Source organism: Sminthopsis crassicaudata, chromosome 3 (genome assembly GCF_048593235.1).
Source record: "Sminthopsis crassicaudata isolate SCR6 chromosome 3, ASM4859323v1, whole genome shotgun sequence".
Taxonomy (NCBI): Eukaryota; Metazoa; Chordata; class Mammalia; order Dasyuromorphia; family Dasyuridae; genus Sminthopsis; species Sminthopsis crassicaudata.
In genome coordinates this window covers 422,421,097-422,493,185 of record NC_133619.1, presented here as the reverse complement: position 1 = coordinate 422,493,185, position 72,089 = coordinate 422,421,097, and the positions used below count along the sequence as shown (strand labels likewise).

The following is a 72,089-nucleotide window of genomic DNA, read 5'->3' as shown; positions in this document are numbered from 1 at the left end:
ATGGTATAGGAACTAATGAAAAAAATACAAAGATCTAGTGTACCAGACCTAAAATTCTATTTTAAAGCAGAGTTGTCAAAATCATATGGTACTGGCTAAGAAATAAGAGTGGTGGATCAATGAATAGGTTAGATACATGACACAATAATCAATTATTGTAGAAAACTAGTGTTTGATAAGCCTCCAAACTCCAGCTTCTTGGAAAAGAACTCACTATTTCTAGAAATTGCTGCAAAAACTGGAAAATAATATGTCAAAACCTTAGCACAGACCTACATTTCACACCCCATATCAAAATAAGGTCAAAATGGGTATATGATAAAGGGGGACACTTAAAGCAAATTAGGAGATTAAGGAATTGTATATCTATCAGCTCTTTGGAAAAGGGAACATGTATAGCCAAAGAAGAAATGCAAAATAGATAACTGATTACATTAAATTAAAAATGTTTTGAAGAAATAAAAACAGCACAAAGAAGATTAGAAGGGAAACACAAAGATTGGGAGGAAATTTACAAACAGTGTTTCTGACAAAAGCTTCATTTGTAAAATATATAAAGAACTGTGTCATATTTATAAGAATATAAGTAATTTCTCAATTGATAAATGGTAAAAGGATATGAATAAACAATTTTTGGCAGTTACAGCCATCTATAACAATATGAAAAAATCTCCAAATCATTATTGATTAGAGAAATGCAAATTAGAAAAACTCTGAGGTACCACCTCACATCTCTCAATTGGCTAAGACAACAAGAAAAAAATAATAGTAAATTTTGGAGGCGGTATGGGAAACCTGGGGCACTAATACATTGCTAGTGGAGTTATGAAGTGATCAAACCATTCTGAAAAGCAATTTGGAACTCTGCCTAAAGAGCAACAAAACTGTGCATACCCTTCAATCTAGCAGTTCCATTATTGGGTCTGTACCTCCAAATTATAAAAGGGGGAAATGATGCACATGTGCAAAAATATTTATAATATTTATAATAGTCCTTTGTGTGGTGACAAATATTGGAAAGTAAGTGGATGCTCATCAATTGGGGAAAAGCTAAATAAGTTATGACATTAAAATTATGGAGCAATGTTTTTTTTAGAAAAAAAATGATAAATAGGATAATTTTAGAAAAGCCTAGAAATATTTACATATTCTGATGCTGAGCAAAACAAGCAGAATCAGGAATACAATGTACACAACAGCAGCAAGAATGTATGATGACCAATTATGATATACTTTTCAGCAATTCAGAAATCTAAGGCAATCACAATAAACTTTGGATAGAAAATGCTATCTGCATCCAGAGAGAGAACTATGGATCAACATATATTATGTTTACTTTTTCCATTTTTTTTCCTTTGTGGTTTTTCACTTTGTTCTGATTTTTCTCTTCTAACCTGATTCATAAAAACTAAGAAAAAATGAATATATTTGTATAAATGTTGTTTTTGCCTGTAACTGGGGAAAACAATCTTAAAAATATTATTTTATACATCATAATTATTCCACATTTCTAAATAAATACATTCTGAGGAAAACTTTATTCTGTATCAGTACTTTAAACACTCTTCTTCATGATAGTCGCCTTTGTGATATATTCCAATATTATCACATAACTTGTAAAATGTCTTATATGTGTGTGTTTGTGTGTATAATTACATATTTAATCATTTCATATAGTATAACAAGATAATTTATATTAACAGAAGTTTGAATTGACCTTTATGGGTGCAGAATTTCTAGACAAAGAACTAAATAGATAACAGAGTTTATTGTAAATACTAGTAGTCAAAATTATTTATTTTATTCTCTTTGTATACAGATTCACCACAGAGTCTTTCTTCATTATTCCTCATTTTTTAATTTCTCCAATAGAAAGAATATGGTAAAGTATGACTTGAATAAATGAAATTTACTTTAGTCTAACCCTTTTATCCTCTAAAAGAACTTTAAAATACAATCAAATCTACTGAGAAATACTCTCAAATAATAAAAAATATAAATCTAATGAGAAATTAAGAGACTAACTCCCCTTCACAAAAACCTCTAAAAAGGCAGATGACAATACATTAGACACAATTTTGACAAGATTTTCCAGTGGGTAAAAGCTTTGATCAAATTAGTTTTTAAATTAATTGCATTCTTTATTTAATTTTAATATGTTTCAAAAATGAACTTTGAGTTCTGAATTCTCTTCTTACCTTCAGTACTTCCCTCATCCATTAAGAAAACAAGCAATATGATATCACTATCATGTGAAATTATACAAGCATAATTCAATTTTAATCATTTTTTAAAAAGGCAATTAAAATTATACTTCACTCTTTAATCAGAGTTTATCACTTCTTTCTCTGGGGATGATAGCATCATTCAACATGAACATCATCATGAACATTGTTCATTCTTTGGAATTATTTGGAGTTATTTCCTTGAGTAGAATTAATAAGACTTTCATAGTCGATCATCATTACAATATTGCTGTTACTATAGGTACAATGTTACCTTGGATCTGCCCTTGTCACTTTGTATCAATTCAGAAGTCTTCCCAGTTTTTCTGTAGTCATCTTGCTTCTCCTTTCTTATAGTACAATATGATTACATCAAAATCGTAAACAAAAGCATGCTCAGCTATCCCCCAACTAATGCACATTTTCTCAACTTCCAATTCCTAACTACCATTAAAAGCCTATATATATACATATATATACACACATATATATAGATAGATATAGATATAGATATAGATAGATAGATATAGATATAGATAGATATAGATATAGATAGATAGATATAATATATATACATATATATTATATATAGATAGATATAGATATAGATAGATATAGATATAGATAGATATAGATAGATATAGATATAGATATAGATATGTACATAGTTTTATATATTTATAGATAAAGTTATGTTTATGTCATTTTCTTTTTTTTTTTAATTTCTTTGGGTTAATGATTGAACAGTAATATTCCTGGGTAAGGATATGCACAGTTTTATTGCTATAAAATTTTAGCCATAGTTTATTTTTTTAATTATACCTTTTTATCGACAGAACATATTAATGGGTATTTTATTTTTTTTTGAAGTTCTAATTTTTATTTTATTTTATAATTATAACATTTTTTGATAGTACATATGCATGGGTAATTTTTTACAACATTATCCCATGCACTTACTTCTATTCAGATTTTTTCCCTTCCTCCCCCAACCCCCTCCCCCAGATGGCAAGCCGTCTTATATATGTTAAATATATTACAGTATATTCTAGATACAATATATGTGTGTAGAACCGAATTTTTTGTTGCACAGGAAGAATTGGATTCAGAAGGCAAAAATAACAGTTTACACTCATTTCCCAGTGTTCCTTTTCTGGATGTAGCTGATTCTGTCCATCATTAATCAATTGGAATTGGATTATCTCTTCTTTATGTTGAAGAAATCCACTTCCATCAGCATACATCCTCGTACAGTATCATTGTTGAAGTGTATAATGATCTTCTGGTTCTGCTCGTTGCACTCAGCATCAGTTGATGTAAGTCTCTCCAAGCCTCTCTGTATTTCTCCTGTTGATCATTTCTTATAGAACAATAATATTCCCTAACATTCATATACCATAGTTTGCCCAACCATTCTCCAATTGATGGACATCGCTTCTAGCCACTATGAAAAGGGCTGCCACAAACATTTTGGCACATACAGGTCCCTTTCCCTTCTTTAGTAGTTCCTTGGGGTATAAGCCCAGTAGTAGTATGGCTGGGTTAAAGGGTATGCACATTTTGATAACTTTTTGGGCATAATTCCAGATTGCTCTCCAGAATGGTTGGATTCTTTCACAACTCCACCAACAATGCATCAGTGTCCCAGTTTTCCCACAGCCCCTCCAACATTCATCGTTATTTGTTCCTGTCATCTTAGCCAATCTGACAGGTGTGTAATGATACCTCAGAGTTGTCTTAATTTGCATTTCTCTGATCAATAGTGATTTGGAACATTCTTTCATATGAGTGGAAATAGTTTTAATTTCATCCTCTGAAAATTGTCTGTTCATATCCCTTGACCATTTTTCAATTTGAGAATGGCTTGATTTGTTATAAATTAAAGTCAATTCCCTGTATGTTTTGGAGATGAGGCCTTTACAAGAACCTTTAACTGTAAAAATGTTTTCCCAATTTGTAACTTCCCTTCTAATCTTGTTTGCATTAGTTTTGTTTGTGCAGAAATTTTTTTTAAATTTGGTGTAATCAAAATTATCTATTTTGTGATCAATAACGATCTCTAGTTCTCCCTTGGACACAAACTCCTTCCTCCTCCACAAGTCTGAGAGGTAAACCATCCCATGTTCCTCCAATTTATTTATGATTTCATTCTTTATGCCTAAATATTGGACCCATTTTGATCTAATCTTAATATGTGGTGTTAAATGTGGGTCCATGCCCCTGCCATGGGTTTCTGCCATACTAATTTCCAGTTTTTCCAGCAGTTTTTGTCAAATAATGAATTCTTATCCCAAAATTTGGGATCTTTGGGTTTGTCAAAGATTAGATTGCTATTTTTATTCACTATCTTGCCCTGTGAACCTAACCTATGCCACTGATCAACTAGTCTATTTCTTAGCCAATACCAAATGGTTTTGGTGACTGTTGCTTTATAATATAGCTTTAAATCAGGTATACTTAGACCACCTTCCTCTGACTTTTTTTTCATTAGTTCCCTTGCAATTCTCGACCTTTTATTCTTCCATATGAATTTTGTTGTTATTTTTTCTAGGTCATTAAAATAGTTTCTTGGGAATCTGATTGGTATAGCACTAAATAAATAGATTAGTTTGGGGAGTATTGTCATCTTTATTATATTCGCTCAGCCTATCCAAGAGCACTGAATGTCTTTCCAATTATTTAAATCTGACTTTATTTTTGTGGCAAGTGTTTTCTAATTTTGCTCATATAATTCCTGACTATTCTTTGGTAGAAGGATTCCCAAATATTTTATACTATCGACTGTTATTTTGAATGGAATTTCTCTTTGTATCTCTTGCTGTTGGATTGTGTTGGTAATGTATAAAAATGCTGAGGATTTATGTGGATTTATTTTGTATCCTTCGACTTTGCTAAAGTTCTGAATTATTTCTAATAGCTTTTTAGCAGAGTCTTTGGGGTTCTCTAAGTATACCATCATGTCATCTGTGAAAAGTGATAATTTGATTTCTTCATTTCCTACTCTAATTCCTTGAATCTCTTTCTTGGCTCTTATTGTCGAGGCTAGAGTTTCTAGTACTATATTGAATAATAATGGTGATAGTGGGCAACCTTGTTTCACTCCTGATCTTACAGGGAAAGGTTCTAGTCTATCACCATTACATATGATGTTTACTGAAGGTTTTAAATATATGCTCCTTATTATTTTAAGGAATAGTCCATTTATTCCTATACTCTCAAGCGTTTTTAGTAGGAATGGATGTTGGATTTTATCAAATGCTTTTTCTGCATCTATTGAGATGATCATATGGTTTTTATTAATTTGATTATTAATATGGTCAATTATACTAATAGTTTTCCTAATATTAAACCAGCCCTGCATTCCTGGTATAAATCCCACTTGGTCATAGTGTATTATCCTGGGGATGATTTTCTGAAGTCTATTTGCTAATATCTTATTTAAGATTTTAGCATCAATAATGAATGGGTATTTTCTTACAACATTATCCCTTGCACTCACATCTGTTCCGACTTTTTCATTCTCTCTGTCCACTCCCTCCCCTACATGGCATGCAGTCTTATACATGTTAAATATGTTATAGTATATCCTAGATATAATATATGTGTGCAGAACCGTACAGTTCTCTTGTTGCACAAGAAGAATGTGATTCAGAAGGTAAAAATAACCTGGGTATAAAAACAAAAATGCAAGTAGTCCACATTCATTTCCAAGTGTTCTTTCTCTGGGTGTAGCTGATTCTGTCCATCATTGATCAATTGGAACTGAATTAGATCTTCTCTTTGTCAAAGATACCCACTTCCATCAGAATACATCCTCATATAGTATTGTTGTTGAAGTGTATAATGATCTCCTGGTTCTGCTCATTTCACTCAGCATCAGTTCATGTAAATCATGCCAAGCCTCTCTGTATTCATCCTGCTGTCCATTTCTTACAGAACAATAACATTCCATAACATTCATATACCACAATTTACCCAACAATTCTCCAATTGATGGACATCCATTCATTTTCCAGTTTCTAGCCACTACAAAAAGTTAGTCACAGTTTCAAAAGGTTCTTTTGAATAATTGCACCAGTTGACAACTCCACCAATAGTGAAATTGTGAAGTTTTTCCATATCAACATTTTCCTACAGCATTTCATTTTTCTTTTTCTGCTCTGTGAGTCATTTTAATAGATAGGAGGTGCTACATCACACTTGTTTTGATATGTATTTCTATAATTAATAGAGATTAGAGTATTTTATATGACTTTAGATTGGTTTGATTTCTTCTCTTAAAAACTCTCTGATCATACACTTTGATCATTTATCAGTAATTACTCATTTCCTTTTTAAAATTATTTAAAGCTTTTTTTCAAAACATATGCACAAATAATTTGACAATATTGATCCTTGCATAGCCTTGTGTTTTAGATATTTTTCCTTTTTTCCCGCCACACCCCCCAGATGGCAAAAAATCCAATATATGTTAAAACAGTAAAATATATGTTAAATTCAATATATATAAAAACAAAAAAAAGGAAAGAAAATGAGTAAGTAAACAAGATGCAAGCAAACAACAACAAAAAGAGTGAGAATATTATGTTGTGATCCACACTCAGTTGCCACAGGTCTCTCTTTGGGTGTCAATGGCTCTCTTCATCACAAAATCATTGGAACTGGCTTTAATCATCTCATTCATCAAAATTGATCATTGTGTAATATTGCTGGTGCTGTGTATGAGGATTTTCTGGTTCTGCTCAGTTCACTTAGCATTAGTTCATGTAAATCTCCATAGGCCTCTTTAAAATCATCCTCCTGATCATTTCTTATAGAAAAATAATATTCTATAACATTCATATACCATAATTTATTCAGCCATTCTCCAATTTATGGCCATCCACTTAGTTTCCAGTTTCTTGCCACTACAAAAAGAACTGCCACAAATATTTTTGCACATGTGGGCCACTTTCCTCCCTTTAAGATCTCTTTAGGATATTAGGCCCAATAAAAACCCTACAGGATCAAAGATTATACTCAGTTTGGTAACTTTTTGAACATAGTTTCAAATTTTCCTCCAGAATTTTTGGATCCGTTCATAGTTCCACCAACAATGTATTAGTGTCCCAGTTTTCTCACATCCCTGCCAATATTCATCATTGTCTTTTCCTCTCATCTAGCCAATCTAAGAGGTATGTAGTAGTATCTCAGAGTCATCTTAATTTGCATTCCTATGATCAATAGTGATTTAGAGCACTTTCTCATATGATTAGAAATGCTTTTAATTTCTTCATCTGAAAATTGTCTGTTGATATCCTTTGACCATTTTTCAATCAGAGAAAGGCCTGAATTCTTATAAATTTGAGTCAATTATATATTTCAGAAATGAAGCCTTTATCAGAACCCCTAAATGTAAAAATGATTCCCAATTTATTGCTTCTCTTCTAATCTTATCTGAATTAGTTTTGTTTGTATAAAAACTTTTTAATTTAATATAATCAAAATTATCTATCTGGTGTTCAATTATGAGTTCCACTTTTTCAGACACAAAATCCGTCCTTCTCCACAGATCAGAGCGTAAATTATCCTATGTTTGTCTAATTTACTTATAATATCTCTCTTTATGTCTAAATAATGAACCGATTTAGATCTTATCTTGGTGTGTGGTGTTAGGTATGGGTCAAGCTATAATTTCTCCCAATTTTCTCCAATTTTCCTAGCAGTTTTTTGTCAAATAGTGAATTCTTATCCCAAAAGCCAAGATATTTGGGTTTGTCAAACACTAGATTGCTATAGTTAATAACTATATAAAATAAATATAAAATAGTCAATGACTATATTGTCCTGTTATCCTAACCTATTCCACTGATTGACTACTCTATTTCTTAGCCAGTACAAAATGGTTTTGATTATCACTACTTTATAATATAGTTTTAGTCTGATATAGCTAGGCCACCTTAATTTCCTTTTTTCCCCCATTAATTCCCTTGAAATTCTTGATCTTTTGTTCTTCCAGATGAACTTTGTTACCACTTTTTTTCTAGATCTGTAAAATAATTTCTTCGGGGTTTGATTAGTATGGCACTAAATAAGTAGAATAATATAAGTAGCATTGTCATTTTTATTATATTCACTCATACTACTCATGGGCACTTGATATTGTTCTAACTCATTAGATCTGATTTTATTTGTGTGGAAAGTATTTTGTAGTTGTGTTCGTATAGTTCCTGACTTTCCCTTGGCAGATAGATTTCCAAATATTTTATACTATCAACAGTTATTTTGAGTGGAATTTCTTTTTGTATCTCTTGCTGCTGGGCTTTGTAGGTAATTTATAAGCATGCTGATGATTTATGTGAATTTATTTTGTATCTTGCAACTTTGCTAAAGTTGTGAAATGTTTTTAGTAGTTTTTTAATTGATTCCCTAGGGTTCTCTAAGTATACCATCACATCATGTGCAAATAGTGATAATTTGGTTTCCTCATGAGGTATTCGAATTCTTTTAACCTCTTTTTCTTCTCTTATTGCCAATGTAATATTTCTAATACAATATTGAATAGTAATAGTGACAGTGACAACCTTGTTTCACTCTTGATCTTATTAGGAATGGTTCTAGTTTGTCTCCATTATGTATGATGCTTGCTGATGGTCTTAAATAGATGCTACTGATCATTTCAAAGAAAATACATTTATTCCTATACTCTCTAGTTTTTCTAATAGGAATGCATGTTGGATTTTATCAAATACTTTTTCTGCATCAATTGTATAATCATATATTTTTTGTTAATTTGATTATTGATATAGTTGAACATGCTAATAGTTGTCCTAATATTGAACCAGCCCTATATTCCTTGCATAAATCCTACTTGGTCATAGTGTATTATCCTGGGGATAACTTTCTGAAATTTCATTGCTAATATTTTATTTAAGATTTTTGTATCAATATGCAATAGGGAAATAATTTTCTTTCTCTGTTTTCACCCTACCTTATTTAACTATCAAAACCATATTTCTGTCATAAAAGTAATTTGGTAGGATTCCTTATTTCCCTCTTTTTTCAATATTTCCCTAGTTTATATAGTATTGAAATAAATTGTTCTTTGAAAATTTTGTAGAATTCACATGTAAATCTATCTGGCCCCAAAGATTTTTTTTTCTCTGAGGCTGGGATTAAGTGGCTTGCCCAGGGTCCACAGCTAGGAATTATTAAGTGTCTGAGACAAGATTTGAACTCGTGTTTTCCTGAATTCAAGGCTGGTGCTCTATCCACTACACTACCTAGCTGCCCCAGCCCCAAAGATTTTTAATTAGGGAGTTGATTAATAGCTTACTCTATTTCTTTTTCTAAAATGGGACTATTTAAATAATTTATTTTTTCTTCTGTTAACTTGAACAATCTATATTTTAATAGGTTTTCCTCCATTTCATTTTGATTATCAAATTTATTGATATATAGTTGGGCAAAATAACTCCTAATTATTGCTCCAATTTCCTCTCCATAGTGGGAAAGTTCTCCCTTTTCATTTTTGAGACTATGAATTTTATTTTCTTCTTTCCTTTTTCTAATCAAATTAACTAAAGGTTTATCTATTTTGTTTTTTCCATAAAACCAGTTCATAGTTTAATTCATATCCATAATTCATTTGTTTTTTATTTTCAATTTTATTAATCTCTCCTTTTATTTCAGAATGTCAAATTTGATATTTAATTGAAGGTTTTTAATTTGTTCTTTTTCTAGCTTTTTAAATTGTAACCCTAATTCATTGATTTTCTCTTTTTCTATCTTATGCAAGTAAGCATCTAGAGGTATAAAATTATCCCTTATCCCACTTTGGCTGCAACATACAAATTTTTCTATGTTGTCTCATTATTGTCATTTTCTTGGATTAAATTATTGATTATGTCTATGATTTACTGTTTCACCCATTAATTCTTTAGTATTAGATTATTTAATTTCCAATTAACTTTTAGTCTATTTTCTCCTGGTTTTATATTATTGCATGTGATTTTTATTGCATCACGATCTGAAAAAAAATGCATTTACTATTGCTGCCTTTCTTCATTTGATTTTGAGGTTTTCCCTAATATATGGTGAATTTGTGTATAGGTTCCATGAACTGCTGAGAAAAAAAGTAAACTCCTTTCTGTCTCCATTCAATGTTCTCAAAGATCTATCATACCTAACTTTTCTAACATTTTGTTTACCTCCTTAACTTCTTTCTTATTTATTTTGTGGTTGAATTTATATAGTTCTGAGAGAGCAAGGTTGAGATTCCCTATTAGTATAATTTTGTCATATACTTCTTGCATCTCCCTTCACTTGTCCTCTAGGAATTTGAATGTTATACTTCTTGGTGCATATATATTTAGTATTGATAGTATTGCTTCATTATCTATGGTACCCTTTAGTAGAGCATAGTTTCTTTCATTATCTCTTTTAATTAGGTCCATTTTTTACTTTATCTGAAATCAGGATTTCTACTCCTGCTTTTTTTTTTTTTTTTGACTTCACCTAAAGCAAAACAGATTCTGCTCCAGCTCTTTACCTTCACTCTGTATGCATCACTATGGTTTAAATGTATTTCTTGTAAACACCATATTGTAGGATTCTGGCTTGTAATCCAGTCTGCTATCTACTTCTGTTTTATGGGAGAGTTCATCCCATCCACATTCTCAGTTAAAATAACTAATTTTGTGTTTCCTGCTATCTTATGCATACTAAATTATGCTTTTCTCTTTCCTTTCCTTCTCTCTTCTCTGGTATTTTGCTTTTGATGATTACCTCCCTCAACCAGCCCTTCCCCTCTAGAGCCCCTCCCCCCCTTTTACAATTTGCCTTTTGTAGCAATCTGTCAAATCACCTGCTTGAAACCATGACAGAGTAGCCTAAGAGGTTCACAGAAGATTCCCAGGTGTGTAGATCTTGCAATGCTCTGACTCCCCACCCCAACCCCTTACCCTGGTCTCCCTGTGTGCAATCTGGGTTTAGCAATCTATTCCCCTGCCTGTTTGAAACAGACCTGTTCAGAAGTTTTTCAAATATATCATCTTCTGAGAATGTGTTGTACTCCAAATATTTACAGGTTCTTTGACTCCAAAACCAGTTTAGAGGCTTAATCTGATGTTGGTTTGAGACAAAGTCAGAAGGTCACAGAAAGTCATGTCTGCTCTTCACCATCTTGGCTCTGCCCCCTTCTCAATGCCTAATTACTCATATTCTCATAAATTTGCTTCTAGTTTCTATAGATTTGAGAAGTGAGACATTTATCAGAAAAATCTGCTATAATTTTTTCCCCAATTTTCTTATTTCCTTCTAATCTTAGTTATATTAGCATTGGTTGTATAGTTTGTGTTTTTTTTTTTAATTTAGGGAATCACAATTATCCATTTATCTTTCTTTGAATCCCTATCTCTTGTTTATTTATAAATGTATTTATTATCCTTATATCTGAATGTAAAATTTTCCATGCATCTCTAATTTGCTTTTAATAGTATCTTTTGTATCTAAATCATGCATTCATTTTAACCTAATATTGGAAGATACTAATAGGGAATCTCAACCTTGCTCTCTCAGAACCTTATAAATTCAACCACAAAATAAATAAGAAAGAAGTTAAGGAGGTAAACAAAATGTTAAAAAAGTTAGGTATGATAGATCTTTGAGAACATTGAATGGAGACAGAAAGGAGTTTACTTTTTTTCTCAGCAGTTCATGGAACCTATACACAAATTCACCATATATTAGGGAAAACCTCAAAATCAAATGAAGAAAGGCAGCAATAGTAAATGCATTTTAACCTAATATTGGTATAGTTTCTGACAATTTATTTTCCATTTTCTCTAGGAATATTTGTCAAAGAGTTCATTTTTCCTCAAAACATTTTGATGACATTTATAAAACATATTATTCTGTTCATTTAATTCTGTTTATTGTAAATCTAATATATTCCACTGAATCTATTTTATTGTAAATTTTTAGAATCTCATCTTAAGTGGCAAAAATAGTTTCAGAAATCAGAGTAAAAAAATAAGTTTCAATATTTGCTCAAGTTATTATAGATCTATGCCAGATAAAGAAAAAAAAAAGTTATAATTCCATTAAGGATAATATTTTAGTAATGCAAAAATTAAAAATAAATGCATTCTTTTGTGTAATAAAATGAAACTTAAGATTTCCAGGGACTATTTTAAAATAAAAATTAATATATTCAGTTTTTTTTTACTAATATTATATTATTCAAAGGTCATTTTGGAGGGTTGTAACTCTGAAAAGATATACTTTAATCAAGGGCAACAGGGTGCTTATAGTTAAGCATCTACTCAGTGTGAGATAATGGTTCTGTAAACATACACTTAATATGATATGGTGACGTAATGGCTCTCCTAAACAGTTGGTGCATGCTTAGTGTGCTGTAGTGATGTGATCATTCTGAGGTATTTAAGAGAGTCTCAGAAACAGAAGACTTTCTCAGCCACATACACAGAGAAGACTCCAGACTTCAGATCCCAGACTCTGGACTCCATCTTTGATCCTATCCAGAGATCCTCCAGAAAGCTAGCCTGGACATTACAGGTCATGACTCTTCATTATATATAATAACAATTATATAAAGTGAACATTGCATTTTCATTGGTTTTCCCCTATGCCTGAAATTTTCTTTTTTTCTCATCTTTTCCTCCTGGTTTCCTTCAAGTCCCAATATATCCCAGTTTTCATCAGAAATATTCTCTAATATTTATTTTATAACTAATTATGATTGATTTTAAATGTATTGTGATTAGCTTAATTATTTGTTCCATATGTAAATCCAACTAGATATGGCATTGATATGTCTAACATTCTGGTGGAGAGAAAAGAAGGGAAAGAGATATTTGGGCAACTATGCAGATTATATAGAATCTAGAGTTACTCTTTCAACTCTGACTCAAAATGGCAGGGTAGGTCTCAAGTCTCCAGATAAGTGTCTATTGGTCCTCTCAGAATAGAGGAGTATCCTTGAAGAATTGGGGTGATTATACTTCTTTACTTCACGTTCCCTCATTTGTTTGCTTTCCTGAATGATGCAGTCATATTTAATTGTTATTTAGTAAGATATATTTACAAAATTGATATAGTAAGAACAGCTGGTACAAACTATCCTCTTTTTATTATTAATGCTTTTTATTTTCAAAACATATGCATAGATAATTTTCAGCATTCACCCTTGCAAAACCTTGTGTTCCAAAATTTTTCTCTTCCTTCTCCCATCTCTTCTCCTAGATGACAAATAATCCAATATATATTAAATATGTGGAATTGTTCTGTCCTTATTTCTGCAATTATGCTGCACAAGAAAAATCAAATCAAAAAGGAAAAAAAATTAGAAAAAAAAAAGCAGGCAAACCACAATAAAAACATGAAAATGATATGTTATTATCCACACTGAGTTGACACAGTCCTCTCTCTGGGTCCAGATGGCTCTTTTCATCACAGGACCATTGGAACTAGCCTGAATCACCCCAAAGTTGAAAAGAGCCATATCCATCAGAAAAGATTATCATAATCTTACTGTTGCTATATACAATGTTTTTTTGATTCTGGTCATTTGATGTTAGGTTCTTACTAAATGCTAATGAGATAATGAGATGTTAGGTTCTTATTAAGTGCTAAGTCCTTAACAATTCTCTAATCCACACCTTTTGGTTTCCGGGCCTTTAAGGGGAGTTTTACCCCTTTGAACTTCTGGGGAGGAGCTTACATGTTTAAGCGAGCAAGTTCATTGGTTGAAGTATTTTTCCCACAAGCCCCTGAGTTATTCCACGCCCATTCTCTGGGAGCATAAAAGAAGCAACATTGGGCCTGGAGGAGGAGTCTACTCTAGGTCAGAGTTGGGATGGCTCTCTATAGAAAGAAGAGTCTGGCCGGGGGATTGAGTTGAGACAGCAGATCTCCTCCCAGAGAGCAATCTGCAGTTTCTGGAGACAACAGAACATTTCAATTTCACTTAGCATCAGTTCATGTAAGTCTCTCTAGGCCTCTGGGAAATCATCCTGCTGATTGTTTTTTTTTTTTTTTAATAGAACAATAATATTCCATAACATTCATATATCATAACTTTTTAAACCATTCTCCAGCTTATGGATATGTATTCATCTTCAAGCTCCTTGCCACTACAAAAAGGGCTGTTTTGCACACATAGTTCCTTTTCTCTTTTTTAAAATCTCTTTAGGATATAGGCCAAGTAGAGACATTGCTGGATCAAAGGGTACGCATAGTTTGATAGCCCTTTGGGCATAGTTGCATATTGCTCTGCAGAATGTTTGGATTATTTCACAACTCCACCAACAATGTATTAGTGTCCCAGTTTTCCTACATCCCCTCCAAAATTCATCATTTTTTTTCTGTAATTTTAACCAATCTGAGAGTTCTGTAGTTTGTACCTGAGTTGTCTTAATTAGCATTTCTGTGATAAATAATGATTTGGAGAATTTTTTTCATATGACTAGAAATGGTTTTAATTTCTTTATTTGAAAATGTTCTGTTCATATCCTTTGACCATTTATCAGTTGGAGAATGGCTTGAATTCTTATAAATTTGAGTCAATTCTCTATATATTTTAGAAATGAGGCTTTTATCAGAAGCCTTGAATATAAAATTTTCCCCAGGTTATTGCTTCCCTTCCAATCTTGTCTGCACTAGATTGGGGCATAAAATATTATCCAAAAAAGTCACTGACACTTCCCTTGCAAATATAAAAAGCCTAAGTTAGAGTAGGCTCAAATTTTTCATTTTTTACTTTTTTTTATCATTTTTATTAAAGCTTATTTTCAAAATATATGTTTGGATATATTTTTCTTTTTTATTAAAGCTTTTTATTTGCAAAACATATGTATAGGTAATTTTTCAACATTGACCCTTGCAAAACCTTTTGTTACAAATTTTCCTTTCTTTCCCCCACCTTTTCCCTTAACTGACAAGTAGTCCAATACATGTTAAATATGTTAAAATATATATGTTAAACCCAATATATGTTGTGATCCACATTCAGTTCCCACAGTCCTCTCTGTGGGTGTAGATGGCTCTCTTCATCACTAAATAATCGGAACTGGTTTGAATCATCTCATTATTGAAGAGCTATGTCCATTAGAATTGATCATCGTATAATCTTGTTGTTGTCATGTTTAATGATCTCCTGGTTCTGCTCATTTCACTTAGCATCAGTACATATAAGTTTCTTCAGGTCTTTTTGAATCATCCTGTTGGTCGTTTCTTACAGAACAATAATATTCCATAGCATTCATGTACCATACTTTATTCAGACATTCTCCAATTGATGACATCCACTCAGTTTCCAGTTTTTTGCCACTACAAAAAGGGCTGCCACAAAATTTTTGCACATATTGGTCCCTTTCCCTCCTTTAAAGGTATTTGGCTTCACATCATACAGCCAACATACATGATAGGATTGCATACTAGTGTTTCACAAAGAAGGCAAATTCTCTGGCCTCTTTATTATGCTGAATATGCAATATGGCCAGTTAATATACATCTCCATTGGATTCAGTGTTTCAAGGATTTGTGATTTTATTAAATTTTATCTTCTCAACTGACAAACATCACAAGCCTTCTATGTTTTTATAGATAGCCTTTATAACGTGGCTTAATGATATGAGAAAGAGAACACTGATCTAACTTCTAATCCAGGTATTACAATCATCATCTAACTAATCAATTAAGCCAGGTGGAGATGGGACCCAACTACTTAAGATCTGGAAAACTAAATTCTTACCACCTAAGTCCTTAACTTTTGCAATTACTTAATATCAAACATGAATATTTTTGTAAGTAGAAGTGATACTAAATAAATATGTTACTATCTGTTTTGTTACTTTGATCTAAGGCAAAGCATCTTCAATTGTTTCTTGACTGAACTTGGGAAAAGTTAATTTATGATTTATGACAAGTAAATATTTGATTTGAATACATATTTCATGCATCTATATATGCAAGGTCACATAAAAATTTCTCAAGCAAAAAAAGGTCACAAATCAATCAATCAATCAATAAATAAATAAATAATTAAGAATCCCTGCCCTAAAGAACATGAGTCTTTCCTATCTGATATGCAACTGCAACCTGTTTGTATGTATTGTCTCCCATCAGAATTGAACTTTCTTGATGAAAAGGAATTTATTCCTTTTCCATTTGCATTTCCAGTACTGACTATAAGTTACATATAGTAAAATAAATAGAATATTTTCCTTTACTTTATTTATTCATTCCTGTTGGAACCTAAGGAAAAAGATGCAGCACTGGTAAATACACAATTTACCCAAAGTACAAGTATACATTCTCTGGGACTAGACAAATTAAATTATAGCTCAGTATCAAAATTAGTCTCACATAAAATAGATACATTTAAATTCTCCAATTATAAACTTATTTATTTAATCCAATCATGATGTTTTTATTGTTTGATAAATAGGAGAATATTATTAATAAATAATGTTTGATGATATTAAAAGTATGTGCAATCAGGCAGGCATCAAAGTTTAAATTTACATACTTCAGCGTAAGATACACAACATTTGCTTTGATTGCCATGACCAATTAAACTTTGATATTCCTTAGATAGATCGGGAACAATTCAGATCAACTAACTTATCTTCTTAATTCTTTAGATGAGGGGAGATAACTTCTATGGAGATGAAAGTCATCAATTCCCTGACACACTCTGTAAGTTACTATATAACTCCCACCATTTAACTTCCTCAATGAAAACTAGGATTGGGGATGAATGGTGGAAGAGCAGTCATTATTGAATTCTGAACCTCTAGACTTAAATGATCAACAAAGGTCAAGATCTATATGAGATTTTATTTTTCTTGTTTTGGACTCCTGTCAATCAGGAACAAAGACAAATATAAATACTTTTCTGGGTAAGATTGAAAAAAGAGAAGAGATTAATGACTTTTGATATTGACTAACCTGAATAGAATTGGAATCAATAAACTTGAAATTTATAAAAAAGCTACTTGAGATAACCAGATGCCAAAAATAGCTAAGCTTTTTTTTCATTATTAAATTGCACACAGAACCCATTTATTAAGAATGCAATGACCTATTCTTACCAAATCTAGTCAATTAAAAAATCCAAAGACTGGAAAGAAAAAATGTTATACATATATACGTATATGCATGTGTGTGTGTATATATATATACATATATATATATATATATATATATACATACATTAAAAAACACACACAGTTACCATATTGAATGGTCTTCACAAAATAGTACACAAAAGAAAGAAAGCCTGGGATACCTTTGGGGAATATAACTTTATATTGGATAAAAGATTTCAGAATCCAAAAGAGAATTAGAGCATCCTGATGAGCACAAATAGAAGTCTCAACTAAACAATGCTTGAGAAAGAGAGCATATTAAAATACAAATTCATTGTACAGGAAAATTAATGTATTAGATGCAATACTTTATCAGTAATATTATTGTTGAAAGAGTCTTATGACATTGAATATTAAGTAAACTAAACTATATATCCTTTGGCTTCTTGAATCAATAAAATAGAAAATAATTTAATATTTAATGTATGCCCTGAGTTTTTTAAACAACTATGTTTTAAACTGCTTGAAACTTCCAGGGAGTCAGACATCATGATGCAATGGAAAGTATAAGAGCTAGCATTTATATTATACTTTAAGGTTTGCTGAACACTTTATAAACAATCTCATCCTTACAATAACCATGATTTGTGTAAATTTGAATGAAAATATGTTCCATGTAACTTCAGTGGGAACAAAATCTGTACTACACATGAGAAAATTCACACTGGATACAAACAAGATGAGCACGAACAATGTGGAAAGGTTTTTACATGGAACGCTTATCTTATTGAACATCAGAGAATCCATAGTGGAGAGAAATTTTATGAATGTAACCAATGTGATAAAGTTTTTAGTGGGAAGAAATACTTTATTTCACAACAGAAAGTCCATATTGAAGATAAACTTAATGAATGTAATCAATGTGGAAAGACTTTTATTAAAAAAAAAAAAAAAAAAGAAGAGCACTTATTTTACATCAGAGAATCCACATTGTAAAGAAACATTAAAAAATTCATCATAACATAAAATACACCATAAGTTCTTTTAAAAGAGGGAAAATAAATTTTAAATGATTAAAGGAAAGAAAGAAAATGGGGAATATTAGAGGTAATATGGTAAAGTGAAAAGGCCGCTAGATTAAGAATCAAAGGAAACATATTGAAATCTTATGATCACACATTTGCCTATGTGACTTAGTTCATATTATAGTTAACTAAGAGGTTATCATCTTAACCTCTCAGTTGTAGTATAAAATGAGGGTATTGAATTTGTTGATATATCCCTAAGGTTGTTTCTACCTCTAAATTTATAACTACTCAGTTATCCTATACTGTCAGCATTAAACTGTCAAAACCTATTCATTTTTTTTTTACTGCTAAAATGTCTTTGAAGAGTATGTGGGCAAATTTCTTTAAAAGTAAATTATAGCCCCAAGGACATTACTAAGTCTAATGGCCCAGGAAGGGCAAACAAAGAAACCAAGCAGCTTTAGATGAAATTAAATTGAGGTCCTCTGAGAAACCAACTTTTCACTTACCTTAAATGAAAAACAGTTATCCTTATGTCAAAAGAAAAAGACAAATTCCCTGCAGATAACTTGGCTTCTGGGTAAAGAGCTAAACTTAGACTAGCTTTAGAAGTTGAAACACTAATACATACACACACACACACACACACACACACACACACACACAAAACTTGCTAATAAATAAGGAAAGAACATCCTGAAACATACAGAAAAAGCATTTAGATTTAAAGTATGAGGGCATATTATTATAAGAAAAGGTACTTTGGCATAAAAACCACACATAGGTATTAATTAAAAAGAATATAACACTCAAGAGCAAAGCAGAACAGCTAGAAAACCACATGGGAATAAGAAATGAACATTTTAGGAGTGCCAGCAAGGAAGGCGCTAATGAGTTTTGCAGCGCATCTTAAAATCATTTTGCAATTGAACCTCAAGGTTGATACATTACATATAGAAAAGTATTAAGAGCTCCCCTCAGGTGCCTGTTTACAAAAATACATTAAAAGAAAGAAGAATAATGAGGACCCTCTGAGATATTATAAAGTAGGAAACTATCCTGATGGAAATTTCAATAAAGGGGGATTTAACATATAAATAATGGAAAATCCATTTTGAGGATCAGCATTTGATTTTTAATATTGAAGAGTGTAGTTCAGAAAACTTATAAATTAAATGATATTTAATGTCATTTACATTAAGATTAACAAATTAGAGCAAGAAGTGACTTCAGGTTATCTAGTCTAATCTTACTCCTTTTATAAATGAGGAAACTGAATTCCAGAGAACATAAAAGACTTTCCCAATCTCATACATAGATATATATGAACATATCTATTTATTGTACTTATTTGTAAAACTGTATTTTGTGAATGTCAAAGTACTTAATAGCCCTCAACCAAGGGTCTGTGAATGTGCTATGTTTTGTCCCTATAGCATTTGTGAAATGGAAAAAAAAAGATATATTAGTTCAAGTAAATTATAAATAGGAACCAGATACAATAAAATTAGTAATTGTTCTTACAGAAGGGTTTTTTTTTGAGCAATCATATTTTGACAAAGAATATTTTGGAAATTAAAATCTGTTGAATATATTATTTCAGTCTTTTCTATCATTCATTTAAGTAAGCAACTAACACCATTATATTTGAAAAAAATCCCAAGTAGATAAGCTATTTTTCTTCAGTAAATATTTTGTTCATTTTCTACTAAAAAAATTGTTGAAATAGGAAAACTATTTTTGAGCTTTGTTTCTCTACCCTCTAAAACTCCCCCCAAAACATAGTGTTTTAAAAATGTTTTTTTTAATTATATTTTATATTTTCTCTTTAAAAAATGATTTTAAAAGTTCAGAACAAATGAAGGAAAAACTCAACCTTTGCCCTAATACAATACTTATTGCATCTGAATTAAATATTCTTATTAAAATAGGTCAAAGATTTAAAATGATGTTGCCTGTGTGATACATTTATACACTTTACCAAACCCTAAATTCTTGCTATTTTGAAGTGCTGTGTAAAGGGTGTCATTTGTTGGAAAGGTGAATACTTCAAGAAATAATATAAAACATTGGTAAATAAAATGTATAGAGTGATATTAATTAGTATAAATCACTCATTAAACATAAAAAAGAAATTTGATATGTCTTCATTTCTTATATTCTATCCATTTGTACCTCTCTCACTGCTACTGTTAGTTTTGGTGGCCTCTCCTCTTCCTCCTAAATACAGATATTTTTAAAGCATCTATTCTCAACTAATTTTAATCTCTCCTTCCATAAACTCATCCATTCTTAAATCTCATTATTGTCCATAGGTTGATGATTCTCTATTTATTTAGCAATTAAAATATCATTCTGAGCTGAAATTCCACATTCTCAACTATATCTGGACATTTTCCAAAAAAAATGCAGTGCTTGGACATAAAGTTCAATATGTACAAAAATGGTTTCATTGTTCTTTTATTCAGAATCCTCCTACTGGTTCTTCTGGTGCTATTAATAGCATCATAATTATCCCACAACTCAAGAGTCAAAAATTAAAATTATCTGTGAATTTTATCTGTATCTCCCCCAAACCAATGTTCACCCCCAACCAAAAAACAAACGCAAAAACAAAAACAACATTTGGTTAGCACAATTTAAGTACATGGGCATGGGAACAAAAAAAAAATCCCAAAACCCAATATTAATCCTTGCTCTTAAGGATAATTAATTTTTTTCCATAGAAAATCACGCCTCCCAATTCTTCTCCACTTACTCTCAATCCCATTGTTTTCTCTTTTCCCCCATCGCTACCACTGTAGTCAAGCCCTCATCTATATCTAAGCTAATCTATGGCATTAACATCTTCTATTATATCCTCTTTTCTCTCTTAATTGATTATATGTGTATAAGTCTGTTTCTCTGTGTGTTTATGTATATGTTTATTCGATCACCACGTAACTATATAGCCATATCTGGTCAATTATCTTTCTAATGCATAGCCCTAGTATAAATTATATTTTAGATGAATAACACCACCAACAACAAAAACCCATTGTAGTCATTACTATAACCACTACCATTCTAATAAACATTCATTCAAAATTGATTAGGGTAAGTTGTTTATGGTTTGACAAATTCATTTAGTAAATATTTATTTGGCACTTCAAAGTAAAGCAAAGCCTTTTCACAGAGTAGTTATTTGATATTCATTAGAATTATTCTCCAAATTTTTTCATGGTTTCACATTATATTTTAATCATGTCATTCTATTAATTGGACCTTTAGTTTTCCAGTTTAGCAGCAAGTTAGAATACAGCTCAAGAAATTACAGTTAACTCCCTAACACTAAAAAGACTTCTGTGGCAATAACTAGCAGTTAAAATTAAACCAGACACATAAGATAAAATGTTACATTAAAGATTCTTGGCGTCTTGGAGTCAGAAAATCAATGCTAAATAAATTAGAGGATTATTTTGGTATTTGTTTCCAAATGTGATCAAGAAGCAGATTGTCATAAAGACTTGTTTAAGCAAGGATATCTGCTTTATTAAGATCAAATTTTATTATCCTGTATCATTCATTCATTTCACAAACATTGGTTTAATATCTATTATGAGTAAAAATGTGAGGAGAGATACTGTGGGTCACATAGGCTCCTTCCTGGCACAAAGGAAACCTTGGATACTTTACACTTCTCTGATTCATTATACCTACCTAAATGACCTATAAACTTCAATGTCTTATATTTGCCAAGAGAAGTCATCAAATTTCCCTTACAAGCCTACAAAATCACATGGATCAAAATATGGACAGCTTTGCTTTACAAGTCAATGGAAATAAATAAAACTTATATCTGTGCCTACTGAAAGCAATATCAACCAAAGAACAACTACTACCACCCTCAAAAGGTTCTCTATAATTTACAATAGTTTTCAAGGTATGGTTACAGGAAATGTAGATGGGGCTTTTAGTCAAAATTTATCTTTCTCGTTTATAGTTCTTATTTGCACTGTGTTGCTTGCTGCCAGAAAATCAAAGTTCCTGGAACTCTTCATAGGTATCAATTCATTGAGACATTAAAAAATCTTCTTGCTTTCTACATCCACTACTACACTACGGATGTCTTGTACTATCAGCAACTGTTAATTCTTTTCTGTAAGGTACTATCCTGTATAGATCATATTTCTAGTGCACACAACTCATGCTCTACTTTATTACTTTGCATAATTCAGGATTTCTCCTGTTGTTATTTACCTTTCTACTGTTTTCTTACCCACCACTCTCCACAATTCATCTCCTCTACTGGAAGTAATGCTTATGCTTCTCTAAATCTCTCTGAGACAGTTTCTGAAAATCTTCTATTATTCTTAAGCTTTTGAAATGAGGAACACAGTTTCTCAAACCTCAATTACTGGGCTTGAAAAAAGGAATATGGATTGTTATTGAAATACATTATTTACTGAGAATCACATTTTCAGTATTGAAGCAAATGCATGTCTTTAATTAGGTTTGTGGTGATTATTGTTACCTGGATCCTTTCTCCTTTAATATGTGGGTCAAATATTTTTAACATATCAGCATGTCCTTCTGATCACAGATTTCAGAAATGTACCTCAGATCTCTTCACAATGTTTCCTCCAAAATTTAATATTACCTTGGAAACTTTGGAGAAATTTTTTTAAATTGCTCATAAATGCTTCTAGAAGAAAAAAAGGCAAAAGGAGTAAAAAACATAACCTATAAAGATGCCTACAAAATGACCAATATTTCAAATTTTTAGTCTGTGAAACACAAAAAATAGATAACAAAAGATTTTGCCCTTATGAAATGTATTATCTAGCATCTACCAATTTGTTTTTACTATAGTCATTTTAATTAAAGACTAATTGCATGTATTTTGGTCAAAGATAAATTTCAGAGATTAAGACTGGTCCCTATATAAGAATATAAAGAAAAAAATAAAAAAGAAAGTTATGAAGCTTGAGGAACACAGATGTGAAAGTAGTTCTAAACCATCAAGGGAAGGACATGAGAACAATAGGCACCTGACAGAACAGAAAAAAATAGCTCAACATTAATCTTCATTTGTTTCAGCATTTTACATACATGTCAGGCTTACAAATATCTGTGTTATTATTTGTCTGCTTTTTACCTTCATTTCTAAGATTGCCTTCAAATTAATACCATCATTTTTAATATTCAATATTTAATAACATACACAAAAGAATCTTTTGTGTTTTTTTTTTTCCAAATTTTTCTTTGTTTGGGGAAAACAGACCAAAAAATCCATATCTGAGTCCTAATTAGGAATATTTAGTAATGTCTAATCCAGGGATTCTCACACTAAGTCCTATGGCCCAGATGCAGCCTGTTGAGGACTTTTATGCAGCCTGCCTGGTTATGGATCCTTCAAATTACACAAACAGTACCAAGTCCCAATAAAATCACTGGCTTTTTAGTGAGGCTCAATAGGCATAGCACTTTCACTCTTTACATCCCAACATAGTTGAAACAAAATTTTGAAATCCTTTTCTTAATCACAAATAACAAAATCTTATTGAGGAACAGCAGTTTTTACAGGTTGCAATCTGTTTCAATTCTGGGAAAATGCATTGAGATCAGTGCATTTTTTTTGTTTTTCAGAAATATAAATCAAACTTTTAAGTCTGGATTCTTCATTTTATTGTGTTGTTTCTGCCTTCCCCCCCCATGGAATTCATCCTAAAGTTGAAATGTCTGCTGCTATAAATGACTTAATCCTATTTGGGAGCTGCTTAAAATCATCAAGAGCAGGAGAAAAGTCAAATATATTATTGTAAGTGAAATCAAAAGTTACTGAATCATGAAATCACTTTCAAAATGTGGGACTATTACGCCATTGAATTTACTTCACAATGTGAAATCAAAGTGGGTTATAAAACCAGGACAAATATATGCTGATAAATTTGAATGATGCCATGAATTCACTCAATAGCTAGTGCTATAATTGTAGATTATAATATCAATCTCACATGAATAAAATGGTATTTGCTAAAAATAAAAATGCTCAAAATTGTCTTTCTAACTCCAGTTTTGCCCTGGAATCACCAGATAACTAACTATACATCCTTACAAATGATTCTAGAAGAGAAGGAGGAGGGACCAACATGTGCTAATCAAGATTCTTAGAAACTGGGAAAGTTATTTGTAGTTTTAAAAATACAAATAAAATAATTGATACTTGCTCCTGTCATCATGGAGTGTATAACTTACCATCTACTAATTTATTTTATAATGTAGTCATTTTAATCAAAGTTCTTTCTATGTAGTGTGATTCAAAAAATTATCAAGAATAAATATTGGTAGCTATATTAAATTGATATTAAAAGCAAAAATGATAATGGGAAAAGCTCTCTCTATGTACCCAATAAGTATGATATCTGAAATCATCTGGCAATCCTAGAAGCTTTTTATTATTTAAAAATCAATGACTGTATTAAGGTTCAAAGATAAGGTTGGGGAAAGTATTTATGCTAAGGAGTCTGTTTCTACAGACAAAACTGAAAATTCCTCATTTAAGTACATCCACCAAATATATTTTATTAATAATAATCTAAAAAACATTGAGATTTGCTAATCTGAATCCCATATCAATAAATTAATTTCAATATAATTATTCTCAAAAATTTTCTCTCTTCCACTTCCTTCAACCAATGAACAAAGAGAAAAGGAATGAATAGAGGGAGAGAAAGAGAGAGGAGGAAGGAAAGAAGGAAGGAAGGAAGGAAGGAAGGAAGGAAGGAAGGAAGGAAGGAAGGAAGGAAGGAAGGAGAAAGAGGGAGAAAGGGAGGAAGAAAGAGAGGAAGAATAATTTTATTATACAAGATTAGGCAAGCAAAATAATTTTTCATTTGCCCTTTTCCAAAAATATATTCCTCAGATTACATAGTGATTTTTCATATCTCTGTCATGAGAACAACAGTATTCTTTTTCATAAAACCTCTGGAATTATGGTGGATGACTGTGTTGATGACAGTCTTAGATATTTCAAAAGTCTTTTTTTTACAATATTTACATTATAATATTAGTTGTTCTCTTAGTTCTACACACATCAATCTACATGAATCAGTCTCTCTGAAATCATTTTTATTTTTTCAAGACAATAATATTTAATTATATTCACATGAAATTTGTTCAGCCATTATCCAATTGATGAGTATTCACTTACTTTCCAGTTCTTTGTCACTACAAAAAAGTGGGTATAAATATTTTTGGACATATAAGATCTTGTGCATATTATACCTTTTCTTCTTTCACCCAAGTTCTTGAAGAAAAAAAATTATTAAACAGAACAGAACCTAGAAGAGGGTCCCACGCCATTTAATTAGAAAACATGCTGCAGGTTGATAAATAATGAAAAATTGAGAAGAAAAATGGTATAGCACTACCAAATCTCAAACATATTATAACAGCTTGGTTGAAGCCAAAGAACATGTTTATAAGTTTTGGAGAAAACATACAACTAGGAGGGAATAATTAAAATGTTGGAATAAAGAAACAGTATATCAAAAACAAAGTCCAAAGTTAGGCTAGATATAAAAAGTTAAAATTAATGAAGGGGGTCACCTATGTGGCACAGTGAATAGAGCACCAGCCCTGAAGTCAGGAGGACCTGAGTTCAAATTTGGTCTCGTACACTTAACACTTCCCAGCTATGTGACCCTGGGCAAGTCACTTAACCCCAATTGCCTCAGGAAAGAAAAAAAAAAGTACCAAAAATTAAAGTCTTCAAATTTATTGATTACTAATTCATTCATTTCTATGTGTTTTGAATCTTTTCCAATGATCAATTTTTAATTTTTTTACTAATTAATCACTCCTTTTTAAAAGTGGTAGTTTATTCACTTCAATATTAAATTAATATATTATCAATTAAGCTAATATTTATTATTTGGTACTTCTAATAGTCAATCAAGTTTCCCTCAATGTCATGGAACTAATACTGCAAGGGACTACCTAATACTATCTGATCAACTTGTTACATAAGACTCACATTTCTGTTAGAAAAAGATAAAGTTTTGTTCTACTATCTAGCCTGAAATCATGAAAAAACTGCATTTTCCTTCCCATACTAAAGAAAGTTGCAATAAATCATGAATAGATAAATAGACAGATAGATATAGAATGGCATCAATAAAAAATAACATATATACTCATATACATATGTGTAAGTTGGTACTATGCTATTTCCACTTGCCATTTCCTTTTCTGAAGATGGATAGCATCTTCTTTCATAATTCAATATTTTTCCATGTCAGCTCATAATTTTCTATATCACAACAATATCCCAAGCCAGTCCCGTATTATCTGAGAAACTGTACATGAAACTTTCCCTCAATTTTTCTGCATTTTTTCTATTCTTGACTATATTGGTTTTATTTATGTTATGCAATAAAATTCTAATTTTAAATAATCAAAATTATGAATTGTACACTTCAACAATGCTCTTAATACTCTTCTAGATATATTTCTTGTTTCCTCTTTAAGCCATTCCAGATGAGAATAAGATTCCAGCACTACCCATTCTCTCCAATACTAGCTTCTTCTATATCAATTTTTTAAAATTTTATGCCTGATTTGTATGAAATAATAAATTACTTCTCTCCATGATTTTTTGAATCAATGCATTATTTTCAGCTCAGATCAAGTCTTTATTTCAAAATTCCAAAAAACAGAGATGATAGTCATAAAAGCACTGATAACATTGTCACATATAAATCATTTGATCTTATTGAATACCTTATATCTGGTCTTTTTTATCCTAATATTTCCCATTGATGTTATATATCACCCAGAATTATAAAGTTGTTTTCTTTTGGCACATTGATGTTAAGGGTCTGCAGGTATTCATAAAATTTTTCTTTGAATTCATCAGTGTTCATCATAATAGAAGCAGCATAAGCATTGATATTTCTGACATGGCATTTTCTTGCAAATGGCAACCACATTGATATGAGCATATCATTCACCCCTTTCAGAGGTCAAACAAGCCTGCTTACTAGATTAGTGAAAAACTCACAACAGCTCTAGCACTCCCTTTCACTTGTTGCCATTCCAGAAAAACATATAACCAGCTCCTACTTCAGTAAACTGGTCTTCATTTGTCAACCTTCGTTCACTCAGTGATGCTATTTCCATGTGTTAACTGTTGAATTCTCTCATAACAAGAGCCATTCTTTCAGATCTACTAGATTTTGTGTTGTCTATAAATGTGCAGACATCCCATATACCAATAATGAATAGAATCAACTTTGCAAAAGTTTTTGTACATTTTTTAGTGTTTGGACCACAAAGTAGGATCTCCACCTGTTGCAGTTATCAGGCCAGAGTTGGGTAATTATACAATTGTTAGGGCACCTTTTCTATCCAATTCCTCAAAATTGGAGGAGAGGCATATTATCCTTAAAAGGTTTCTCAGACAAAGAAACTGCTCAGACAAGGGGATTCCCATTGCTGCTTCCAGTGAGAAGATGATCCTATCGCCTGTGCCACTTGTGTGCAGGATTGTGACTACAGCTCCCAGTATATTTGCACCTGCCACTTCATCACTTGCCCATAACTACAGGACTTTGAAAAAGATAGAGATGGTAAAATGATATGATATCTTTTGATTTCTGTGTAAATTGCATTTAAGTGAGGCAGAGTTGCATGAAGTAATCAGCCTCACTCTTTCTTCCAAAATCCAGTGGCAAGACAGTCTGACTAGTGATGATTCAAAACACATTGGATGACCATTGTGTCTTTGATGTCTAACCAAGCTTTAAGCATTCTACAATTGCTTCATCTGGTGTCATGGACATTGGAACAAATTGTTCTCATCCACCCATTAGACCAGGGGAATTCTTCACATGCTTGAGGTAGACACCCCCTAACTCACCATATGGTTTCATGGTTACTCTTTATAACTCTTGACCTAGCTCAGTGTTTGGGAGGCTCCAAAGGAAAGTGTGAGAGAGGAGAGGTATTAGATTGATTACCAAATTGAAGGTTTGCAGAGTTATTGTGCTGACTTCATAGTTGTATGCCTGTGAAATCTGGCTTCTATACCACTGCCATGGCAGGAAACTGAATCACTTCCATTTGAATCTTAGGAAGATTATGAAGATCACCTGGCAGGATAAGGTACCAGACACTGAGTTCTTTTCTTGAACTAAATTGCCAAGCTTTCTAACTCTACTATGAAACAAATACTTGATTAATCGCTAAAGATACAAAGAAACAAACAAACAAAAATTAATCCTTGTGCTTGTTTACCGTTTAATGAGAAACCAATGGGCAAACAATTATATTCAAAGCAAGATATACAGGATAAAAAGGAAAAACATTAACAGAAAGAAATAACTATAATCAACAGGGGATAAGTAAGATTTCCAGTAAAAGACAAGATTTTAGTTGAAAATTAAAAGAATCAAAAAACATCAGTAAATAAAAATAAGGGTTCAGCAATGATAATCAAAGAAAATGCCCACAACCAAAAGGTGGAGTGTCTTGTTCATGAAATATTCAAATTTGTTTCATTTTCTTCCTCTTTTTTTCTCTCTACTTTTTTTAATTAAGTTTTTGGAGTGATGTGATTAAGTTAAACTTCACACCAATTCTATGTAGATCTTTATTTAGTTCTATTGATAAATATTACAGGATAATTTTTTTTCAAAATATCCTTCCATTTTTTTTCTCTATAATGTTTTAGAAATGAATTACCATTACCCTTATCTGCAACAATTGTTTGTCTGGAAGATTAAGTGTTTGTTGGGTGTGATGATTTCTGGGTTCTTTCTGATTTCTTTATTTTAGCAACATTTTTAACAATTATATTTTTGCAGAAATGGTGAAATTCAAACAAAATATTTTGTCCTTTTTCCTATTTTCCATCTTTTTTGCACATAATTGCATTTTTAATATGGCATTTCCTGTTCTTAATAAATCTGGTAGTTTATAGATATCACCATAGTCTTTTAGAAATGTTAACAAGGCAGATCTTTAATAATACTTGTTGGAATTGTTCTTGTAACTCTCTTCACATGTATTGATCACCTATATTTTTCATAAACTTCCCTCTGTGATTAGATAGATAGATAGGTAGATATGTGTGTATATAAGGATATATATATATATATGCATATATATATATATATATATTCAAATTTATTTCATTTTCTTCCTCTTTATTTCTATCTACTTTCTGATTCAGAGACATTTAGAGAGAGGCAAAGGACTGGTGGCAGGAGCTCAAGCTCTCAGGACCAAAGAGAGAGATAGGCCTCTAAGAAAGATAACTGGGCCCTAGGAAAGGAGACAAGACTTTTAAAGAGACAATAAACTATTTGGATTTTATCATCTGGCTGTATTTGTGATTATTACTGAACTGAAATGAAGGCTGGCTCCAGAGACCCCAAGAAAACCTCAACAGAGAACATTGCATTTTGGCAAGAACATTACATTTTGACACCTGAACAGGGACTGACATGATCCTGATTTCAATGGAAAAGTCTCCCTGACCCAGGGTGAGTATAAAAAGGAAACTTTGTAAAGAGCTAAAATAATATTCCAGCTAAAATGGGACAAATATTTAGAAAAAAAAGATTTCTCCACTGAAAGGAAAATGTGTTGAAAGCTTGGTCAGACTGATAAAAAATCAAGGTTTAATTGTAACTTGGGAGCAGAACATTGAACTTTTAGAAACAGTACAGTACACATCAGCTTGGTTCTCAAAGGAAAAATAATTAGATCCAGACGAGTGGAAATTAGTAAGAGAGCAATTACATGAATACTATAATTATAATGGACCTGACTCAGATTCCAAAGAAGCACTTTATACATATAATTTAATACAACTGGCTTTAAGAAATTCTATCAGTGTTAGAATAAGAAAAAAGAAAAAAGAGCAGGAGGGGGAGGATCCAGATAATCTAAGTGAAAAGGATGAAGAATGTAGTTAAGTACAATTCTGAGTGTGGTGCTTTACAGCAAGAGAAATTAGGGCATTCTTTATCCCCTGACCTATCTCCCTCAATTAACCCTTCATGGGTGGAGGGACAAGGAGGGGGAGGAGAGACAGTAACACAATCAGCATGACCTATGAAGCACCTATGACAAGATTACAAAAGGCATTAGTTAAAGCAAAAAAAGGACAAAATATATCTGATTTAATAAATTCATACCCTGTGATTGAAGAGTTTGACTCTTTAGGTCAACAAAGGAGAAGATACATTCCTTTTGTTCTGGAAAAAATTAAGGATTTGAAAAATGGTTGTAATCTTTATGGAGCTACATCATCATGTTAAGATGTTACTAGAAAAATTGGCTTATAGAATCTTAACCCCTAGTAATTGGAAATCTATAGCAAGGACATTCTTAGAAACTGGACAAAACTTATGGTTTCAGAATATAGTGAACTCTGTAGGTTATAAGCCCAATGAAATAGGCAAACCAGAGTTAATATACAAGTAACCTTTGACCAACTAGCATGTGAAGGTTAGACAATTTAGCACAGACTAATTACCCCGTAGCAGCTTATGAACCAATTGCTACTGCTGCTATAAAAGCTTGGGGCACCCTCCCAGGGAAAGATGGAGGGGAAGCCTTTACAAAATAGAGCAGGGTCGCAATGAACCTCTTGCTGATTTTGTGGGATGTTGGCAAACATCTGTCACAAGAACTATTGGAGAAAATGCTGCTACAAGAATAATGATCAGACAACTGGCTAAGGAAAATGTTAAGTTTTCTGAAGAACTATATTGGGACTACACAAATATGCTCCTTTAAAGGAGATCATAAGATGCTGTGCCACAGTGGGCACAAGTACTTATTATAACAGACTATGATGAACATGGGAAGACAGGGTCCTTCTTGGCAAGGGACTTCTAGAGAAACTCTAGTTTCAGTATGTAAAAATTGGACATCTGAAAGCCCAGTATAGGTATAGAGATAAAATGAGAAGATAAGGTGAGAGAGTAAGATCCAAAACCCTGTGTCCAAAATGCAACCAAGACTTTCATTGGGCCTCAGAATGTATATTGACCCAGGGAAATGAGAGGCGAAGCCTAGTTCCAAGATCTCAAAGAAAAGACAGGTGGTGCATGATGGCAACTAAAGGTGTAACCTTTAGAAGTTCAAGACTCTGATGTGATCAATCAGCTAAAAAGGAATCAGATGGGAGAAAGGGATTACATAATTTATCAGCCAAGAAGCTATCAGAGGGAAAAAAGGGATTGCAATTAGGGAAAATAGAGTTGTATGCAATAGGGATTACTGAGATATCCCCTGGAGAGGTGAAATCAGTTCCTGTCCAGCCTATGGATGTTTCGCCTCCAAGCTAACCATTTTACCTCCTGAGAGTGCTTACAAAACAGTGTTCACCCATACACTGATGTGGGAAACTGGAGAATGTAGCTAATATCCCAGTCACTAACACAGATAGATAATGTGTGACTTATCGACTAGGAGAAGTAGTAGCATCAGGTTTAATGTTACATACCCCTAATATGCAATCTGATGTTAGTTGCCCAGACTCTGACTCCAAGCATCAGAGTCCAGGAATATTCTACTCTGCAGCTGTGACAGCTGATCAACCTATAATCACTATCTATATAAATGGTATACTATTAGAAGGATTGGTAGACATGGGTGCAGATCATACTGTCATTAGAGGTGCCAACTGGCCTGGTCACTGGCCAAAGATTACAACAGGCATTTATATATCTAGCATAGGAGGATCAAAAGCAGCAGAAGTTAGTGCTGCTCCTATGAGATGGACATGAGTTTTTACTCCTTTTGCACTTGAAAAAATCCCCATCAATCTGTGGGGAAGAAAGATGGCTGCATGGAGGCAGACAGCGCTTGGGCTCTGTGTTTTCTGTCAGGACTTAATTCATGACAAGTCTCAGAATTAATGCTTGAACGGAAAAGAAATCCACAAATATTCACCAACACAAGACATCCGTGAAATTCACCAGAGAAGGTCTGTGTGTGCTTGGAGGAGGGGACAAACAGACTGGGCACAGACTGAGGCCAGGATTGAGAGCCAGGCAGGCAGCTCACACAGCTCAGACCAGAAGGGGGAGGGGTGCGATCTCTTCCGTTTTTGCGAAAAGACTTTTACCCCACTGTGGATATTCCATCTTGGCAGCAAGCCAGGAGCAGCTGAGAGGGTATAAACAACAATGATGAAGAATAAAACCCCAGAAAGCTAGCGTCTCTCTGGACCCAGCCACCCCTACCCCCACCAAGAATGACTCAGCACATTCTTAGAGCCTTACAGTGCACATGCAGCACAGCCATCACTGTTGTGTTAGTGCCTCACTGCTGGCTCCCGCAGTCTGGCTCCAGCTCCATCCCCCCAAAAAACACACCAATTGTTTCTGTTGTCAATTTGTATTCTTCAATTCCCACTCTGACAAAATGAACAAAAAATTTAAAAGGGCTCTAACCATTGACAGCTTCTGTATGGAGAGAGAGCAGACTTCAAACACTGAGGAGACAAAAAGCAGATTGTCTCCAGAGGAGTCCCCTAAGGGGGATATGATCTGCTACTCAATACATAAGGCTCTCATAGAGGAAATCAAAAAGGCTCTCACAAGAGAGCTAGAAGAGAAATGGTAAAAGGAAAGGGAAGCTTGGCAAGAGACTCTGAAGAAATCATCCAATGCATTCAAAGACAGGGTGGATAAAGAAAACAAATCACTGAGAAATAAAATTAGTAAATTAGAAAAGATAAACAACTCCAAGGAAAACAGGATTAGTGAGCTGGAAAAAGGAAATAGCTCTCTAATAAATAAAATTGATGAAATGGAAAAAAATTCCATAGAAGATAAAAACTCAATTGGACAATTACAAAAAGATATAAAAAAGTGAGTGAAGAAAATACATCATTGAAAATTAGAATGGAACAAGTAGAAATGAATGGGTCAAGGAGAAACCAAGAAGTAGTCAAGCAAAATCAGAAAAACAAAACAATTGAAAAGAATGTACCTTATTGGAAAGACAACAGACCTGGAAAACAGATCCAGGAGAGACACTTTGAGAATAATTGGACTCCCTGAAAAATCTGAGGAAAAAAAAGCCTGGACACTATTTTCCAGGAAATTATCAAAGAGAAATGCCCAGACGTTTTGGAAACAGAGGGTAAAATAGACATTGAAAAAAATTAATTGATCATCTACTGAAAGGGACCCTAAAATCAAAATGCCAAGAAATATAGTGGCCAAGTTCAAGAACCATCAGACAAAGGAAAACATATTGGAAGCTGCTAGAAAAAAGCAATTCAGATATGGAGGAGTCACAAGAAGGATAATCCAGGATTTAGCAGCATCCACATTAAAAGACCAAAGGGCCTGGAATATGATTGTGAAAGGCTAAGGAACTTGGTATGCAGCCAAGAATAACTTACCCAGCAAAAATGAACATCGTTTTCCAGGGAAGAAAATGGACATTAACGAAATAAATGAATTCCATCTATTCTTGATGAAAAAAACAGATCTATACAAAATGTTTGATCTTCAAATACAGAATTCAAGAGATTTCTAAAAAGGTAAAAAGAAATCTTGAGAACTATATTTCTGCCACAAAGATATGTAAAGAACACATGTATAATTTGTCCTAGAAATTAGAGGTGGAAAGGAAATTATATCATAAAAAAGGGTAAAGTGGTGGTACTACATCTCATGAAGAAGCAAAGGTAACCTATTATATCTGAGAGAAAGAAAGGAGGGGGATAAAAATAGTGTGTATCAATAGACATATTTGATTTATGGTGAAACTTCTTCCACTTCATTAAAAAGTGAGAGGGGAAAAGTAAGCTAAGGGGAAGGGAATACAGAAATTGTGAAAAAAAGGGGTAAAATAGGCAGAGGAACTTTAAGGTGGGGGAGTTATACTTAAAAGGGAGGGCTGTGAAAAGCAAGTGGTATTCACAAGTTTAATACTGGGTAGGGGGTAAGAGGGAAGGGAAGGAGAAAAGCATAAGCAGGGGTTAACAGGATAGCAAGCAATATAGAATTAGTCATTCTAACTATAAATGTGAATGGGGTAAACTCCCTCATAAAGGAAGCAGTTAGCAGACTGGATTAAAAGCCAGAATCCTACTATATGTTGTTTACAGGAAACACACCTGAAACAGGGTGATACATTCAAACTAAAAATAAAAGAGTAGAGCAGAATCTACTATGCTTTAGGTGAACCCAAAAAAGCAGGGGTAGTCATCTTCATCTCAGATCAAACAAAAATAAAAATTGATCTAATTAAAAGAGATAAGGAAGGGCATTATATCCTGCTAAAGGGTAGCATAGATAATGAAGCAATATCAATATTAAACATATGCGCACCAAGTGGTGCAGCATCTAAATTCTTAAAAGAGAAATTAAGAGAGCTGCAAGAGGAAATAGATAGCAAAACTATAACAGTGGGAGATTTCAACCTTGCACTCTCAGAATTAGATAAATCAAACCACAATATAAATAAGAAAGAAGTCAAAGAGATAAATGGAATACTAGAAAAGCTTGATATAATAGATTTTTGGTGAAAGCTAAATGGAGACAGAAAGGGGTACACTTTCTTCTGTATACATCTATACAAAAATTGATCATATACTAGGACATAAAACCCTCAAAATCAAATGCAGTAAGGTAGAAATAGTAAATGCATACTTTTCAGACCACAATGCAATGAAAATTACATTTAATAAAAAGCCAGAGGAAAATAGATCAAAAAAATAATTGGAAACTAAATAATCTTATACTAAAGAATGATTAGGTAAAACAGCAAATCATAGACATAATTAATAATTTCACCCAAGAAAATGACAATAATGAGACATCATACCAAAATGTGTGGGATACAGCCAAAGCAGTAATAAAGGGAAGTTTTACATTTGTAGAGGCCTACTTCCATAAAATAGAGAAAGAGAAGATCAATGAATTGGGCTTACAACTAAAAATGCTATAAAAGTAACAAATTAACAACCCCAAACAAACACGAAATTTGAAATTCTAAAAATAAATGATGAGATTAAGAAAATTGAAAGTAAAAAAACTATTGAATTAAATAATAAAACTAAGAGTTGGTTCTATTAAAAAACCAACAAAATAGACAAACCATTAGTAAATCTGATTAAAAAAAGGAAAGAGAAAAAGCAAATTGTTAGTCTTAAAAATGAAAAGGCAGAACTCACCACTAATGAAGAGGAAATTAGAACAATAGTTAGGAGCTACTTTGCTCAACCTCATGCCAATAAATTTGATAACTTAAATGAAATGGAAGAATACCTTCAAAAATATAGCTTGCCCAGATTAAGAGAAGAAGAAATAAATAGTCTAACTAGTCCCATTTCAGAAGAAAAAAAAAAAAAATAGAACAAGCTATTAACCAAGGCCTTAAGAAAAAATCCCCAGGACCAGAAGGATTTACATGTGAATTCTACCAAACATTTAAAGAACAACTAACTTCAACACTATATAAACTATTTGAAAAAAATAGGGATTGAAGGAATCCTACCAAATTCCTTTTATGACACAGACATGATAGTGATACTCAAACCAGGTAGGCTGAAAATAGAGAAAGAAAATTATAGACCAATCTCCATAATGAATATTGATGATAAAATATTAAATAAAATATTAGCAAAAAGGCTATAGAAAATCATCCCCAGGATAATACATGACAAGTGGGATTTATACTAGGAATGCAGGGCTGGTTTAATATTAGGAAAATTATTAGCGTAATTGACTATATCATTAACCAAATTAACAAAAACCATATTATCATCTCAATAGATGCAGAAAAAGCATTTGATAAAATCCAACATCCATTCCTAATAAAAACACTTGAGAGTATAGAAATAAATGGACTATTTCTTAAAATAATAACGAGCATATACTTAAAACCATCAGTAAACATCATGTAATGGCGATAAACTAGAACCTTTCCCTGTAAGATCAGGAGTGAAACAAGTTTGCCCACTATCACAATTGCTATTCAATAGAGTACTAGAAATGCTAGCCTGGGCAATAAGAGCCAAGAAAGAGATTCAAGGAATTAGACTAGGTAATGAGGAAATCAAACTATCACTCTTTGCAGATGACATGATGGTATACTTAGAGAACCCCAAAGACTCTGCTAAAAAGCTATTAGAAATAATTCAGAACTTTAGCAAAGTTGCAGGATACAAAATAAATCCACATAAATCATCAGCAGTTTTATACATTACCAACACAATCCAACAGGAAGAGATACAAAGAGAAATTCCATTCAAAATAATGGTTGATAGTATAAAATATTTGGGAATATATCTACCAAAGGAAAGTCAGGAATTACATGAGCAAAATTACAAAATACTTGCCACAAAAATAAAGTCTGATTTAAATAATTGGAAAGACATTAAGTGCTCTTGGATAGGCTGAGCGAATATAATCAAGATGACAATACTCCTTAACTAATCTATTTTTTAGTGCTATACCAATCAGACTCCCAAGAAACTATTTTAATGACCTAGAAAAAATAACAACAAAATTCATATAGAAGAACAAAAGGTTGAGAATTGCAAGGGAAGTAATGAAAAAAAAAAAAAAAATCAAATGAAGGTGGCCTAGCTGTACCTGATCTAGAACTATATTATAAAGCAGCAGTCATCAAAACCATTTGGTACTGGCTAAGAAATAGACAAGTTGATCAGTGGATACATTAGGTTCATAGGGCATGATAGTGAATAAAAATAGCAATCTAGTGTTTGACAAACCCAAAGATCCCAACTTCAGGGATAAGAATTCATTATTTGGGAAAAACTGCTGGGAAAACTAGAAATTATTATGGCAGAAACTAGGCATGGACCCACATTTAGCACCACATACTAAGATAAGATCAAAATGGGTCCATGATTTAGCCATAAAGAATCATTGCATATGCAATCATTCTAGCTCTTATTTATCATGCAGGAGATTTAAATATAATATCTGATTCAGTCTATTCAGTAGGTGTGATACAAAGAATTGCTACAGCCCTAATAAAATTTTCATCTTGTAATATTTATCAGCTCTTTAAGAAACTTAAATAGCAAGTGAGAAAGCATCCATGTAAGATTTATATCTTGCATGTCCACTCACATAGTGGAATTCCAGGCCTTATTTTTGATGGAAATTTAAAGACAAATAGTCTTTTTACTATGTTACTTTACTATGTTAGCCAGTACTCCTTTATTTCAGGAAGCCCAAGAATCTCATTCTAAATATCATCAGGCTGCTCAGGGATAACAAAAGAGGAAGCCAGGAGCATAGTAAAAACCTGTACAGCTTGCCTTTCTTTCCACACTCCTATGCTCCCTCCAGGGAAGAACTCTCATGGTTTGAGAACCAATAAAATCTGACAACTGGATGGGATCCATTATCAATCTTTTGGTTGTCTGTCTTTTATCCACATTGTGGTAGTCACTTTTTCAGGATTAACTTTTGCAATGCCAACAGCAAAAGAGACAGTCACTGAATTCCTTATACAAGCTTTTGCAATTATGGGTGTGCCTCAAGCAATAAAAACAGATAATGAACCTGCCTATAATTCTAAACATTTTGCACACTTTTGTGCACAGTATAAGATTTTACACATCACTGGCATACCTTTTAACCCTCAAGGTCAGGCAATAGTAGAGAGGAGAAACAGACATTAAGATACTCCTCCAAAAACAAAAGAAAGGGGAAGCCATGGGTAACCCTAGAGAACTAAATTTAGTTCTTTATACTATTAATCTTTTAATTTTTGATAAAGGTTCACTGGCTCTGGCAGACAGGTTTTATAACCCACAAGAAAGGCAGTATCCAATGCGAGCAGCTCCACCATCTTTAAATAATCACCATGTAATGTGAAGAGATCCAGTAAGTGGTGAATGGAAGGAACCAGATAGGTAAGAGGGTTTGCTTGTATTTCTACATATGGAGAAATAATCAGATTGGGGTCAATGAGCTGTATTCACTTTGTCCATCAGAGAGAAATAAAAAAAAGAAAAAAATCTCAAAAGAAAGGGGAAGACCTAAAAAAAATCTGACACTGAAAGAGCATGCTCAACAATTTTTCATCTCATTTCTTAATGAGACTGTTAAAGAACTTTAAAGCCACCAGGAATCATTGGATTTCCTGAGATGAAAAATTGTTGATAAGACTGTTGCAGGTCTTCAAAACTTGCAGGAATCCTTGGATTCCTGGCACATGAAGAAATGGACAATATATTCTTTTTAGACCATTTCTAGGACTTATAGACATGTATAATTCCTCATGTTAATTCATATTATTTGTTACAACACTACTAGCCTATGTTATATTGCTAAATGCTAATATATTTTATATATTTTATGTAATTGTGTGTAATAATTGATGGATTTGTGTATACCTGTTTTAAGAGTGAGACCTTTCAGAATCTCGCTAATCTAATTTGATTTCCCATTTCCTTTGGTGTTTTCATCTCCCTTCCTGAGATGTCAGGGTAGATGTGATCACTTCCTTTTGGGAGATTCTCACTTCCTTGAGAAGTCAAGGAGGTCATGACCACACATGTTCTAAAACAAAAGAAAGTGAGAGATGTTATAGGCCAGAACTCTGAACTTGAACCAAAGGATTCTTACAAGGTACTAAGTCAGTGAAATTGATAGAGACAATAGTTATCTAATTCAGCATGGTTTAGTATGATAGATTTAATCCTACAAGGAGATGTTATGGGCCAGAACTTGAAACAAGATACTAAGTGGAATTGAGGAGACAATGGTTAAATCTAGTTTATCATTGATTTAATCCTACAACAAATAATGGTTTCCTAGTGATACAATGATTGGTTTGTGCTCAGTGGAACATATAATCTAGAAGTCTCAGCCAGAGAGATTCAGAGACATTTGGAGAGAGGCAAAGGACTGGTGGCAGTAACTCAAGCTCTCAGGACCAAGGAGAGAAATAGGCCTCTAAGAAAACTAACCAAGCTCCAGGAAAGGAGACAAGACTTTGAAAGAGACAATAAAGGATTTGGACTTTAACATCTGGCTATATTTGTGATGATTACTGTACTGAAATGAAGGCTGCTTCCAGAGACCCCAAGAAAACCTCAACAGAGAACATTACATTTTGGTGAGAACATTGGATGCGAATAGTAAGAAGACAATGAGGTTGTCACCTCTAATGATTGTAGTCTGTACCTGTGTCTACCAACCCTTTCAATGATAGGTCATTTACATAGATAGTGAGCATAGGATGGTCAGTTGTAACAGCTGCAGTCCCGAATATTCCTGGATTCTGTTGTTGGGAGTCAAAAATCTGGTCAAATATCACCAAATTGCATATCAGGAGTGTGTATCAGTAACCCTGATGCTATTACTTCTCCTGGTTGATAAGTCACATGTTTTCTACCTGTATTAGTCACTGGGATATTATTTACACATTCTCTAGTTTACTAAGTCAGATGGATGAATACTGTTTTGTAAGCACTCTCAGGAAGTGAAATGTTCAAGCACACTGTGCCTGGAGGCAAAAAATCCATAGGCTGTACAGGGACAGATTTCATCTCTCCAGGTGATATTTCAGTAGTCCCAGCTGAATACAACTGCATTCTGCCCAACTTTAATCTCTTTCTCCCATCAAGTTACTTATTAGTTGATTGGTCATGTCTAATTATTGAATTTCTAAAGACTTTCTGGGTTTAACACTGGCTGCCATCATGCTCCAAGTGTTTTTTTGTTTGTTTGTTTGTTTGTTTTGCCTGGGGCCCTATAGATGGGCCCTGCTTCCTATTTACCTGAATTAATCTACATTCTGATGCCCAGTGGAAGCCTCTGCTGCATTTTGGACATAGGATTTTGGGTCTTTTTCTTTCACCCTTTTATTATGCTACATTGAGCTTTCAGATGCCCCACTTTACCATGCTGAAAGCATTGATGAGTCTCTCTGGAAGTCCCTTGCCAAAAGGGACACTGTTTTCCCATGTTCCAGTCTTGAAAAGTCTGCATCATAGCTTGGGTATTAAAGATATTTGTGCCCACTGTGGCACAGCATCTTATAATCTCATCTAAAGGAGCATCCTTGTGTAGTCCTGGTATAATTCTTCTACAAACCTCATTAGCATTTTCTTTGGGAAGTTATCATAATTTCTGTTGCTGCATTTTCACCAATAGTTCATATGACAGCTGTCTGCAGATGTCCCACAAAATCAGCAAAGGGTTCATTTGGCCCTTCTGATATTTTCATGAAAGTTTCTCCTCTATAATATATATATAATAATATATATATTAGCTTAAATTGAATTTACAAGACATATATGCATGGGTAATTTTTCGGAATTGACCCTTGCAAAATCTTTTGTTCCAACTTTTCCCCTCCTTTCCTCCAGGCACTTCCCTAGATGTCAAGTAGACCAATACATGTTAAATATGTTAAAGTATATGTTAAATACAATATATGTATACATATTTATACAGTTATCTTGCTGCACAAAAGGAAAAAAAAATCAGATTTGGAAATAAGGTAAAAATAACCTGAGAAGGAAAACAAAAGTGCAAGTGGACAAAAACAGGAGTGGAAATGCTATGTTGTGATCCATACTCATTTCCCATAGTTCCTTTGCTGGATTTGGCTGGTTCTCTTTATTATTGAAGAATTGGAACTGATTTGGTTCATCTCATTGTTGAAGACAGCCCCACCCATTAGAATTGATAAATATATAGTATTGTCATTGAAATGTATACTGATTACCTACTTCTGCTCATTTCACTCAACATTAGTTCATGTAAGTCTCTCCAGGCCTTTCTGAAATCCTCCTGCTGGTCACTTCTTACAGAACATTGATATTCCATAACATTCATATAACACAACTTATCAGCCGTTCTCCAATTGATAGGCATCCAATCAATTTCCAGTTTCTATCCAATACAAAAAGGTCTGCCACAAACAGTTTTGCACATATGAGTTTCTTTCCCTTTTTTAGGTCCTCTTTGGGATACAAACCCAGTAGAGCCACTCCTTGATCAAAGGTTATGCATAGTTTAATAACTTTTTGAGCATAGTTCCAAATTGCTCTCCAGAATGGTTGGATGCATTCACAATTCCACCAACCACCAATGAAGGCCACCTTCATTTGACTTTTTTTTTTCATTAGTTCCCTTGAAAGTCTTGAGCTTTTGTTCTTCCAGATAAATTTTGTTACTTTTTCTAGGTTACTAAAATAGTTTTTTGGGAGTCTGATTGGTATAGTACTAAATAAATAGATTAGTTTAGGAAGTATTGTCATCTTTATTATATTCGCTTGGCCTATCCAAGATCCACTGTCCCAGTTTTCCCACATCATTATCTATTCCAATCAGGAGTGTTGGTATATCAGAGAGGTGTGTTGGTATATCAGAATTGTCTTAATTTATCTGATCAATTATGATTTGGAACATCTTTTCATATGACTAGTAATAGTTTCAATTTCTTCATCTGAAAATTGTCTTTTCATAGCCTTTGACCATTTATCATTTGGAGAATGGCTTTATTTCTTATAAATTAGAGTCAATTCTCTATATATTTTGGAAATGAGACTGTAAATTTGACTGTATCAGAAATTTGACTGTAAAAATGTTTTCCCAGTTATTTTAACTAGATTAGTTTAGTTTATTAATTAGTTTATTGTCATCTTTATTATATTCACTCAACTTATCCAAGAGCATTTAATATTGTTCCAATTGATTAGATCTGACTTTTTTTGTTGGAAAGGGTTTTGTAGTTTTGCTCATAGAGTTCCTGATTTTCCCTTGGCAGATATATTCCCAAATATTTTATATTATCGGCAGTTATTTTAAATGGAATTTCTCTTTGTATCTCTAGCTGCTGGATTTTGTTATTTATATATAAGAATGCTGATGATTTATGTTAACAATATGATGATTTATTTTGCATCCTGCAACTTTGCTAAAGTTATAGATTATTTCAAAAAGCTTTTTAGGAGAATTTTTGGGGTTCTCTAATTATACTAACATATAATCTGCAAAAAGTGATAATTTGGTTTCCTCATTACCTACTCAAATTCCTTTAATCTCTTTCTCAACTCTTATTGCCAAAGCTAGCATTTCTAATACAATATTGACTAGTAATTGTAATTGTGGACAACCTTGTTTCATTCCTGATCTCATTGGGAATGGTTCCAGTTTTCCTCATTACATATGATGCTTACTGACAGTTTTAAATAGATGCTACTGACTATTTTAAGGAAAAGTCCATTTATTCCTATACTCTCAAATGTTTTCAATAGGAATGGATGTTAGATTATATCAAATGCTTTTTCATCATCTATTGAAATTATCATATGGTTTTTGTTAATTGTTAATATAGTCAATCATGTTAATAGTTTTCCTAATATTGAATCAGCCCTGCATTTGTGGTATAAATCCTACTTGGTCATGGTGTATTATCCTGGAAATGATTTTTTGTAATCTTTTTGCTAATATTTTATTTAAGATTTTTGCATCAATATTCATTAGGGACATTGGTCTATAATTTTATTTCTCTGTTTTCAACCTTCCTCTTTCAGGTATCAGTACCATGTCTGTGTCATAAAAGGAATTTGATTGGAATCCTTCATTCCCTATTTTTAAAAATAGTTTATATAACATCATATATATATATATATATATATATATACATATATATATATATATATATATATATATATATATATATATATATATATATATATATATATATATATTATATATATATATATATATATATATATAGTTAATTGTTTTTTAAATGTTTGGTAGAACTCACATGTAAATCCATCTGGTCCTGGGGATTTTTTCTTAGACAATTAATTAATAGCTTGTTATATATCTTTTTTCTTAAATAAGACTATTTAAGCAATTTACTTCCTCCCCTGTTAATCTGGGAAGCTTATATTTTTGAAGGTAGTTATACATTTCACTTAGATTATCAAATATATTGACATAAAGTTGGACAAAATAATGCCTAACTATTACTCTAATTTTCTCTTTATTAGTGAGAGTTCTCTCTTTTCGTTTTCAAGACTAACAATTTGATTTTCCTTTTTCCTTTTTCTAATCAAATTTACCAAAGGTTTAGCTATTTTGTTGGGTTTTTTTATTAATTCAATAGTGTTTTTTACCTTCAATCTTGCTAATTTCTCCCTATAATTTTATAATTTCAAGTTTAGTTTTTGATTGGGGTTTTTTAATTTGTTCTTTTTCTAGCTTTTTAAGTTGAAAGCCCAATTCACTGATTTTCTCTTTCTCTATTTTATTCAAGTAAGTCTCTACAGATATAAAATTTCACCACATAACTGCTTTGGCTGCATCCCACACATTTTGTTATATTGTCTCCTTGTTGTCATTCTCTTAGGTGAAATTATTAATTGTCTATATTGATTTGCTGTTTCACCCATTTATTCTTTAGAATAATATTATTTAATTTCCTATTACTTTTTGGTCTATTTTCCCCTAGCTTTTTGTTGAATGTAGTTTTTTATTGCATCATGATCTGAAAAGAATGCATTTATTATTTCTGCCTTCCTGCATTTAATTTTGAGGTCGTTATGTCCTAATATATGGTCAGTTTTTGTATAGAATCCATGAACTACCGAGAAGAAAATATACTCCTTTCTGTCACTATTCAGTTTTCTCCAAAGATCTAGCATACCTAATTTTTCTAATATTCTATTTACCTCTTTAATTTCTTATTTGTTTTGTGGTTTGATTTATCTAATTCTGAGAGTGAAAGGTTGAGATCTCCCATTATCATAGTTTTGCTGTCTATTTCTTCTTGCAATTCTCTTTACTTCTCCTTTAGGAAGTTAGATACTATATTACTTGTGCATATATATTTAATATTGATATTGCTTCATTGTCTATGCTACCCTTTAGCAACATAGTTTCCTTCCTTCTTTCTTTTGATTAGATCGATTTTTGCTTTTGTTTGATCTGAGATAAGGATGGCTATGCCCCTGTTTTTTTTTTTTGTTTGTTTGTTTTGTTTTGTTTTGTTTTGTTTGTACTTCACCTGCTCCAGCCTTTTTACCTTTAATCTATATGTATCACAGTGCTTTCAATATGTTTCCTGTAAAGAACATATTGTAGAATTCTGGCTTTTGATCCACTCTGCTATCTGCATTTGCTTTATGAGAGTTCATCCTATTCACATTTATAGTTAAAACTACTAATTCTGTATTTCCTGACATCTTATTATCCCCAGATTATACTTTTTTCTTTCTTTTCCCTTTTACCCCTCCCCAGTATTAAACGTATCTGCACCACTTGCCTCACACAGCTCTCCCTCTTTAGAATTCCTCCCACCACCTTTGTTACTCTCCTTTTCTTATACCTTTCCCTTATTATTTCTGTATTCCCTTCTATTTAGCCTACTCTTTTCCTTTTCCCTTTTCCTCTCCCGCTTTGTAATGAGGTGAGAAGTTTTTCTTTGAACCTAATAGGTCTAATATTTTCTCTTTGTGCCAAAATCTGATGAAAGTAAGATTCACACAATATTCCTCCCCCTCCATTAATTTCCTCATATATGATAGATTTCCTTGGCCTCTTCATGAGATGTAATTTCCCTGCTTTTACCTCCACATTTCACTTTTTCTGATACAATCCCCTTTCCACTTCTAATTCCCTTTTTAAAATATTAAAACAGTAAAATCAAATTATACATGCACTTTTTATGTATGGATATAACATAAATATAGTAGCCAAGAGTTCTTTTTATTCTTCTTTTGAGTCCTATATTTGGAGGATAATTTTGTTGGTTTGTTTATTTAGCTCTGGTTTTTTCATTAGGAATAAATGGAATTCACCTGTTTCCTTGAATTTCCATCTTGTTTTGTGGAAGAAAACACTCAGCTTAGCTGGGTAGTATATTAGTTTATTCTTTACTTCATTCCAAGTTCTATTGCATGTTGGAATATCAGATTCCAGTCCCTTCAATCCTTTAATGTGGAAGCTGCCAGATCCTGAGTGATCCTTATTGTGGCTCCTCGCTATTTGATTTTTTTTTCTGGCTGCTTGTAATATTTTTTCCTTAGTCTGGTAGTTCTGAAATTTAGCCACAACATTCCTTGGAGTTTTTATCTTGGAGTATCTTTCAGAAAGTGTTCAATGAATTCTTTCAATGCCTATTTTACCTTCTGATTCTATTACATCTGGGCAGTTTTCTTTGATGATTTCCTGAAAAATTGTGTGTAGGCTCTTTTTTTTCATCATGGTTTTCAGGAAGCCCAATAATTTTTAGATTATTTCTCCTAGATCTATTTTCTAGGTCTATTGTTTTTCCAAATAGCTATTTAATTTTTTTTCTATTGTTTTCATTTTTTTGGTTTTTCTTGACTGATTCTTAATGTCTCAATGAACCATTAATTTCTGTTTGTTCAGTTCTGATTTTTAATGAGTTATTTTCTTCATTTATTTTTTTACTTCTTTTTGTACATGTCTAATTGAATTTTAAAATGAGTTGTTTTGCTCTATGAATTTTTTTCCATTTCATATTTTAATGAGTTATTTTCTTTTTCCAGTTCACAAATTCTACTTTCCTGAGAGTTCTTTATCATTTCCAATTCACAAATTCTTTTTCCCTGGAAGTTCTTTACCTCTTCCATTTCACATTTCAGGAATGTTTTCTTTTTCCACCTTATCAAATCTTTCTTTTAATAAGTTATATTCCTTTTCCATAATCTCTTGCAGATCTTCTCTTTCCTTTCCCCATTTTTCTTCTAGGTCTCTTATAAGATCTTTTTAAATTTCTTCTAGGAGAGCCTTGTGTGATGGGGATCAAGTTACATCCTCTTTTGAAGTTTTGTTTAGAGACTCTCTGCTATTAGTCTTCTTTGGGTTGGAAATCTGTTCTCTTTCAATATAGAAGCTATCTATAGTTAGAGATCATTATTTTTTTTACTCATAAAAAAAACCTTGGGTCTGCTTTTAGGGCAAGGGTCAATGGACAATGGCGGTCCTGGAATAGGTTGTGAAGAGTGGACAAGCACCACTGCCCTGGGACTGCACTGTGATGATGTGGCCAGGTCCTATGAAACTCTGATGTTTTGGGGTATACTCTAGCTTTGGCATTTGTGTAACTTCTCTGCTGACCTACTGCTTTGCAACCAAACAGAACAGCCAACCTGTAAATTCTGCAAATTCTCTTTCTGGGGCCCCCTGTCCCCAGTTTCACTCAGCATGCGCTGGCCTCTGTTTTCTGCCTCCCTGCCTGTGCTGGCCTCCTTCTTTCAGATCAAAACAGACCTTTTCTGGCACCAGATTATTTTCTGGTAATTTGCTGTACTCCAAATAGTTGTGGATTCTACCAGTCAAGCACTATTTCAGAGGCTGAATTTGGTAATTAGTAGTGAGAATAGAAGGGAGCTCAGAATGAAGCATGTGTCCTCTCCGCCATATTGGCTCTGCCCCCAATTTTTGATAATTTCCAAATTAAGCTGAGTGTATTTTCTTTTTTCTTGATCTGAAGAGTCAAACTCTTCAATCACAGGGTATACTTCTTTTAAATCAGATATATCATGCCCTTCTTTTTTAGCTTTAATTAGTGCTCTTTGTAATCAGGTCTTAAGGGGTGGACAAAGCTGCTACATGAGTGCTGCTGATGGTGTCACTGCCCTTCCCCCTTCTCCTCTTCCCTCCATCCTCCTGGGTGGGAAGATGGTGAAAAGATGGGTAATGACCTGAAGATGCCTGCTGGGGTGTAACTGAGTTATGAAAGTGAGAAGCACTATACCCTTTATGTTCATCAGTGCTGTCCTTGTACATTTGCAGGTAATCAGGTCATCATTGAATTTATGGAGAACAAAATTTAAAAAAATAACAATAATAACTAGTGCCAGCCTTTAAAATATCTTTAAAATATCTCATATAATACAATATCCTTGGGAGGTAGGTGAACAGGGATTAATAGACTTATTGCAGGTCATAATACTAGTAAGTGGCTGAGGCTGAGACTCATATCTTCTCTACTTCAGACTCTGCACTCTAATTAATGTACCACCCAGATAGAACATACATAGATGGACATAGTAGTGAAAGCAAAAGCTAAAGTAAGAAGGGTCAAGGACAAAGTGGAAAGCAAGAAAATAGAACATAGGCAACATTTGTCCCCTTGGAAAAAATAATTGTTGAATTATTTCCAGTGAAAAATTCATATTAATAGTCCAACTAAAATTGGAACATTTTTAGGGCCATAAGTTGAGAAAAGCAAGTTGTGGTTATCCCAATATGGTTCACATTAGGAAATAGCTTGAAGAAACTATTAAAGGAAGTAAGACTCTAAATTAGCAATTGGACAAATCATCTCTTAGATAGATTAGAGCAGGTCCAATCCCTGCAGCGCTAACTAAGCAGCTAGATAAAAATAATGTTCATAATATAAAAAATAAATGGTTTATTTGTCTATTCATGAATCTATTATTTTTAATTTATTTATGTATTCACTTATAATTTTTATTGACTGAATTTTGAAAATTTGGCTATAGCAAAAGTGGTAACAGAACTATTAGACAGATGGTATAGAAGGGTCATTAGGATTACAAGGTGCTAACTCAGGTTGTCTGAACAATTCTCTAGCTCAGAGTTCACACCTTTATTCACCTTTAAAAGGAGTTCTAAAAAGGAGTTTACACACCTTTAAAAAGGAGCAAGTTTTTTGGCTGTAGGAGTACCCACAAGCCCATTCTCTGGGAGGATAAAAAGAGGAACATTGAATCTAGAGTCAATTCTGGATTGGGTCAAGGAGAAGATGTCCCGTGGATTTGCAAGTCCAGCAATCCCACACTTTTGGAGGGGAAGAAGAGGATTCAAGATTCTACTTTAGCTCTGGCTGGAGGCCCCAGAAGACTCCCAAGAAACCTGCTCACAGAGGAAAAGATTATACAGAAAAGAAACCTCCTCCCAGAGAAGGATTACAATTGAGAGACAACAGGATATTACATTTTGTTGGCCAAAGTGGGGCAAGGACTTATTGTGAGTCCTTTAGAGGAGCTAGCTCGGACTTTACAAAGGTTTAGAGAAGTGTTTTGTTTATATACTTTTTTGAAGGATTAGGGACAATTAAATATGTTTTAGGGAGATAGGAATGCGTCAGTGAAGAGGAAGAATCTGAAGATCTATTTAAGAAAAATTAGGATTACTTGAACAGGATCCTAGAGGAGGGGAAAGGAAATGCTTCAGAAAGAGGAACACTCAACTCCCCATTTGCAGTTTTTAGCAAAGATCACAGCAAAAAATAAACTCTAAATTCAACTTGTCTTCATTTCAACTCCATAAGGGCTTAGGAGTTCTTAGAATCTACAGAATTGTAGATTCAGTTCTACAATTTAAAATATGGAACTTCCATATAAGTCCATTGACCAGCTTTTATTCTGACTTTTCATCCTGTCCAGTTACCCAATTATTACCTTTTTAACCACATTACCTGCAGTGACCTCCCCTCAGGGGAAGATTCTTCTTCTGTCTATATAGATATAACCTGTTCTATATACCTGGCTTAATACAGTACTAAGATGTCTCTGTGGTTGCCTGAGAATATATGATGCTCGTTGGTTATTAAAGTAATTAGCTTGCAGGGACATTTCATTTGATATTTGCTGCAGAATCAAGAATAGATTAAGTTTCCCTGACTGTAAAATCTCCTGGGGAGCAAGAAACATTTTTCTCATGGGTAATCAGTTTACAAGGCAACCTGCAGCATGTCAGAGGCAGAATACTGAAGACTTCAATCAAAGAGTCCAACCAAGCCTAGAATTCCCTCTCTGACATTACTGCCCTTAACTTCTAGAAGGAACCAGAAGTTTGAGAGGAGTGAAGGATGTTGATCATTGCCTAGAGAGGAGAAGATTGAGGCAGAGATGATTATGAAAACAAAAATCCTTTTGTTTGGTTTATAAAATATTCCTTTCTAAGAGATCACAGAGTTTCAACATCAATCTTTACAACAGCATCCCCAACAATCTGTCATTCAATTTTCACTTGGTCATAACCATTGCATAACATATGGATAGGGATTCAAGCTTCTTTGACCTGGACTCAAGCTTTCATCCTTGTAATCCTTCTTCCTCCCTAAGGCAGTGTCAGTTGTACATGTGCAGTCATATAAAACATTTCCATATTAGTTATTTTGTATAAAAAGCCTCACATAAAAGAAAAAATAAAAGAAAAAGTATGTTTCTTCCTTGATGTAGAATATAGGAATTATTAATCCAGAAAGACAGTTGTTGACAATGCTAAATAGTAAAGTTGATCCATGACAATAAACTTACAGGTATTACAATAAACCTGTCCCATAGTGTGTTCTTAAAAGGGTAAACTAAGGAGGACTAGAAAACTTCTGAAGTTCTTTCTAATAATAATATTCTATGACTAAAAAATGTTTAAATATCTCTCTTCAATCTTGTTAATAATCAAATAAGCATATCTCCAAATAAAAGGATACCTTTCAATGTGGCTTGGTATCAAGCAGCATAGAGATTTTAGCCCCAATAAGACTATGATTTAAAGAATTGAGGTCTTAGGAGAGGGCCATTCTTAAAATCCCTGGATTATTTTTTGCATTTTTAAAGGGACTTTGTATGTTTATTTTCCCTAATGGTTCAATTATTATTGAATATCATATACCTTAAAACAAAATACTAAAAGGAAGAAGAAAATAACATTTTCCTTCAGTTTGATTCAGTTCTACAATTCAAGACTCACTATTAAATGGATTTTTTTTCCAAGGAGGTACTTGCTTATTGGGGAAGTTTTATTTTCCTTCAGTTCTCTTGGCTCTAATTAAAATGAAATTTTCCTTTAGCATTGGGAAGAGATTGTCTGCCTGGATAGTTAAGATTCCTTGTATCTATCTTATAAATAGATTTCTCAATTTCCAATTTCTTTAAACCAAATACATTGCATATATTTTAGCACAATTTCAGACACTCTTTAGGCAATTTTGAAAAAGACTGTTACATAGTGCTCATAAATAACTAGATTAGATGTCTCATTCACTTATTTTGCAAATGCTGGAACTACATTTGCACCATTTCAAAGTAAACTATTTCTCAGTAGACAACATAAAGAATTATGAATCTAATAAAGTCCCCAGTAAATAATTAAGTTATTATTTTATTTTCCTCAACTTTACTTTCATATATGCTAATGTATTTTTAAAAGTATAACTTAGGGATCCACACTTAACACCATATACCAAGATAAGATCAAAATGGATCCATGATTTAGGCATAAAGAGGGAGATAATAAATAGATTAGAGGAACAGAGGATAATCTACCTCTCAGACTTGTGGAGGAGGAAGGAATTTATGACCAGAGGAGAACTAGAGATCATTATTGATCACAAAATAGAAGATTTTGATTACATCAAACTAAAAAGTTTCTGTACAAATAATACTAATGCAAACAAGATTAGAAGGGAAGTAACAAATTGGGAAAATATTTTTAAAAACAAAGGTTCTGACAAAGGTCTCATTTCCAAAATATATAGAGAACTGACTATAATTTATAAGAAACCGAACCATTCTCCAATTGATAAATGGTCAAAGGATATGAACAGACAATTCTCAGAGGAAGAAATTGAAACTATATCCACTCACATGAAAGAGTGTTCCAAATCACTACTGATCAGAGAAATGCAAATTAAGACCACTCTGAGATACCACTACACACCTGTCAGATTGGCTAAGATGACAGGAACAAATAATGATAAATGTTGGAGGGGATGTGGGGAAATTGGGACACTAATACATTGCTGGTGGAGTTGTGAAAGAATCCAGCCATTCTGGAGAGCAATCTGGAATTATGCCCAAAAAGTTATCAAACTGTGCATACCCTTTGACCCAGCAGCACTACTACTGGGATTATATCCCAAAGAAATACTAAAGAGCGGAAAGAGACATATATGTTCCAAAATGTTTGTGGCAGCTCTTTTTGTTGTAGCTAGAAACTGGAAGATGAATGGATGTCCATCAGTTGGAGAATGGTTGGGTAAATTGTGGTATATGAAGGTTATGGAATATTATTGCTCTGTAAGAAATGACCAGCAGGAGGAATACAGAGAGGCCTGGAGAGACTTAAATCAACTGATGCTGAGTGAAATGAGCAGAACCAGAAGATCACTGTACACTTCAACAACAATACTGTATGAGGATGTATTCTGATGGAAGTGGAAATCTTCAACATAAAGAAGATCCAACTCACTTCCAGTTGATCAATGATGGACAGAGGTAGCTACACCCAGAGAAGAAACACTGGGAAGTGAATGTAAATTGTTAGCACTAATATCTGTCTGCCCAGGTTGCATGTACCTTCGGATTCTAATGTTTATTGTGCAACAAGAAAATGATATTCACACACATGTATTGTACCTAGACTATATTGTAACACATGTAAAATGTATGGGATTGCCTGTCATCGGGGGGAGGGAATCGAGGGAGGGGGGGGTAATTTGGAAAAATGAATACAAGGGATAATATTATAAATATATATATATATATATATATATATAAATTAAAAAAAATAATTAAAGCATCATTTCCTGGCTAAAAAAAAAAAAAAAAAAAAGTATAACTTAGGTTTTTAGTCAAATTTAGATTCCAACTTCTTAGAATCAGTCACTTTTCTTATTGCTTTCATGAAATCTTCCTGTACTACAAAATCATGATCAGCACAAATTGCAAACATACCTGTTTCAGTGCAAACATTTTTCAAATCTGTTTCATTAAAGCCATCTGAGAGCTTCACAATTGTTTCATATTGTATTTCTTCATGTTTTGTGATAGGACCTACATGAATTTTCAATATGTCTAATATTTCTTGTTCATTTGGTAAATATATATATATATGTAATATGTATACATATTATATCTAATCTTCCTGGACACAATAAAGCAGGATCCAATGTGGCTGATATGTTTGTAGCCATGATAATATTTACTCTTTGTAAAGTATCAAATCCATCCTTTTGATTCAGTAAAGTACCCTCAGAAAAACGATATAGCATCTATTTTATCCATGAAATGATGTATGGTTGGTGATCCCTGACATAATTGAACACTTCTCTAATCAAATTACAACTTTCAATAATACAATAGATAATTCTACAATAGAACAAGATGCACCTTTTAAAAAATTGCAAGCTAGCTGGATAGCAACAGCTCTTGTCAAAAGTGTTTTTTCCAGTTCATGGTAGCCCATATAGCAAACAACCTTTTGGAGCTATTATTCCTACATGCTGGAATAACTCAGTGTTTATAAGGGGTAATTCAATTACCTTTCCCAATTCTCTGATATATTCAGATAGCTTTCAAATCTTAGAATAAGAAACATTCCCAGAGTCCTTATTAAACATGTTGTAAACCAGGGGATCAACTTCTTTTGGTAAGTATCTCATGATAGTGTAATCATAACCAGAGCAACTCTTGTTCCTGTTTTCAGCTTATTTTTGTCAAGCTGATATTGACAACCCACAATGTGTCTTGGTTGATTTGTTGCTTTTACAAGGAATTTTACTTCTGATAATGGCTTAAGCACTTTACCCACAATCTACCCAAAACTTTGTAAGACCTTCAGATCATTATCAGATTTTTTCATATTGCTTGTTAAGTTCTTTCAACTGTTCTCTTAACTCTTTGAGATGTCCATCCTTCTGGTGCTCAAGCCCTATACTTTTTTTCTCTGTTCCACCATAATGAGAAGACTGTTATTATTTTAAAAAGAGATAGTATAGCACATGAGATAGAAAAGCAACCATAGAGCCAGGATACCCTAGGTCAAGTTCCATTTCTGACATATAGTAGCTATGTGAACCTGGTCAAACTATTTAAATTTCCAGTACCTCACCACTCCCTAAAAATGCAAGTTAAAGAGAAGGAAAGGATTAGCAAAAATAGAAAGACTTTCCTCACTGGAGGATCTCCCAAACCCAAGAAATTAAAAGTCTGGAATCAAGGAGAAGAAAATAGAGGTAGAAGGGAGAACTGGAAAGGTGACAAGTAAGGTTTCAAAGTGAAAAGATGATACTCTATTAATTGTGTGAATATCATTTTTTGTTCTAAACAATTCCAGAGTTCAGATTTGTTAAACTACTGAATGGATATCAGCAAATTGGAGATTCTTATTGGTAAAGCCCAGGAAAGCAAAAGAAAGGGTCAGGTTGCTATCATCCAGTGTACTACATGTTCCTCTCAGCTTTGTGTCACCTGTAAATTTGATAAACATACCATTGCTGCCTTTAAGTAAAAATGTTAAATGACCTAGATTTGAACAAAGAATCTTGAAATATTCCAGTATTCAGAAGCTATTCTCTCTCCCCATCTCTCTCTTTCTCCTTTTCCCTTTTGCATCTTTCATAATCTGACTGGCCTCATTTTCCCATTCTGATTTACTCAGTGAGAATTCCCTCAGATCCTTAGCTTACCATGACATCACCACCATTTGGTTCTTTTCACCTTGGAAGTGAATGGCAAATGGTACTGTTTTTTTTTTAATCTATAAATGAAAAAGGAATGGTCATAATAGAACATAAACTTATTTTCCACCCCCCTCATATTCCATCTTACCACTATTAAATTCATCAAGGACCTCTACCCACAAGTATCCTATAAAGAATACAGCCAATACTGAAATTTTATAACTAAGATGGAGCCATATGACTAGTGGTATTATTTGGGAGAAGAGAGAAGCACAGATGTTGGGAGGCAGCTTCTAACACAGGAAGACCCAAACAGTGCCAGGACTAAACAAACATTTTGGCTATCTAAGCATTCACCAAATGACTGATATCCATTTTTTCTTAGATGCCAAACAGCTTTGAACTGTCATCTAGAAGCATCTTGAGCACATTTTTCATCTAAATGTTCTGTTGTCATAAGAACATAGTTACCATTCCTTTCCATTAGGATCTTCATATACAGTTTTAAAAAATAAAGGTAAATATTATACTGGCAATGTTGAAAGAGTACTATAAATGTAAAGCTCATTTTTGTTGTTGCAGGGTTTTGTACCTCCTTCTCTCTCCTCTGATTTGACCTTTGATTTCCTTGAAACTCTGCTCCAATGAGAAGATTCACTCTTCCAGGACATATCAGCCACTGTTATGTGTAATAGAAAATTTTAAAAATGCTTTCCCTACATAGTCAAAGCAGTTCTTAGGGCAAGTTTTAAACCTCTAGGTGCTTACTTGCATAAAATAGATAAAGAGAAGATCACTGAATTGGGCTTGCAAGTAAAAAGGCTAGAAAAAAAATTGAAAGCCTCAAAGTAAATATCAAATTTGAAATTCTGAAAATAAAAGGGGAGATTAATGAAATTTAAAGTAAAACATTTATGGAATTAATAAACAAAAGTAAGACTTGGTTTTGTGAAACAACAATGAAATAGGCAAACCTCTAGTAAATTTGATTAGAAAAAGGAAAGAAGAAAATCTAATTGACAATATTAAAAATGAAAATAAGGTTCCACCATTGAAGAGGAAATTAGAGTAATAATTATGCTCTTTTGCACAGGCTATATGTCAATACATATGATAATCTAAGTGAAATGGAGGAATACTTACAAAAAATAGAGATTGCCCAGAGAAAGTGAATTACTGAAATAGTCCCATTTTAGAAAAAGAAATTGAACAAGCTATTAATCATCTCCCTAAGAAAAATCTCCAAGGCCAGATGGATTTACATGTGAATTCTATCAAACATTTAAAGAACAATTAATTCCAATACTATGCAAAATATTTGAAAAAATAGGGAAAGAAGGAGTCTTACCAAATTCTTTTTATGACACAGACATGGTACCAATACCTAAACCAGGTAGGGTCAAAACAAAGAAAAAAAATTATAGACCAATTTTCCTAATGAATATTGATGGAAAAAATTTAAATAAAATATTAGCAAAAAGATTACAGTAAATTATCCTGAGGATAATATACTATGACCAAGTAGGATTTATGCCAGGAATGCAGAGCTGTTTCAACATTAGGAAACTTATTATCATAATTGACTATATCAATAACCAAATAATAACCAAATCAATAACCAAATTAACAAAAATCAATGATTATCTCAATAGATGAAGAAAAAAAATCTGACAAAATCTAACACCCATTCTTATTCAAAACACTATAGAGTGTAGGAATAGGTGGAGTTTTCCATAAGATGATCAATAACATCTATTTAAAACCATCAACAAGCATTATATGTAATGTGGACAAAATAGAATCATTACCAGTAAGATCAGGAGTGAAATAAGTTTGCCTAGTATCACCATTATTGTTCAATATAGTATCAGAAATGTTAGCTTTGTCAATAAGGAAAAAAAGAGATTAAAGGCATTAGAGTAGGTAATTAGATCAAATTGTCAATTTTTGCATATGATATGATGGTATAACTTAGAAAATTTTAGAGAATCAACTAAAAAACTACTAGCAACAATTCACAACTTTAGCAAATTTGTAGGATACAAAATATCCACATAAATCATCAGGATTTATGTATATTACCAACAAAGTCCAGCAGCAAGAGATACAAAAATAAATTCCATTTTAAATAACTATAGATAATATAAAGTATTTGGGAGTCCACCTGCCAAGACAAAAGGAACTATAGAGATACAATTATAAAACACTTTCCACAGAAATAAAGATCACCAACTGGAAAAAAAAAAAAAACAAGTGCTCTGGATAGGCTGAGTGAATATAATAAAAATTATAATACTGCCTAAATTAATCTAGCCAAAGAAAATTAAAGTGTATTATTGAACACATAATGTATAATTTTGATTATATTAGATTAAAAAGGTTTTGTACAAATTAAGCCAACGAAGACAAGATATGGACCATTTGGACATAATTCAAATTGCTTTCCAGAATGGTTGACTCAGTTCATAATTCCACCAACAGTGAATTAGTGTACCAATTTTTCCATATTCCATCCAATATTTATCATTTTCCTTCTCTGTCATATTAGCCAATGTATAATATAGCCCTAAAGAATTACATGGACATTAAGAAATTAATAAACTAGCCCAGAACCATACAATTACCATATGATGGAATAAAGATTTAAATTCAAGCCTTCTACTTCTGCCCAAGATGGCAGAGAGGACACACACACCAACTTAATCTCCATCTTTGCTCTCAGAATTTATTTCATGACAAACCTCGGAATTAGTGCTTGACTGGAAAAAAAACCCCACAAATAATTAACAACAGAAGACATCCTTTAAATTTGACAGAAAAGATCTGTTTTTGTTTAGGGATGGGGATGGCCAGATAGGGCATAAGCTGAGGTCAGGCAGCAAAATCATGATGGGCAGCTCACACTGAGCAGACCAGAGGGGAGGGGTGTATTCTCTGTCATTTCTTGGAAATAACTTTACCACAGTGTGGATATTTTGCCATGGCAGCAAGCCAGGATCAGCAGAGAAGCTGTAAACAGAAGAGATAAAGACCATAACCCAGAAAAGCTAGGGTGTCTCTCATGACCTAGACACCCCACCCAGAGTGTCTCAGTAAACTCTTCGAACCTCAGAGTCTCAGAATGCAGACAGAGCAAAGCCATTACTGTCCTGCTAGTGCCTTGCTGCTGCCCCCAAAGTCTGTAGAGGAAGCCCAATAACATCATCCACCCTCCCCCCAAAAAAAGCAGACTACATTTCTTTTTCTTGTTAGTTTATTTTCTTTGATTCTTCTCTGAAAAAATGAGCAAAAAATTAAAAAAGACTCTAACCATTGATAACTTCTATGTAGATAGAGAGCAGACTTTAAACACTGAGGAGACTAAAAACGGACTTTCTCTAGATGAACTCCAAAGGGGATATGATCTGGTCCTCAACACACAAAACTTTCATAGAAGAAATTAAAAATGCTCTCACAAGAGAGCTAGAAGAGAAATGGGAAAAGGAAAGGGAAGCTTGGCAAGAGAATCTGGATAAGTCATCCTACTCATTTAAAGATACAGTAGATAAAGAAATCAAATACTTGAAAAACAGAATTAGTGAGTTGGAAAAAGAAAATAGCTCTTTAAAAAATAAAACTGGTGAAATGGAAAAAAATTCCATGTAACAAAACAACTCATTTGACAACTCAAATGGACAATTAGAAAAAAGATATAAAAAAGAGAGTGAAGAAAATAATTCATTAAAAATCAGAATTGAACAAATGGAAATGAGTGACTTGAGGAGACCCCAAGAATCAGTCAAGTGAACCCAAAATAATAAAACAATAGAAAAAAAATGTCAAATATCTTCTTGGGAAAACAACAGACCTGGAAAATAGATAAAGAGACAAGCAGAGAATTATTGGACACCCCCTGAAAAATATGATGAAAAAAAGATCCTGGACACTATTTTTCAGGAAATTATCAAAGAGAAGTTCCAGGAAGTTATAAAAACAAAGGATAAAAAAGACATTGAAAGAATTCATCATATTTGTGGCAGCCTTCTTTGTGGTAGCCAGAAACTGGAAACTACATGGATGCCCATCAATAAGAGATTGGCTGGATAAATTGTGGTATGTGAATATTATAGAATATTATTGTTCTGTAAGAAATGACCAACAGGATGATTTCAGAAAGGCCTGGAAATACTTACATGAACTGATGATGAGTGAAATGAGCAGGACGAGGAGATTGTTGTATACTTCAACAACAATACTATATGATGATCAATTCTGATGGATGTGGCCATTTTCAACAATGAGATGAACCAAATCAATTGCAATAGAGCAGTAATTAACTGAACCAGCTACACTCAATGAAAGAACTCTGGGAGATGATATGAACCACTATATACAATTCCTAATTCTTCTATTTTTGTCAGCCTGCATTTTTATCTCCTTCACAGGCTAAGTGTAAACTATTTCAAAGTCTGATTTTTTTTTTTTTTTGTACAACAAAACAACTGTTTGGACATGCATACATATATTGTATTTAAATTATACTCTAACATATTTAACATGTATTGGTCAACCTGCCATCTGGGGGAGGGGGAAGAAGGGGAAAAAATTAGAACAAAAGATTTGGCAATTGTCAATGTTGTAAAATTACCCATGCATACATCTGGTAAATAAAAACTATTAAAATAATAAAAAAATAAAAATTTCACAAATTTCAAAAATTAAAAAAAAGAAATAATTCATCAATCACCTATTGAAAGGGACCTTAAAACAAAACCTCCAAGAAAAATAGTGGCTAAATTCCATAACTATCAAACCAAAGAAAATATTAAAAGTTGCTAGAAAACATCAATTTAAATATAGAGGAGCCACAATAAGGATTACCCAATATCTAGCATCCTCCACATTAAAGGATTGAAGGGCCTGGAATCTGATATTCCAAAAAGCTAAAGAATTTGGTATGAAGCCAAAAATAATTTACCCAGCCAAAAGGAGCATTTTTTTTTCCAGGGAAGAATATGGATATTCATCAAAATAACTGAATTTCATCTATTTCTGATGAAAAAAACAAAACTAAACAAAAAGTTTGATCTCCAAATATAGAACTCAAGAGATTCCTAAAAAGGTAAAAATAAATCTTGGGAACTATATTTCTGCTATAAAGATAAATAAAGAACACATATATAATTTGTTCTAGAACCTAGGGATGGAAAGGAAATTGTACCAGTAAAATGGTAAAGTGGGGGTACTTTATCTCACAAAGAGGCAAAGGTAACTTATTATATCTGGGAAAAAGAATGGAGGGGGAATGAACATAGTGTATATCATATTCTCATCAGAATTTGCTTAAAGAGAAAAATATTAAACATGTTGGATTTATGGTGAAACTCCTTCCACTTCATTGAAAAGTGGGAGGGTAGGGGCAGAGACAAGATGGTGGAGAAGATACAGGAGAATTTCTAAGCTCACCCTTACCCTCAATACCAATTATATAATTCAGCCTCAAAAATAACACTGGACTGGTAAAAATCACAAAGATTAGAAACACAACAACTTACCAGCTGAAGAGAATCTGGAACATCATCAGAAAAGGTCTGTAATGAAGGGAGGGGGGAAAGGACCAGCACAGATGGAAAGAGACTAAGGGTAACTTACTGTGCCAATCAGGCTGGAAAGGTCCCTGGGGAAAATCTAACAAAGATTCTGGCATAGGGTGATTGCCCTACTCTGCTTGCAAAAGAGCAGACCAGCAGAGAAGTCAAAACACTTAAAAAAAACAGAAAAAAAAAACTGCCAGAAACTGTCTATAGCTACCCCAAAATGGAAGTGAGACAGCACAAATTGGGGCATGTCTTCTGCTGTCTAGGGCTTTTCCTTGGGGCAATTACAAACCTGCAAGGCAGTGGGGAAGACACAGCCTGGGGCAGCCTCTAAACCCACAGGGGGGCCTGAGGCAGTGGAATTTCCACAGCAGCAAAGCTCCAGTGATTGTGCATCCCGGGGTGGAGAAACTTCTGGTCAGTGCACCTGGGTTATTTGCTGATGAGCTGCTAATATCCATAGCCCCACAGGGGGCTTTGGCCTGGAATTGTGATGCTTTCATTGTTCAGCTGCTAGTATTACAGCAGCCACTAGACTACAAAGTGGGGGGGTCCTTCACTGGGCCACCCACAGCCCAGCTCTGAACTACTTCCGGAGGAGGAGGATGGAACTCTCATCCAGAGCACTCTTGTACCTTTTCCAACTGGTTCACAAGAGTGCGGCCTTTCATATCTCTGTTCGGTAGAGGAAGCTGGGAACCACTTAATCAGAAAGCAGACCCCTCAAATTATAAAAAATGAGTAAGAAATTGAAGAGAATGATTGACAGCTTATATAGAAAAAGAGCAGATCTCTAAACCCGAGGAGTCCAAACAGGAGACAGTCTCCAGATAATGCACTGAAGGGGAATGTTACCTGGCCCCCATCAAATAACTCTCTTGTAGAAGAGACTATAAAAGACCTGAAAAGAGAGTTAGAAGATAAATAGAAAAGGAAAGAGAAGCTATGCTAGAGAGTAACAATCTCCTGAAAATTGAATTGGAAAAAATAAAAAATTCACAGGAAATGCAGGGAAAAAATTCTGTGAATTGGAAAACATTTAAAAATCACAGGAAAGAAGGATTTTTGAATTGGAAAAGAATTCTCAAGAAAGTAGGATTTGTGAATTGGAAAAAGAAAAGAACTCACTAAAAAAAAAAAAAAAAAAAAAAAAATTAGTGAAATGGAAAAAAATTCCACAGAGCAAAATAATTCATTTAAAAACTCAATTGGTCATGTACAAAAATAATTTTAAAATGTGAATGAAGAAAATAACACATTGAAAATCAGGACTGAACAAATAGAAATGAATGATTCATTGAGAAACCAATAATCAGTCTAATAAAATCAAAAAAATGAAAAGCTGGAGAATAATGTCAAATATTTACTGGGAAAATCTATAGTCCTGGAAAATAGATCTAGGAGAGATAATTTGAGGAAATTATGATGAAAAAAAGAGTCTAGATTCTATTTTACAGGAAACTATCAAAGAGAACTGTCCAAAATTAACAGAAACAGAAGGGAAAATAGGCATTGAAAGAATTCATCGCACACCTTCTGAAAAAGACCCTAAAAAAAAGAAATCCATGGAACATAGTGGCTAAGCTACAGAACTATCAAACTAAAGAAAAAAATATTGCAAGCAGCCAGGAAAAAAACAATTCAAATACCGAGGTGCCACAATAAGGGTCACTCGAGACCAGGCTGCATCCACATTAAAGGATCGAAGGGCCTGAAATCTGATATTCCAAAAGGCAAAAGAACTTGGAAGGCAGCCAAGAATAAAATACCCAGCTAAGATTAGCATTTTCTTCCATGGAAGAAGATGAACATTCAATGAAACAAAGGAATTCCATTTGTTTCTAAGAAAAAAAACAGACTTAAACAAAACATTTGATCTTCATCCACAGGACTCAAGAGAAGCAGAAAAAGGTAAAAGGAAATCTTGAGAACAGTATTTCTGTTATGGATACACAGACAGTCCACATTTATATTTTGATTGTATATATATATACATATATATATATATATATATATATATATACACATAAAAAAGGGGGAAGTAGAAAGGGAAAGGTGATAGTATCAGAAAACGGGTAAAGGGGAGCTTAAAAAGAGGGAAAATACATCCCAGGAAGAGGAAAAGAAAATTTACTATATCTGAGCGAATTTAGAAATGGGGAGGAACATTGTGTGAATCTTACTCTCATCAGAGTAGGCTCAAAGAGTTAATAATTAACATATTTGTTTGTCAGAGAATTCTCTCTCACCTCATCAAAAGGGGGAAGAGTGGACTTCCAGGCAAGATGGCAGTGTGGAGGCAGACAGCTGCTTGAGCTCCGTGATTTCTCTCAGGATTTACTTCATGACAATCGTTGGAGTTAATGCGTGACCGGAAAAGAAACCCACAAATAATCACCAACAGAAGATATCCTTAAAATTCACAAGAGAAGGTCTATGTTTGCTCAGAGGAGAGTGGAACAGACTGGGCACAGACTGAGGGCAGGCAGCCAGAGAGAGACAGGCAGCTCACACAGCTCAGACCAGAGCAGGGAGGGGTACTATCTCTTCCGTTTCTGTGAAAAGACATTTTTTTTTAATTTATAATTTTTTTTCACAATATATATGCATGAGTAATTTTTTTTATAATATTATCCCTTGTATTCATTTTTCCAAATTATCCCCTCCCTCCCTCTACTCACTCATATTGATGACAGGAATCCCATATATTTTACATGTGTTACAATATAACCTAGATACAATATATGTGTGTAAATACCATTTTCTTGTTGCACATTAAGTATTAGATTCCGAAGGAATAAGTAACCCGGGTAGATACACAGTAGTGCTAACAATTTACATTCACTTCCCAGTGTTCCTTCTCTGGGTGTAGTTGTTTCTGTCCATCACTGATCAACTGGAAGTGAGTTGGATCTTCTTTATGTTGAAAATATCCACTTCCATCAGAATACATCTTCATACAACACTGAAGTGTACAGCGATCTTCTGGTTTTATTCAATTCACTCAGCATCAGTTGATGTAAGTCTCTCCAAGCCTCTCTGTATTCCTCCTGCTGGTCATTTATTACAGAACAATAATATTCCATAACCTTCATATACGATAATTTACCCAACCATTCTCCAATTGATGGACATCCATTCATTTTCCAGTTTCTAGCCACTACAAAAAGAGCTGCCATAAACATTTTGACACATACAGGTCCCTTTCCCCTCATTATATTTCTTTGGAATATAAGGCCAATAGCAGCAATGCTGGATCAAAAGGTATGCACAGTTTGATAACTTTTGGGGAATAGTTCCAAATTACTCTCCAGAATGGCTGGATTCTTTCACAACTCCACCAACAACATGTTAGTGTCCCAGTTTTCCTACATCCCCTCCAACATTCATCATTATTTGTTCCTGTCATCTTAGCCAATCTGACAGGTGTATAGTGGTATCTCAGAGTTGTCTTAATTTGCATTTCTTTGATCAGTAGTGATTTGGAACACTCTTTCATATGAGTGGAAATAATTTCAATTTCATCATCTGAGAATTGTCTGTTCATATCCTTTGACCATTTATCAATTGGAGAATGGTTTGATTTCTTATAAATTAGGATCAATTCTCTATATATGTTGGAAATGAGACCTTTATCAGAACCTTAAAAATATTTTCCCAATTTGTTACTTCCCTTCTAATCTGATTTGCATTAGTATTGTTTGTACAGAAAATTTTTAGTTTGATGTAATTAAAATCTTCTATTTTGTGATCAACAATGATCTCTAGTTCTCCTCTGGTCAAAAATTCCTTCCTCCTCCAAAGGTCTGAGAGATAGACTATTCATTGTTCCTCTAATCTATTTATGATCTCATTCTTTATATCTAAATCATGGACCCATTTTGATCTTATCTTGGTATTACTATTTACTTGATATTTACTACACCCCCCTTTTTTTATCTCAGTAAAATTAAATTATCCATGCAGACTTTCTATATATCCACAACAGAGATACAGTTCTCAAGGGTTCTGTGTACTTTTTTCTGTTTCTCTTCAGTCTTGTGGATGTAGATCAAATTTTTTGTTTAAGTCTGGTTTTTTTCTTAGAAACATATGGAATTGGGGGCGGAGCCAAGATGGCGGAGAAGAAACACACGACTCAGTGAACGTCCTCACTCCCTCACAACCAATTAGATAAATTAAGTCTCAAAATTAGCTCAGGACTGATAGATACCACAAGGACTGGAAGCACGACTTACCAGCTGAAGAGAATCTGGAGTTTCAACAGGAAAGGTCAGTTCTCAGGGGAGGAATAAGAAAGACCAGCACAGACGGTGGGGTAGGGGCACACTGCGCCCATTGCGCTGGGAGGGGCTCTGGGATCAGAGAAGCCACTGAGGTAAAGGAATCTGGCACAGGCTGTTAGCTCTTCTCTGCTAATTATTTAGCAGTTCAGAAGAGAAAGCCAAAATATTTTAAAACTCAGATAAGATATCCCCCCGCCCCCCACCCTGGGGGTGACTCTGCAGACTCAGCACCAGGGGGTGTGGCCTCAGCTACCTCCTGAGAATAGTTAAGAGACTGACAAGTGGGTGGATACGGCCCAAGGCAACACACACGGCCTAGCTTAGCTGGAGGGAGTGGAACTCAGCTCCAGGAAGTCCCAGAGAAGTGGAACCTTTGAACTAGGGACCACGGTTTCTGGCAGACACTTCCACTTTGAGCGCAGGGGTTTCTCACGTCACCTGCTGCAGACATCCACTCCCCACCCGGACACATAGGCTGAGCTTCTTGCTGTCTTCACTATTCTACGCCCTCAAAGCACAGCAGTGCTAATCACCTCTGAGGCGCTTCCAGGGAGGGGGTGGGGAACTCTCTCCCAGAGCTCTCTCTTAGCGCAGGCGCAGGGGCCGCTGCATCCATCCGGTCTGGGAGGAAGCTGGTAAAGAAGTAAATAATTTCCTACCCCAGGGACAGACCCCAAAACATTTTTTAAGTATGAGCAAAAAAGCTAGAAAAACTATAGATTCCTTCTATACAGAGAAAGAGCGGGTACCCAACCCCGAGGAAGTTAACAGCAAAGATTCAGAAGATAACAACCTAAAGGGGAACGATTCCTGCCCCCCATCACATAACTCTCTCCTAGAAGAAGCTCTTAAGAAAATGAGGGAGATCGAAGAAAAATGGGGCAAGGAAAGGGAAGTTATGATAGAGAATAACAACGTCCTGAAATTGGAGTTGGAAAAAATAAAGAATTCACAGGAGATGCAGGGAAACAAAATTAGTGAATTAGAAAAGGTTAAAAAAACACAGGAAAGTAGGATTTCTGAATTGGAAAAGATAAAAAAGTCTCAAGAAAATAGAATTTCTGAATTGGAAAAAGAAAATAATTCTCAAAAAAAAAATTAGGGAAATGGAAAAAAATTCAATAGAGCAAAATAATTCATTTAAAAACGAAATTGGGCATTTACAAAAAGAACTAAAAACTGTGAAAGAAGAAAATAACTCCTTAAAAGTCAGGATAGAACAAATAGAAATGAATGATTCACAGAGAACCCAAGAATCAGTCAAACAAAACAAAAAAAATGAGAAGCTGGAGAACAACGTCAAATACTTACTGGGAAAATCTATAGACCTGGAAAATAGATCTAGGAGAGATAATCTGCGGATTATTGGACTTCCAGAAAACTATGACCAAAAAAAGAGCCTAGATTCTATTTTACAGGAAATTATCAAAGAGAACTGTCCAGAGATAATAGAAACAGAAGGGAAAGTAGATGTGGAAAGAATTCATCGAACTCCTTCTGAAATAGACCCTAAAAAAAGAACACCACGGAATATTGTGGCTAAGCTGCAGAATTACCACACAAAGGAGAAAATCCTGCAAGCAGCTAGAAAAAAACAATTTAAATACCAAGGTGCCACAATAAGGGTCACCCAAGATCTGGCTGCCTCCACATTAAAAGATAGAAGGGCCTGGAACCTGATATTCCGTAAGGCAAAAGATCAAGGACTGCAACCAAGAATGAACTACCCAGCTAAGTTTAGCATCTTTTTCCACGGAAGAAGATGGTCATTCAATGAAACAGAGGAATTCTATATGTTTCTAAGAAAAAAACCAGACTTAAACAAAAAATTTGATCTACATCCACAAGACTGAAGAGAAACAGAAAAAGGTACACACAACCCTTGAGAACTGTAACTCTGTTATGGGTATATAAAAAATACTCAAGGATAATTTGATTTTACTGATATAAAAGAAAAAAAGGGGGGTGTAGTAAAGGGAAGGAGGTCGGTTCAGAAAAAGGGGAAGGAGTGATAAAAAGAGGGAAACTACATCCCAGGAAGAGACATAGAAAATACACCATATCTGAGGGAACTTAGTGAGGGGGAGAATCATTGTGTGAATCTTACTCTCATCAGAAGAGGCTCAAAGAGTAAATAATTAACATATTTGTTTTTCAGAGAATTTTCTCTCACCTCATTAAAAGGGGGGAGAGGAAAAGGGAAAAGGAAAAGGGGAATAAGTGAAGGGACTTGGAGGGAGGGGGGAGGGATCCTAAAAAAAAAAAAAAAAAAAAAAAAAAAAAGAGGGAGGGTTGCGCGTCACAAGGGGGGTCTGTAAATTAAATATCGGGGAGGGGGATCAGGGGGGTCAAGGGAAAAAAGCATAATCTGGGGATAATACGATGGCAGGAAATACAGAATTAGTAATTTTAACTGTAAATGTAAATGGGATGAACGATCCCATCAAACGGAGACGGATAGTAGATTGGATCAAAAAGCAGAACCCTACAATATGTTGCCTACAGGAAACACACTTAAAGCAGGGAGATACATACAGAGTAAAGGTAAAAGGTTGGAACAGAGCCTATTATGCTTCAGGTAAAGCCAAAAAAGCAGGGGTAGCTATCCTTATCTCAGATCAAGCAAAAGCAGAAGTAGATCTCGTTAAAAAAGATAAGGAAGGAAACTATATCCTGCTGAAAGGTAGCATAAATAATGAAGCCATATCAATACTAAACATATATGCACCAAGTGGTATAGCATCTAACTTTCTAAAGGAAAAGTTAGGAGAACTGCAAGAAGAAATAGACAGTAAAACTATAATAGTGGGAGATCTCAACCTTGCACTCTCAGATTTAGACAAATCAAACCACAAAACAAACAAGAAAGAAATTAAAAAAGTAAATAGAACATTAGAAAAACTAGGTATGATAGACCTTTGGAGAAAACTGAATGGCAATAGGAAGGAATATACTTTCTTCTCAGCAGTTCATGGATCCTATACAAAAATTGACCATATACTAGGACATAAAGATCTCAAAATTAAATGTAGGAAGGCAGAAATAATAAATGCCTTCTTCTCAGATCACAATGCAATAAAAGCTACATTCAGTAAAAAGTTAGGGGTAAATAGACCAAAAAGTAATTGGAAACTGAATAATCTCATCTTAAAGAATGACTGGGTGAAAGAGCAAATTATAGAAACAATTAACAATTTCACCCAAGATAATGATAATGATGAGACATCATATCAAAATCTTTGGGATGCAGCTAAAGTGGTAATAAGGGGAAATTTTATATCTTTAGAGGCTTATTTGAAGAAAATTGAGAAAGAGAAGATTAACGAATTGGGCTTACAACTTAAAAGGCTAGAAAAAGACCAAATTATAAACCCCCAACCAAAAATTAAACTCGAAATACAAAAATTAAAAGGAGAAATCAATAAAATTGAAAGTAAAAAAACTATTGAATTAATAAATAAAACCAAGAGTTGGTTTTATGAAAAAGCTAATAAAATAGATAAACCTTTGGTAAATTTGATCAAAAAAAAGAAAGAGGAAAATCAAATTGATAGTCTTACAAATGAAAAGGGGGATCTTTCCACCAATGAAGAGGAAATTAGAGAAATAATAAGGAGTTACTTTGCCCAACTTTATGCCAATAAATTTGATAACTTAAGTGAAATGGATGACTTCCTCCAAAAATATAGGCTCCCTAGATTAACAGAGGAGGAGATAAATTGCTTAAATAGTCCCATTTCAGAAAAAGAAATAGAACAAGCTATTAATCAACTCCCCAGGAAAAAATCCCCAGGGCCAGATGGATTCACATGTGAATTCTACCAAACATTTAAAGAACAATTAGCCCCAATGTTATATAAATTATTTGAAAAAATAGGGGATGAAGGAGTCCTACCAAATTCCTTTTATGACACAGACATGGTACTGATACCTAAACCTGGTAGATCGAAAACTGAGAAAGAAAATTATAGACCAATCTCCTTAATGAATATTGATGCTAAAATCTTAAATAAGATATTAGCAAAAAGACTTCAGAAAATCATCTCCAAGATAATACACTATGATCAAGTAGGATTTATTCCAGGAATGCAGGGCTGGTTTAATATTAGGAAAACTATTAATATAATTGACCATATTAATAATCAAATTAATAAGACCCATATGATCATCTCAATAGATGCAGAAAAAGCATTTGACAAAATCCAACATCCATTCCTACTAAAAACTCTTGAGAGTATAGGAATAAATGGATTATTCCTTAGAATAATCAGGAGTATATATTTAAGACCGTCAGTAAGCATAATATGCAATAGAAATAAACTGCAACCTTTCCCAGTAAGATCAGGAGTGAAACAAGGTTGCCCACTATCACCATTACTATTCAATATAGTACTAGAAACGCTAGCCTCGGCAATAAGAGCCGAGAAAGAGATTCAAGGAATTAGAGTAGGAAATGAGGAAATTAAACTATCACTTTTTGCAGATGACATGATGGTATACTTAGAGAACCCCAAAGACTCTGCTAAAAAGCTACTAGAAATAATTCAAAATTTCAGCAAAGTGGCAGGATACAAAATAAATCCACATAAATCCTCGGCATTTTTATATATCACTAACAAAATGCAACAGCAAGAGATACAAAGAGAAATTCCATTCCAAACAAATGTTGATAGTATAAAATATTTGGGAATCCATCTACCAAAGAAAAGTCAGGAATTATATGAGAAAAATTACAAAACACTTGCCACAAAAATAAAATCAGATTTAAATAATTGGAAAGACATTCAGTGCTCTTGGATAGGCCGAGCGAATATAATAAAGATGACAATACTCCCCAAACTAATCTATTTATTTAGTGCTATACCAATCAGACTCCCAAGAAACTATTTTAATGACCTAGAAAAAATAACAACAAAATTCATATGGAAGAATAAAAGGTCAAGAATTGCAAGGGAACTAATGAAAAAAAACTCAGAGGAAGGTGGTCTAAGTGTACCTGATCTAAAGCTATATTATATAGCAGCAGTCACCAAAACCATTTGGTATTGGCTAAGAAATAGACCGGTAGATCAGTGGAACAGATTAGATACAAAGGACAAAAAAGGGTACATCTATAGCAATCTAATCTTTGACAAACCCAAAGATTCCAACATTAGGGATAAAAATTCATTATTCGGAAAAAACTGTTGGGAAAACTGGAAATTAGTATGGCAGAAATTAGATATGGATCCACACTTAACACCATATACCAAGATAAGATCAAAATGGGTCCATGATTTAGGCATAAAGAGGGAGATAATAAATAGATTAGAGGAACAGAGGATAATCTACCTCTCAGACTTGTGGAGGAGGAAGGAATTTATGACCAGAGGAGAACTAGAGATCATTATTGATCACAAAATAGAAGATTTTGATTACATCAAACTAAAAAGTTTCTGTACAAATAATACTAATGCAAACAAGATTAGAAGGGAAGTAACAAATTGGGAAAATATTTTTAAAAACAAAGGTTCTGACAAAGGTCTCATTTCCAAAATATATAGAGAACTGACCATAATTTATAAGAAACCAAACCATTCTCCAATTGATAAATGGTCAAAGGATATGAACAGACAATTCTCAGAGGAAGAAATTGAAACTATATCCACTCACATGAAAGAGTGTTCCAAATCACTACTGATCAGAGAAATGCAAATTAAGACCACTCTGAGATACCACTACACACCTGTCAGATTGGCTAAGATGACAGGAACAAATAATGACAAATGTTGGAGGGGATGTGGGGAAATTGGGACACTAATACATTGCTGGTGGAGTTGTGAAAGAATCCAGCCATTCTGGAGAGCAATCTGGAATTATGCCCAAAAAGTTATCAAACTGTGCATACCCTTTGACCCAGCAGCGCTACTACTGGGATTATATCCCAAAGAAATACTAAAGAGCGGAAAGAGACATATATGTGCCAAAATGTTTGTGGCAGCTCTTTTTGTTGTAGCTAGAAACTGGAAGATGAATGGATGTCCATCAGTTGGAGAATGGTTGGGTAAATTGTGGTATATGAAAGTTATGGAATATTATTGCTCAGTAAGAAATAACCAGCAGGAGGAATACAGAGAGGGTTGGAGAGACTTAAATCAACTGATGCTGAGTGAAATGAGCAGAACCAGAAGATCACTGTATACTTCAACAACGATACTGTATGAGGATGTATTCTGATGGAAATGGAAATCTTCAACATAAAGAAGATCCAACTCACTTCCAGTTGATCAATGATGGACAGAGGTAGATACACCCAGAGAAGAAACACTGGGAGGGGAATGTAAATTGTTAGCTGGTAAGTTGTGCTTCCAGTTCTTGTGGTTTCTATCAGTCCAGTGTTATTTTTGAGGCTGATTTAACTAATTGGTAATGAGGGAAGAAAGGAGCTCATAAAATCGCTTGTATTATCTCCTCCATCTTTGCTCCACCCCTCTGCAAAAAGACTTTTACCCCAGTGTGGATACTCCATATTGGCAGCAAGCCAGGAGCAGCAGAGAAGGTGTAATTACTGGAGGTAAAGAATAAAACTCCAGAAAGCTAGCTTCTCTCGGGACCTGGCCACCCCCACACCAACCTTGAGTGACTCAGTGCTTTCTTTGAGCCTCAGAGCCCTGACACAGCTCAGCCATTGCTCTCCTGTTAGTGTCTCACTGCTATCTCCCTCAGTCTGTAGAGGAAATGCAATACACCATCCAGCCCCATCAGCCCCCCAAAAACAGACCAATTGTTTCTCTTGTCAATTTGTTTTATTTGAATCCTACTCTGACAAAATGAACAAAAAATTCAAAAGGGCTCTAACCATTGACAGCTTCTGTATGGAGAGAGAGCAAACTTCAAATACTGAGGACACTAAAAGCAGATTGTCTCCAGAGGAATCCCTTAAGGCACATATGAGCTGCTCCTCAATACAAAAGAATCTCATAGAGGAAATCAAAAAGGTTCTCACAAGAGAGCTAGAAGAGAAATGGGAAAAGGAAAGGGAAGCTTGGCAAGAGAACCTGGAGAAGTCATTCCACACATTTAAAAACAGAGTGGATAAAGAAAACAAATCATTGAGAAATGAAATTAGTGAGGTGGAAAAAGAAAACAGCTCTCTAAAAATGAAATTGATGAAATGGAAAAAAAATTCCATAGGAAAAAAAACTCACTTAAAAACTCAATTGGACAATTACAAAAAGATATTAAAAAAGTGAGTGAAGAAAATTCATCATTGAAAATTAGACTCAAACAAGTAGAAATGAATGATGCAAGGAGAAACGAAGAAGTAGTCAAGCAAAACCAGAAAAATGAAACAACTGAAAAAATGTCAATTACCTTATTGGAAAGACAACAGACCTGGAAAAACAGATCCAGGAGAGACAATTTGAGAATAAACAGACTCCCTGAAAAATCTGAGGAAAAAAAGAGCCTGGACACTATTATCCAGGAAATTATCAAAGAGAACTGCCTAGACATTTTGAAAACAGAGGGTAAAATATACATTGAAAAAAATTCATTGATCACCTACTAAAAGGGACCCTAAAATCAAAATGCCAAGAAATGTAGTGGCCAAATTCAAGAACCATCAGACAAGGAAAAAAATATTGGAAGCTGCTAGAAAAAAAGCAATTCAGATATGGAGGAGTCACAAGAAGGATAATCCAGGATTTAGCAGCATCCACATTAAAAGACCAAATGGCCTGGAATATGATTGTGAAAGGCTAAGGAACTTGGTATGCAGCCAAGAATAACTTACCCAGCAAAAATGAGCATCGTTTTCCAGGGAAGAAGATGGATATTTAACGAAATAAATGAATTTCATCTATTCTTGATGAAAAAAACAGATCTACACAAAATATTTGATCTTCAAATACAGAACTCAGGGCAGCTAGGTGGTGCAGTTGATAGAACACCAGCCCTGAATTCAGGAGGACCTGAGTTCAAATCTCGTCTCAGTCATTTGACACCTCCTAGCTGTGTGACCCTGGGCAAGTCACTTAACCCAGCCTGAGAAAAAGAAAAAAAAAAAAGAAATAGAAATACATAACTCAAGAGATTTCTAAAAAAGTTAAAAAGAAATCTTAAGAACTATATTTCTGACATAAAGATATGTAAAGATATGTCCTAGAAATTAGAGGTGGAAATAAAATTATATCATAAAAAAAGGGTAAAGTGGTGGTACTACATCTCATGAAGAGGCAAAGGTTAACTATTATATCTGAGAAAAATAAAGGAGGGAGATGAACATAGTGTGTATCAATAGACATATTCCATTTATGATGAAACCTCTTCGACTTCATTGAAAAGTGAGAGGGAAGGAGTAAGCTAAGGGGAAGGCAATACAGAAATTGTGAGATAAAGGGGTAAAATAGGGAGAGGAACTTTAAGGTGGGGAGTTTTACTAAAAAGGGAGGGCTGTGAAAAGCAAGTGGTGTTC

At 33.6% G+C, this 72,089-nt stretch overlaps 1 pseudogene; it reads right to left on the bottom strand.

Moving 5' to 3' along the window:
• Positions 1 to 32,667: 32,667 nt before the first annotated feature.
• On the bottom strand, positions 32,668 to 59,851 carry LOC141562202 (26S proteasome regulatory subunit 10B-like; annotated as a pseudogene).
• Between the last annotated feature and the right edge of the window lie 12,238 nt (positions 59,852 to 72,089).